We start from the raw sequence: 72089 nt of genomic DNA on the forward strand, positions 1-72089 counted from the left end.
TCTCTACTAAAAATACAAAAAAATTAGGTGGGCGTGGTGGAGCACGCCTGCAGTCCCAGCTACTCCAGAGGTTGAGGCAGGAGAATTGCTTGAACCCAGGAGGTGGAGATCGCAGTGAGCCGAGATCACGACACTGCACTACAGCCTGGGTGACAGTGCAAGCCTCTGTCTCAAAAAAAAGAAAAAGAAAAACCCATAAGAGAATCCCAAAGTATTTAGAAATACATTTAACAAAATATACTAAAGATGTCTACATTGAAAACTACAAATTAAAAAAAAACTGAACTAAATGGTTTATGAAAAGTAAGGTTTTTAAGATGTCTGTTCCCTGTAAACTCATTTATAAGGACTTTTGTAAAAATTAAGAAGCTGTTTTTTTTTTTTTAGAAACAGGGTCTCACTCTGCCACCCAGGCTGGAGTGCAGTGGCACAATCATAGCTCACTGTAGCCTCCAACTCCTGGGTTCAAGCAGTCCTGCCTCAGCTTCCCAAGGAGCTGGGACTATAGGTGCCCACCACCATGCCCAGATAATTTTTTTTTTTTTTTTTTTTGAGATGGAGTTTCGCTCTTGTTACCCAGGCTGGAGTGCAATGGCGCGATCTCGGCTCACCGCAACCTCCGCCTCCTGGGTTCAGGCAATTCTCCTGCCTCAGCCTCCTGAGTCGCTGGGATTACAGGCACGCGCCACCATGCCCAGCTAATGTTTTGTATTTTTAGTAGAGACGAGGTTTCACCATGTTGACCAGGATGGTCTCGATCTCTTGACCTCGTGATCCACCCGCCTCGGCCTCCCAAAGTGCTGGGATTACAGGCTTGAGCCACCGCGCCCGGCCGCCCAGATAATTTTTACATTTTTTTTAGAGATGAGGTCTTGCTATGTTACCCAGGTTGATCTTGAACTCCTGAGCTCAAGCAATCCTTCCGTCTCAGCCTCCAGAGTGCTGAGATTACAGACATGAGCCACTATGCCCAGCAAAAAAAAAAAATAAATAAATAACCTTTATTTTTTATTTTATTTTTAAATTTATTTTTTAATTTTTACCTTTTTTTTTAAAGACGGGGTTTCACCATGTTGGTCAGGCTGGTCTTGAACTCCCGACCTCAGGTGATCTACCCGCCTTGGCCTCCAAAGTGCTTGGATTACAGGCATGAGCCACCACACCCGGCCCAAAATAACCTTTATTTTATTTTATTTTTTTTTAGTCATCTATGATATACATGGTAAGATTTTCATATCTTTAATAACCTTTATTTTTATAATAATTTTAGATTTATAGAAAAGTTGCAAAAATCATACAGTAAGTTTCTGTATACTCTCTCAATTTCCCATAATGTTAATATTTTACATTATCATGATACATTTGTCAAAAGTAAGAAATCAACACTGGTACCTTACTGTTTTATTTGGATTTCACTAGTTTTTCCCTAGTGCCCTTTTTCTGTTCTAGGATCCAGTCCAAGATACTACACTGCATTGAACTGGCATGTCTTCTTCGTTAACTTGAGTCTATGACAATTTCTCAGTCTTTCCTTTTTTTTTTTTAATGAGCATGACAGTTTGGAGGAGTACTGGTCAGGCATTATGTAGAATGTCCCTCAGTTTGGGTTTACCTGATGTTTTTCCCATGCTTGGACTATGATTATGGGTTTTGTGGAAGAATGCCACAGTGGCAACAAGCCCTTTTCATCACATCACACCAGGGGGTACATGCTGTCAACATGATTTATTATGGAGATGTTTTAATTTGGTCACTTGGTCAACAAGCTAATTTTAGAATGTATGTGGAGGTGGGCACCGTGGCTCATGCCTGTAATCCCAACACTTTGGGAAGCCGAGGTGGGTGGATAACCTGAGGTCAAGAGTTCAAGACCAGCCTGGCCAACATGATGAAACCCCATCTCTACCAAAAATACGAAAATTAGCTGAATGTGGTGGTGGGGGCCTGTAATCCCAGGTACTCGGGAGCCTGAGACAGGAGAATCTCTTGAATCCGGGAGGCATAGGTTGCAGTGTGCTGAGATCATGTCATTGCACTCCAGTCTGGGTGACAAGAGTGGGGAAAAAAAAAGTATGTGGAAAATCAAAGGATCTAGAAAAGCAAAAATAATTTTCAAAGGTTAAGAGGCCGGCTGCAGTGGCTCACCCCTGTAATCCCAGCACTTTGGTAGGCCGAGGCAGGCAGATCACAAGGTCAGGAAATCGAGACCATCCTGGCTAACACGGTGAAACCTTGTCTCTACTAAAAATACAAAATATTAGCTGCACTTGGTGGTGGGCGCCTATAGTCCCAGCTACTTGGGAGGCTGAGGCAAGAGACTTGCTTGAACCCAGGAGGCAGAGGTTGCAGTGAGCCGAGATGGTGCCACTGCACTCCAGCCTGGGTGACAGAGTCATTGCAAAAAAAAAAAAAGAGCAAAGCTATAAGACTTATATTACCTGATTTAATGCCTTACTACAAAGTTACAATAATTAAGACTATGGAATTGGCATAAGGATAAACAAATAAGTCATTGGAACAGAATAGAAAGTTCAGCTGAAAGACAACTATATTTAATATGATCAATCAATTTTCGACAAAGGAAAACAATTTAAGGGGGAATTATGTTTTTATCAAATGGCGCTGGAACAAGTGGGTATCCCCATGGAAAAGGTCACCAAGGTCACCAAGTTTGTGAGTGGCAGGGACAAGTATTCCAAGCCAGACTTTCTGGCTAACATGTGCTATAAATTGTGAATACGAATTTATAACAAAAACATGTAGGCCACAATAATTTTTCAGTATAAAATTCGATTTGAGGCTGGGCACAGTGGCTCACTCCTGTAATCCCACTTTAGGGGGCCAAGGTGGGTGGATCACCTGAGGTCGGGATTTCTAGACCAGCCTGACCAGCATGGAGAAACCCCATCTCTACCAAAAATACCAAAAATTAGCCAGGTGTGGTGGTGCATGCATGTAATCCAAGCTACTCCGGGGGCTGAGGCGAGAGAATTGCTTGAATGTAGGAGGCGGAGGTTTTGGTAAGCCGAGATCTTGCCATTGTACTCCAGCCTGGGCTACAAAAGCAAAACTCTGTCTCAAAAAAAAAAAAAAAAAAAAAAAAATTCAGTTTGAGGCTATACTATTTAAAAATGTCAATGTCATGAAAGAAAAAGCAAGGTTAACAAAATGTTCCAGATTAAAGGAGACTCAAGAGACACAGATAAGTGCAATAAATGATCCTGAATCAGATCCTGGATCGTACAGACACACTAAAATTCCACAAGAAACATGAATGCAATAATGGAAAATAATATGGAGAGTATGTGAGACAATAGTTTCGTGTGAATGTTAAATTATCTGAATTTGAAAATCATACTGCAGTTATGTAACAGTATATTCTTATTTTTGGAAGATACATGTAGAATTATTTGGCTGTAAAGGGTGGTGATATCTGAAATAGTTCAGCACTATTAACAACAACGATCAAAAAAGATCAAAATATATATGGAAGAAATCAAATATTGAAAAATATTAACAATTGGTAAACCTAAGTTAAAAGTATACAGTCATTCATTTTATTATTCTTGCAACTTACCTGTTTGAAATTCTAAAAAAAAAATTCAAATAAAATGTCACTTAAGTGCCAGAATTTGTAAATTTTTTTGTTTTAATTCATTTATTATTATTTTTTGAGACAGGGTTTTGCTCTGTTACCCAGGCTGGAGTACAGTGGTGTGATCATAGCTCACTGAAGCCTCAACTTCCCAGGCTCAAGGCATCCTCAGATCTCAGCCTCTCAAATAACCAGGATTATAGGTATATGCCACCATGCCCAGCTAATTTTTGTATTTTTTGTATAGACAAGAGTCTCACTATGTTGCCCAGCCTGGTCTTGACTCCTGGATTCAAGTAATCTGCCCACCTCGGCTTCCCAAAGTACTAGGATTACAGGCTTGAGCCACTGGGTTCGGCCTGTAAATGTTTTTATTTCTTTCGGAGATTTTGTTTCTTGCGGCCTATCATTAAGACTTGTAACAGTAAACAGTAAATGTTTGGAATAAATGTAAATATTTGAATCTAGAGTTTGTGGAGGGTCCTAAGAATCTTGTGAGATTGTTCTCGTAGTGTCTGTCTAACTAGGGAAGTAAAATATGTAAAGTTAATTTTTATTTTTTAAGACAGAGTCTTGCTCTGTTGCCACGCTGGAGTGCAGGGGTGCGATCTCAGCTCACTGCAACCTCCGTCTTTTAGGTTCAAGTGATTCCCCTACCTCAGTCTCCTGAGTAGCTGAGACTACAGACACATACCACCATGCCCGTCTAATTTTTTTTTTTTTTTGTATTTTGGTAGAGATGGGGTTTCACCATGGCCAGGATGGTCTGGATCTCCTGACCTTGTGATCCGCCCTTTTTGGTCTCCCAAAGTGCTGGGATTACAGATGTGAGCCACCGCGCCCTACCTAAAGTTAAAATTTATGGAGGAAGCAGGTTTCCCAAAATAGTGATACACTTCTTTATGTACTACAAAGGGATGGAACCACAGGAGCTCAGAGCGGTAGAAGAGTTTGTGAAAAAGGAAGAAACTGAAGAGGAACTCGAAAGGCCAGTGGGCATTGGAAGGAAGAGAATATCTTAACTTGGTGGACCTGAGATGACCACTGGTGTGGTTTTACACCAGCAGGTTTCGGAGTTGGGGCTGGCGCAACAGGCTTATAAAGGGAATGGGGGAAAATATTATATGTTAGTGAAAGAGGTTGCGAATGGATTGTGGAAAGCCCTGAATGGTAGACTGCGAGAGTGACAGGATGAAAATGACATTATAGGAAGAGCAATCTGTCAGTTACGATGGCAGTAAAAAAGTGGTGCACAACTTCCCATTAACCAAACTTGGAATTCGAAAGTGCCAGGACCTCTAGCCGGGGGCAGTTGAGTTCAATTCTATTTTAGATCACGTAGAGACTAAAATAGTGCAGATTGATCCTGATCATCACAGAATTCGTTTGAAAATCGGATTCTGAATGGTGGTAGAAACGTGGGGTACTCCACACTCTACTCTCAATTGCTGTCCCAACTCGGGAAAGCAATTGCCTTTCTGATCGGCTACCGTGTTTAGCGATTACTATGCGCCAAGCGCATTACGGACACTCTCATTTAAATGGGCAAACCCGGCCGGGCACAGTGACTCACGCCTGTAATCCCAGAGCTTTGGGAAGCCGAGGTGGGCGGATCAGCTGAGATCAGGAGTTCGAGACCAGTCTGGCCAACAGGGTGAAATCCCATCTCTACTAAAACTACAAAAATTAGCGGGGCGTGGTGGCGGATGCCTGTAATCCCAGCTACTCGGGAGGCTGAGGCAGGAGAATCGCTTGAACCTGGGCAGCGGAGGTTGCAGTGAGCCGAGATCACACCGCTGCACTCCAGCCTAGGGGACAGAGCGAGACCCTGTCTCAGAAAAAAAAAATTAAAAAAGGCAAACTCCTTTGTAAGAGAGAGCTTATCAAGTCCATTTTACTGATGGGGAAACTGAGCCTTAGAGAGACGGGATTGGCCAGATCACGGACTGGAGGCAGCAAAGATGTAAAATCAGGGTTGGGATACAGGCTGCGCCGGTAGTATGGGGGAAACGAGCTTCCTGAGACTCAGGAGAAAGTTACAGCGATGGGAAGGGAAACGGAGCACCGGAGACCCTGCAGGCCCACTGGCTGAGCGAAGGGGAACCTCTCCTGAGGTGACACCTGTCAGCACGCCTCTTTTTGGCGCCAGTCCAAAAATCACGGTATCTGATTGGTGAGGTTGGAGGTTGAACGACCCTTATTGGTTAGTTGGACCTCGAACCACACTTTCACCTGGAGGATGGGGCGAGGAGTGGGCGGGATTTCGAACTGTGCCCCCTCGTTTCATTGGTGAAGAAAAAAACAACAACGAAAAACTATTCGGAAGTGTGATTGGCTGTTGCTAGGATCCCTCTCAAGGCCTTATGGGCCCTAGCTACGGAAGCCGAGGAAGGCTGAGCGCCGGGTCTCAAGGAAGGTAGTAGCGGAATCCCAGTTAGCTGTGGAGAGGCGGTATGTCCGGTTCGATGGCGACTGCGGAAGCTAGCGGCAACGATGGGAAAGGGCAGGAGGTCGACACCTCAGCCACCTATTACCGGTTGGAGGAGGTGGCGAAGCGCAACTCCTTGAAGGAACTGTGGCTTGTAATCCATGGGAGAGTCTACGATGTCACCCGCTTCCTCAATGAGGTGGGGCCCGGGAGGTGGGAGGCCTCTGGAGCTGCCGGGGCGAGGGATGAAAAGGTTGTGTGGAGGGTATTGGGGAAGGAAGGGAGGCCTGACTGGGGGCGATAAGGCGTAGGAGAGGGACCACGACCCTCAGAGGGAAACTGCGGTGGGATTGGGGGGCAGGGCTTTAGTCTGCATACATTTCCAGTCAGCTCCAAGTTCTGGTGCCTTACATAAGATCATGTATTATATGTCGAGCACTTGCTGTGTGCTCAGCTAAACTCTAAGCCCTCATTGTCTCCATTTTACAGAAAGGGAAACTGAGGCTCAGTTGAGGACTCTCAAGGTCATACACTTAACGGCCTAGATCCATTGAACCTGGGTCTGAAGTGCACCCACATCTGTGCCTTTTCCAATGTGCCTTCTGAAGTAATACCGATTTTGGTTTTTGTCGTCTTGACCAGAAGCTGAGATTTCTCTCCATACCCCTCCCCGAACCTTGATTATGCGTCCATTGGTTTTTTTTTTTTTTTTCCGTAATCTGAGTTGACCTTGAGGTCAGAAGGTCAGAAAAAGTGACCCCCACTTTTTTATGTCATTGACTCATTGTTTTGTCACCCTCTTAACTCTTCAAGACTGTTTTATTTAATCTTCAAGCCTGTTGCATTAGATCTAATTTTAAAAATTATCTTTCAGATCATGGTGCAACTAATTTTTTTTTTTTAATTAAGGAAACAGGATAGACTTTAAAAAAAAATTTAAACTAAATTTATTGAGGTGTAATGTACACACATAAATTGTGCCCATCTAAAATGTACATTTCGATGAGTTTTGAAGTATTCTTCCATGTGAAGACATAGAGCATTTCCATCACTCTAAAAAGCTTCCTTTCCCTTTACAGTCATTCCCTCCCCAACCCCAGGCAACGAGTGATATGCAGCCACTAAAGATTGGTTTGAAGCTTTGATTTTTTTTCCCTTTTTTTTTTGTATGTGTGATCAATTTATTTTGAGCAATAGATTAATGATTTTGTAAAAGTTCATTTCCATTTCTCTGAAGCAAATATACTAGTGAAATATTTTTTCAGTGAATTTGGGGCCTAAGTCTGCATCCTGATTTTTAATTCTAAAAACTTTAAAAATTTAAAAGTTTCCCCTAAAGAACATTATTATTATTATTTTGAGACAGAGTCTTGTGTGCCCAGGCGGGAGTGCAATGGCGAAATCTTGGTTCACTGCAACCTCCGTCTCCTGGGTTCAAGCAATTCTCCTGCCTCACCCTCCTTAGAAGCTGGGATTACAGTTGCACACCGCCACGCCTGGATAATTTTTTTTTGTATTTTTAGTAGCGACAGGGTTTTCCCATGTTGGTCAGGCTGGTTTCAAACTCCTGACCTCGTGATCCGCCCATCTCGGCCTTCCAAAGTGCTGGGATTACAGGCGTGAGGCACCACACCTGGCAAGAACATCATTTTTAATCAATCTTACTAATGGGCAATAATTTAACAACTCAAAATTTAGTAACATTTTGCATTTGTATGGTGTGCGGCATTTTATGCTTTTAAAAGTGCTTTCCCGTTATTTCATCTTCAAAACACTAGTTGAGGGTGACTTTGATAGTAGTGATTTTTATTTTAACAGAGGTACAAGTAACAGGGTCAGAGAGATCCTGATTATACAATTGATAGTAGCAGATTTGACAGATCCCTTGATTTCTCTTGTCGGCATAGCATTGCTTCAAAATTCTAGCCTTAGCTATGACTTCTAGTACTTGCTTCGTAATAAGTTTTATACTAAAGCATGGTTCATAATGGGTAGAAAATCATGTTTTCCATCTGGGCACAGTGGCTTATGCCTATAATCCCAGCACTTTGGGAGACAGAGGTGGGTGGATCACCTGAGGTCAGGAGTTCGAGACCAGCCTGGGCAACATGACAAAACCTCATCTCTATTAAATATGTGAAAATTAGGCATGGTGGTTCCTGTAATCCCAGCTACTTGGGAGGCTGAAGTAGGAGAATAGCTTGAACCTGGCAGGTGGAGGCTGCAGTGAGCTGAGATGGCGCCACTGCACTCCAGCCTGGGCAACGCAGCAAGACTGCATTTCAAGAAAAGGAAAAAAAAAAAAAAAAAAAAAGAAAATAATGTTTTTCATTTGTGGTTTTATTTTCTCCAAATTTCTTCTTGATTGATTCAGTTTCTTTTTGCATATACAAGCCAAAGTGAATGTAGTTACTTTTTTTTTTTACATAAAAGGTAGCATACTATGCACACTGATCTGTGTCTTGCTTTTTTCACTTAACTGTATATCTCAGCGATCTTTCCATAGCAATAACTGGCATCCCTCCTTTTCCTTCACCACAGCTGCGTAGGATTTATTTTATGGATCATAATTTATTTAAGCAGTATCCTATTGATAAACATTTGGATTTATCAATATTTTGCTGTCACATTTTTTTCTTTAAATCAACTAAATTGAAATCAAATGTAGGGACAATAAAATGTACAGATTTTGAATGTAGAGTTTAATGAGTTTTGACAAATATCTCATCTGTATAATCACCATCACAATCAATATACGGTCATGGGTCACTTCACAATGAGGACACATTCTGAGAACTGCATCATTAGGTGATTTTATCCCTTTACGAATATGATAGAGTGTACTTACACAAACCTAGGTGGTATAGCCTACTACCCACCTAAGCTGTATGATGTAGCCTCTTGTTCCTAGGCTATAAACCTATGTAAACCTGCAGGCAGTTGTGACACAGTAGCAAGTATTTGTGCATCTAAACATAGAAAAGGTGCAATAAAAATATGGTATTATAATCTTATGGGACCACTATTATACATATGGTCTGTTGTTGACCATATTATGCGGCACATGACCATAGAACATTTCTACCAGTGTTGTCCCCATTCACACTGATTTTATTTCTAACAATATAGTATGTACTCTTCTGTCTAGCTTATTTTGCTCAGTAGATCTGTGAGATTCGTCTGTTTTTTTTTCTGTTATCAGTGATTTGTAACTTCTAATTTCATTGTGTGAATATACCAACATTTGTTTATCCATTCACCTGTTGATTGACATTTGGGTTCTCTCCAGTTTGGGGCTATGATGAATAAAACTGCTGGGAACTTTCATGTACAAATCTTTATGTGGACCTAGGTATGTTTTCCTCCTGGGCAAATACCTAGTAGTAAAATTGCTAGGAGTGAGATTACTAGGTTATATGTCCATTTAACTTTTTAAGCTATTGCCAGAGCATTTCCCAAAGTGTTTATATCATTTTATACTCCCACCACAATGTGGGTTTTCCAGTTTTTTCACATCTTCATTGACACATTGTAATTGTTAGTCATTTACTTTTAGCCATTCTAATGGGTGTGTGTTGGCCAGGCGAGGTGGCTCACGCCTCTAATCCCAGCACTTTGGGAGGCTGAGGTGGGTGGATCACCTGAGGTCAAGAGTTCGAGGCCAGCCTGGCTAACATGGAGAAACCTCATCTCTTCTAAAAATACAAATGTTAGCCGGGTGTGGTGGTGTGTGCCTGTACTCTTAGCTACTCGGGAGGCTGAGGCAGGAGAATTGCTTGAACCTGGGAGGTGGAGGTTGCAGTGAGCCGAGATTGTGCCACTGCATGCCAGCCTGGGTGCCAGAGCAAGACTCTGCCTCAAAAAAAAAAAAAAAAAAAAAAAGCCATTGTAATGGATGTGGAATGGTATATAATTGTGATTTTAACTTGCATTTTCCTAATGACTAATGATGTTGTGTCTTTCCATGGGCTTATTGGCCCTTTATATATGTCTTTTTGTGAAGTATTTGTTTAGTTTTGCTCTTTTAAAAACTGGGTTGTTATTATTGACTTGAAAGCATTTTTTCTAGTGGCTGGATGTTGGCTTTGAGGTCCAAGTGTCTGGCTGAGTTTTCTACTTTACTGCTTAATAGTTGTGGAACCTTGTGGAAATAAGCTCTGTAAAGGCCCTTTCTCATCTGTAAAATGGGGATAATAGCACATACTTCACAAGGTGGTTGTAGTTGTGACAAGTAATTTAAATAGTTCATATATGGACTTATTATGGCATATTACCTGGCCTAAAGCACTCAGTAAATGTTAGTGATTATTTTCGTTTGTAAAACAAAATTGCATTGTTTCCTGCAGCATCTTTTGAGTGCCAAGTGGGAAGTGCTTTGAAGGATTGAAAGGTAAATTAGATGACTTGGATTTGCAGGGAAGATCTGTGCACAAGTAATTGTCGTGTGAGGTAGAGAGTGGCCTGGCCTTAAGACTGCTGAGAATGCAGGCTCTATTTGGTACAATCCTAGGGTATTTCTTGAAAGCTTTGGAGTTTGACTAATAATTCCTACTGGATTTCTCCAAGGCTCGTCAAAAGGAAGTTCAGTTTGATTGTTGCTTGCCCAGTGGAATTAACATTACAATTAATTAATTAATTTTTGAGATGGAGTCTCACTCTCTCCCAGGCTGGAGTGCAGTGGCGCAGTTTCAGCTAATTACAACCTCTGCTTCCCGGGTTCAAGCAATTCTCCTGCCTCAACTTCCCAAGTAGCTGGGATTATGGGCACCTGCCACCACGCCCGGCTAATTTTTTTGTGTTTTTAATAGAGACAGGGTTTCACTATGTTGGTCAGGCTAGTCTTGAACTCCTGACCTCAGGTGATCCTCCGGTCTCAGCCTCCCAAAATGCTGGGATTACAGGAATGAGCCATTGTGCCTGGCCTAACATTATAATTTTATAGAAATAATGCTCTCTACCAAGAGTGGTTCCAAGTGGTTAGTTCTAGGGAAGGTGAGAGATAAGATGAGGCAGAATTTAACTTCTAGCACTTTCATTTATTTATTCATTTCACACAGGGGCATGGCGTGCACTCACACTTGTGTTTGCACTTGTGAGTAGTTTGTGTGCTCACTCTCTATGTTCCGTTATGTTCCAGGCACCATGCTGTGTTCTAAAACAGCCATGAATGGGACAGATGTGGTCTCTATTCCCAATGGAATTTATCTAGTCTGATAGAGAAGAAAGATATTACATAAATAATTGCAATTGTGATACATAAATACCATGAAGGTACCTATGGAGTTGTGAGAATCAATGCAGTGGGACCTGATTGGGTGGGGATAAGGATATGAAGTTATGTTTAAATCTACAGACCTGAACTTCAGACCCTGCTAATGTTATACCATTCTTTTTTTTTTTTTTTTTTGAGACGGAGTTTTGCTCTTGTTACCCACGCTGGAGTGCAGTGGCACGATCTCTGCTCACCGCAACCTCCGCCTCCTGGGTTCAAGCAATTCTCCTGCCTCAGCCTCCCAAGTAGCTGGGACTACAGGCACGCGCCACCATGCCCAGCTACTTTTGTATTTTTAGTAGAGACGGGGTTTCACCATATTGACCAGAATGGTCTCGATCTCTTGACCTCGTGATCCACCCGCCTTGGCCTTCCAAAGTGCTGGGATTATGTGAGCCACCGCGCCCGGCCGAGGTTATACCATTTTTGGCAGCCTGCTAGTTTGTCTCTCTTAGGCCACAGCCTTTTCTTTTTTTCTTTCTTTCTTTTTTTAAAGTCAGAGTCTTGCTTTGTCATTCAGGCTAGAGTGCAGTGGCGCAACCTCAGCTCACTGCAACCTCTGCCTCCCAGGTTCAAGCGATTCTCCTGCCTCAGCCTCCTGAGTAGCTGAGATTACAGGTGCACGCCACCATACCTGGCTAATTTTTTTCGTATTTTTAGTAGAGACAGGGTTTCACCATATTGGCCAGGCTGGTCTCGAACTCCTGACCTTGTGATCCACCTACCTGAGCCTCCTAGAGTGCTAGGATTACAGGCATGAGCCACCGAGCCACTGTGCCTGGCCGGCCGGTGACAGCCTTTTCTTATCAGGCTCATTCTAATCCAAATGCAAGTACCTATAGACCTGTACCATTTCCTCCAGTTCACCCCCAGGTCTGTTATCTTTCTCTGCCCTGCAGACTGTCTTTTAAGAAGTAGTTTTTGTCTTCTCCAAAATTTTAGCCTTCATGTTTTATTTTGATGAGGTAATGTGTTTGGCTAGAGGACCCTCTTTTCATCACCAGGCCTAATTTTGCACTTCCTCAATCTTAATGTTTCTAGATTTCCTTTTCCAAGTCATGTGGTCTCTAGTATATCTCCATTGTTATATTTTTATTACATCAGTATGGAATTTCCACTCACAGCAAACTTGTGTAATTTTTTTTTCCCAGTAAGATTTTTATTCTGTAACTGTCATTCTTCATATTCTTCTCTTTTCTGCCCATTAAGTCCCCTATTTCCATAGAATTAGTAATGTGGAAGCATTACTTTCCATAAGGAATTTGTCCTCTTTCTTCTGTTGAAATATAGATTTTCTGTCTGCTCTCCAGTAAACTTAGTAAAGTAAACAAAACTAAGGAAAAGTCAGTTGATTTCCCCTGCTCCTATCACATATTCTTTGGACAGTTGAACTGGATAAAATTTGTCACAAGAGGACATTACGAAATTTCCGTAGTAGCTGTAAAGTATTTCAACTTGATTATTATTGCTTGACTTAGATAGAAATGAATAGATCCCAATCTTTGTTTCATCTCTTTTGGCAGTTTATAATCTTCGTTGCAGAATAGTTTATTTGAAACATTTCATTTGTAATATTGTGTAACTGCATACATAATATTAAGTAGACACAGAGTCCATTAGTGTTAAAGTACAAAGGCTATTCAGGTCGGATGAACCTTTTTTTTTTTTTTTTTTTTTTTGCATGTTCATGTGAGATTTAAATACAAAGCAAATCCTAGAAAAAAAATGGGAAATATCTACTGTCTTATTAGGCTTACTTAATAAAAAGTAAGGAGGAATTTTTGCGTGTCTAATAGATTTGAATAGTATAAACAACTAAACTAGATTACTGAGCATAATCCTCCATACACTTCTGTCTTGTTTTGTTATGATTCAGACAAAAGCACATTTTTAGTTTATATTAATTATAGATATATAAACCTAGTTTTACTCTCTCTCTTTTTTTTTCTTTTTTTTGAGACAGAGTTTCACTCTTGTTGCCCAGGCTGGAGTGCAATGGCACGCGATCTCAGCTCACTGCAACCTCTGTCTTGCAGGTTCAAGTGAGTCTCCTGCCTCAGCCTCCCAAGTAGCTGAGATTATAGGCATGCGCCACCACACCTGGGTAATTTTATATTTTTGGTAGAAACGGGGTTTCTCCATGTTGGTCAGGCTGGTCTCGAACTCTTGACCTCAGGTGATCCTCCTGCCTTGGTCCTCCAAAGTGCTGGGATTACAGGTGTGAGCCGCCACGCAATTTCATTCATTTTTAAGGCTGAATAATATTTTATGTATATACCACATTTTGCCTATCTATTCATCTGTTTATGAACATGGGTTGTCTACCATTTGGCTATTGTAAACAATGCTGCAGTGAGCATTGGCGTAAAAGTCTCTGTTTGAATCTGTTTTTAATTCATTTGGACATATCTAAGAGTGGAATTGTTGGGTCATATGGTAATTCTATGTTTGGCTTTTTGAGGAACCTCCAAACTGTTTCCCACAGCAGCTACGCTATTTTATATTCCCACCAGCAATGTATGAGTATCCCATTTTTTCATATATATTTTTTATTGTAGCCATCCTAGCAGGTGTAAAGTGGTGTCTCATTATGGTTTGACTGTTTATTTGCTTTTTTTGTTGGTGTGGGGTGTCCCTTTCTGACATAATTCATTTCCTTAATGACTACTGATATTGCACATTTTTTCATCTTATTGGTTATTTGCATATATTCTTTGGAGAAATGTCTACTAGAGTTCTTTGCCTTTTTAAAAATTTGAATGTGAGAAGAAGGAGAGAGAGAGAGAGCTCTTGGCCCACTTTTAAGTTGGATCATCTTTGTTGTTAGGTTACAGTTCTTTATATAGTCTAGATACTATTCCTTGATTAGATATATGATTTGCAGTTATTTTCTCACATTCTGTAAATTGTGTTTTTACTGTTGATGTCCTTTGATGCTAAAAAGTTTTCATTTTGATGGAGCCCAGTGTATCTGTTTTTTGTTGTTGTTGCCCATGCTTTTGTGGTATCATATCCAAGACTCCATTGCCAATCTCAAGGTCATGAACATTTACCCTTATGTTTTCTCTAAGAGTTTTATGATTTTAGCTTTTATATTTAGGTTATTGATCCATTTTGAGTTAATTGTTTTTAATATGGTATGGGATAAGGGTTCAGCTTTTTTCTTTTGCATGTGAAAATCCAGTTTCCCAGCATCATTTGTTGAAAAGGCTGTTCTTTCCTCCACTGAATGGACTTGGCATCCTTGTGAAAAATCAACTGGGAAATGGGCGTGGTGTTGAGCACCTGTAGTCCCAGCTACTCAGGTGGGTGACGCCAGAGGATTGCTTCAGGCCATCAGTTGGATACTGTAGCGTGCAATAATTGTGCTTGTAAATAGCCACTGCACTCCTGCTTGGGCAATGTTGCAAGACCCCTTCTCTCCCGGACTCAAGTGATCCATCCACCTTGGCCTCCCAAAGTACTGAGATTACAGGCATGAGCCACTGCACCTAGGCTCTGAGGTTTTTTTTTTTTTAAATTGTGAAAGGGTGTTGGGGTTTTTTGTTTTGTTTTGAGAGAGGGTCATGCTCTGTCACCCAGACCATAATGCAGATTACACGGCTCACTGCAGCCTTGACCTGGGCTCAAGCAATCCTTCCACCTTAGCTCTCAAGTAGCTGGGACTATGGTTGTGCACCACCATGCCTGGTTAGGTTTATTTTTTATTTTACCTTTTGTAGAGATGGGGACTCACTATGTTGCCCCGGCTGTTCTTGAACTCCTAGCCTTAAGTGATCATCATGCTTTAGCCTCCTGAAGTGTTGGGATTACAGGCATGAGCCACCACACCTGGCCTTAAACTGATTCTTGAAGACTGTTGTCCACTTTTAAGCACATTATTTGATTGTGTGGATTGGGCTTCCATCCAAAATATTGCTTGAGGAAGGTATTCTGCAGCTAGAACAATTTGAAAAGTCTGCCTTGTGTCTAATCTTACTGATTACGTATTCAGGTGTCTCTTCTTTACAAATGTTAATTGCATGATTTTTAAGAAATATTTTTTTAAAAACTGTGGTAGAAAAATATACCAAGACTCAAAGCAATTTCAACCAACTTTGACTAAGTCAACGCATTTGTGAAACCACCATCCAAGTTGAGAAAGAATAGTGCTAGGACCCTAGAAATGCTCCTTCCCAATCAAGACCCCTCACTTCCCCAAGATAACTATCCTGACTTCTAACTCTAAATGCCTTTTTTGCATAATATACTGCATACGTAATACACTTCTTATATATATGTATTTATGAATATATGTAGTTAATTATTTTAAATGTAACAAGCACCTGTTAACTCACTATCCAAAATGAAAATTAAGACCTTAACCATAAGGCCTGGCACGGTGGCTCATGCCTGTAATCCCAGCACCTTCGGAAGCCAAGGCGGGTGAATCACTTGAGGTCAGGAGTTTGAGACCAGCCTGGCCAACATGGTGAAACCCTGTTACTACTACTAATACAAAAATTAACCAGGCATGGTAATGTGTGCCTGTAATCCCAGCTACTCAGGAGGCTGAGGCATGAAAATCGCTTGAACCTGGGAGTTGGAGGTTGCAGAGAGCAGAAATTGTGCCACTGCACTCCAGCCTGGGTGACAGAGTGAAACTGTGGTTCAAGAAAAACAAGACCTTAACCATAACCTGGATCTAATCAAATGGTCTTTTACCTATGATTTTCTCTAGCCTCTTTCCTACTTCCTGCCCCCCAAAATAACCATCATTCTTGATTCATTATTTCCATCCTTTCCCTAGTTTTATAGCATCTAGATATATTCCTAAAAAGTATGTATATATAAATATTACATTTCTATTTTTAATTGTATTTTGCTTGAACATTTATATTGTGGTAAAAACATAGCATGAAATCTGTATTTTTATTTATTTTTTTATTTTTTTTTGTTGTTTAGTCTTTATTTCATACTCATAAACTTAACTCAACTCTGCAATCCAGCTAGGCATGGAAGGGAACAAGGAAAACATGGAACCCAAAGGGAACTGCAGTGAGAGCACAGATTTTAGGATACTGCGAGCAAATGGGGTGGAGGGGTGCTCTCCTGAGCTGCAGAAGGAATGGTCTGGTGGTTAAGATAAAACACAAGTCAAACTTATTAAAGTTGTCCACAGTCAGCAATGGTGATCTTCTTGCTGGTCTTGCCATTCCTGGACCCAAAGTGCTCCATGGCCTCCACAATATTCACGCCTTCTTTCACCTTGCCAAAGACCACATGCTTGCCATCCAACCACTCAGTCTTGACAGTGCAGATGAAAAACTGGGAACCGTTTGCTATGATCATAGCTCATTGTAGCCTCCAACTCCTGGGCTCAAGCAATCTTCCTGCCTCTGCCTCCCAAGTAGCTGGGACTACAGGTGTGCACCACCACACCTGGATTTCTTTATTTTTAATAGAGGTGGGGATCTTCCTGTGTTGCCCAGGCTGGCCTCCAACCCCTGGCCTCTAGTGATTCTCCTGCCTCAGCCTGCCAAAGTCTGGGGATTATAGGCCTGAACCACTGCACCTCCCCCATCTTTTTTTTTTTTTTTTTTTTTTTTTTTTGAGACGGGGTTTCGCTCTTTTTACCCAGGCTGGAGTGCAATGGCGCGATCTCGGCTCACTGCAACCTCCGCCTCCTGGGTTCAGGCAATTCTCCTGCCTCAGCCTCCCGAGTAGCTGGGATTACAGGCACGCGCCACCATGCCCAGCTAATGTTTTGTATTTTTAGTAGAGACGGGGTTTCACCATGTTGACCGGGATGGTCTTGATCTCTTGACCTCGTGATCCACCTGCCTCGGCCTCCCAAAGTGCTGGGATTACAGGCGTGAGCCACCGCGCCCGGCCCCTATGTCCCCCATCTTAAACTTTTTTTTTAATTGAGACAGTTTCGCTCTTGTTGCCCAGGTGGGAGTGCAATGGCGTGATCTCAGCTCACCGCAACCTCTGCCTCCTGGGTTCAAGCAATTCTCCTGCCTCAGCCTCCCGAGTAGCTGGAATTACAGACACCCACCACCATGTCCAGATAATTTTTTTTGTATTTTTAGTAGAGACGGGGTTTCTGAATGTTGGTCAGGTTGGTCTTGAACTCCTGACCTCAGGTGATCCACCCACCTTGGCCTCCCAAAGTGCTGGGATTACAGGCGTGAGCCACTGTGCCCAGCCAAACATTTTTAAGTGTACAATTCGATTGTTTTAAATATTGAATATGGTTGCGAATCAGATCTCCGGAACTTTTACATCTTGCAAAAATGAGACTATACTCATTAAACAAATTCTCTTTTATTCCTTCCCCCAGCACCTGCTAATCACATTCTACTTGTGTTTCTATGAATTTGACTACTTGACATACTTCCTGTATTTTTGAGATTTAGCCATAAGATGTCACTGTAGGAAGCGAACATACTTGTATCATCACCATCTGGTCCTTCATCCCTAGAGGTGCCCACTATATTACCGTAACAGCATAAGTAAATTCATTTTGCCTGTTTTTGAACTTTGAACATTTTTCTTTTCTTTTCTTTTTTTTTTTTTTTTTGACACGGAGTTTTGCTCTTGTTGCCCAAGCTGGAGTGCAATGGTGCTATCTTGGCTCACTGCAACCTCTGCCACCAGGGTTCAAGTGATTCTCCCACCTCAGCCTCCTGAATAGCTGGGATTACAGGCATGTGCCACCACACCCAGCTAATTTTTTGTATTTTTAGTAGAGACCAGGTTTTACCATGTTGGCCAGGCTGGTCTTGAACTCCCGACCTCAGGTGATCCACCCACCTCAGCCTCCCAAAGTGCTGGGATTACAGGCATGAGCCACTGTGCCCAGCCAGTTTGACCTTTTTATAAATGGAAATTTCACAGTATATATTCTTTTGTGTCTAGTTTCTTTACTTCAACATGTTGCATTCTTATGTGTTGTGTATGTGGCAGTGGTTCATTCTTTTTCATTGCGGATTAGGATTTCGTTGTATGATTATATCTCAATTTATACATACTCTGCTGTAGACAATTGAGCTATTTCCAGTCTGGGACTGCAATGAATAATGCTGCTATGGCCGTATGTGTGTAAATACATGTATTTATTACACATTTGGGTATATTTTTAGGAGATCTCATTTGATTTTTTAAAAAGAGATAGCATGTCACTATGTTATCCAGGCTGGTCATGAACTCCTGGGCTCAAGCAATCCTCCCATCTCAGCCTCCCAAAGTGCTGGGATTACAGGCATAAGCCACCGTGCCTGGCCCTCGTTTGATTTTTTTTTTCCTCATTTGATTTTTTTAGTGGAAATTTTTTATTGAGATAATTGTAAGAAATGATAGAGATCCTTTGTACTCTTCTCCCGGTTGTAACATTTTGCAAGACTTTAGTACGATATCATAACCAGGATATTGACAGTAATACAGTCGACAGATATTATTCTGATTTCTCCAGTTTTACTTCTCTTTGATTTGTTTATTAAAGAGAAAATGAGATGGTTTAATTTGTAGTCAGAAGTGATTTCTTCTTGATTACAGTGCTCATTATGCAAATTTCATCTATCTGTTGATACAGAAATGGCGCCCTGCCACTTCCCGGGACATTTGCTCCAGACAGAAAAATTCCTGTGCAACCCTTACTTATATGTCTGCCAGAAGTTGCTCTCTCTGCCTTCTTAAAAAGTTATGTAAACTCTTATCCAGAATATCTGGGGTCTTTAGTTCAACTGACTAGACACATACAATATAGAAACTGATTTTCTTGCCACCTAATTATTTCTTTTTTTTAATTTTTTTTTTTTTTGGGACGGAGCTTCGCTCTTGTTACCCAGGCTGGAGTGCAATGGCGTGATCTCAGCTCACCGCAACCTCCGCCTCCCGGGTTCAGGCAATTCTCCTGCCCCAGCCTCCTGAGTCGCTGGGATTACAGGCACGCACCACCATGCCCAGCTAATGTTTTGTATTTTTAGTAGAGACGGGGTTTCACCGTGTTGACCAGGATGGTCTCGATCTCTTGACCTCGTGATCCACCCGCCTCGGCCTCCCAAAGTGCTGGGATTACAGGCTTGAGCCACCGCGCCCGGCCCTAGAAACTGATTTTCTTCACTGGGTTTGATAATTTTCTCAACTGCATATCAAGAATTTCCCGTTACTTAACCTGTCTTTGATGATCCTGAAAGTTCCCTTATGGAAAATAGATCTAGCAGTATGTCACGGTCGCTAATTTTCCCTGGATAATATTAAAATATATAGGTTGCTATGTCTCCTGGCCCTGGATAATCAGTCCGAAAGAGTTTGTGTGAATGAAGTTTTCACACATTTGCTCTTTATGTCATTCTGTAAGCTCGAAATGAACAATACAGGGAGATTCATTTTGCTCATCTATCGTTTCTAAATTTTTGGTAATGAAAATCATTACTTGTGTAAAGAAAGTTATAAAAATACTAACACAATTAAATATAAAGATGCAGGATACTTGAACCTCAAGAAAATAGGCGCGTACTATGATTAAAAGACTGCACATAATAATTAGTTATAATTAATAATGCTTTTTCTTTTTTTGTTTACATGAAATCTTTTAGAAAATAATGTTTTTTCAAAGATTGAATTTTTGGTAAACGTTTATGTTATAATTTGCTTAAGTTTTCCTTTTTCTCTGCCTCTCATTTCTAGAGTCACCAGAAGGAAAATATAAAACATTTTTTAAAGAGCTCTTTCCCTGTAAATCATCAAGCACATAGTCTTCATTTTTTCTGGTTTAAGGCATAAAGGGAAACCCAGCTCAGATAAGAATGATCCTTGCTGCATGCTCAGTGGCTCATGTATCTTTCTTTTAAAATTACTATTATTTTTTATTTTTAAATATTTATTTTTAATTTTTTTTTAGAGACAGGGTCTCTGTTGCCCAGGCTGCAGTGCAGTGGCGCCACAGCCTTGAATTCCTTGGCTCCTGGGTGGTCCTCCTAATTCAGCTTCCTCAGTAGCCAAGACTACAGGCATGAGCCACCATGCCTGGAGAGTTTTTAAATTTTTTTGTGGATAATGGGGTCTTGCTTGGTTGCCCAGGTTGGTCTTGAATTCCTGGCCTCAAGCAATCTTCCTGCCTTGGCCTCCCAAAGTGTTGGGATTACAGGTGAGCCACTGTGCCTAGCCATCCTTTTTTTTTTTTTTTTTTTTTTTTTTTTTTTTAGTTCTAAGAGACTCCAGCTCAAACATAAGTTAACAGGTTAAAGGCCACTCCAAGTTCTGACAGAGCTAATCTTTATTGCTTGGTCTTCAAAAATAGAAGTTTGTAACTTTTTTTTTTTTTTTTTTTTTTTTGAGACAGAGCCTTGCTCTGTCACCCAGGCTGGACTGCAGTGGTACAGTCTTGGCTGACTGCAGCCTTCGCCTCCCAGGTTCAAGTGGTTTTGCTCAGTAGCTGGGATTACAAGTGAGTGCCACCATGCCTGGCTAGTTTTTGTACTTTTAGTGGAGACAGGGTTTCACGGTGTTGGCCAGGCTGGTCTCAAACTCCTAGCATTAAGTGATCCACCCTCTTCAGCCTCCCAAAGTGCTGGGATTACAGGCATGAGACACTGTACTTGGCCTTGTAACTCCTGTTTGAACATAGCTTCAAAGTGAAGGTCTTTGACCATGAGCTTTTCTTTGACATCATCTAGTGTCCGCTGGTGACCCATTAGCTCCAAAACTTCCTACTTTGTCTTGGTAGCTTTGCTGGTGTCTGTGGACATGGCGATGGCTGCTCTGGTCATCCGTTCAGGCCTCATTGTTTATTGGTCAGTTTCCATTATCTTGATGCAGAATCACAGTAAATTCTCTGAAGCCCAAATACATTGAGGAAATACCAGGATGCAGAGCTCATTCAGGGTGCATCTAATATGAGAAGTTTGGTAACTTGCTGCTGCATAGGCTTAAAACTAGAGGGTCAGCCGGGTGCAGCGGGTCACACTTGTAATCCCAGCACTTTGGAAGGCTGAGCCAGGAGGATCACCCGAAGTCAGGTGTTCGAGACCAGCCTGGCCAACATGGTGAAATCCCATCTCTACTAAAAGCACAAAAATTAGCCAGATGTGGTGGCAGGCGCCTGTAATCCCAACTACTTGGGAGCCTGAGGCAGGAGAATCTTTTGAACCTGGGAGGTGGAGGTTGAGTTGAGCCAGGATAGCGCCATTGCACCCTAGCCTGGGTGACACAGCAAGACTGTCTCATAAACAAACAGAAACAAAAAACCAGAGGGTCCCTGGAAATAGGACCTTGGTTGCAACAATGCCTGAGTATGTTATGTTGATCCATCTACCCGTAAGAGTCACAGGAATGTTTATTTCCTTTCATCATGTCTGAGAGCATAGTGGGAGAAAGTGGTGATATTTTTATCCTCTGGGTTGTTGATGTAATATTTTTATGTTAAGAAAAGACTTTTTGGGAGTGTAATTTCCATTTTCCCTAAAGACTCTGCTTAAAATTAGGACATAACTGTCAGATACTTGCTCCTGTGAGCTTCTTGTTGCTCTGTAGCAGGATGAACATGTAGTGGCAGATCATGTCTGAGAAGAAGCAGATGATAAATATGGGCAGGACCCTCCAGAGGCTGATGCTGGAGTTGAATAGTAGCTCCTACCCTCTCGTCAGAGAGCTGGTTTGGCTTCCTCTTCTGGGGTGCTAGGGCTCTTCTTTGGGTTCTCCTCGAGGCCTTCTCATGTCCCTCAGCCTGGGCATTATCTTGGCCTAGGACTGGCTAGGACCCTGCTACAGCCTTAGGCTTAGTGGACTGCTTCCAGCCCCTCCAGCTGCAGTGTCAGTGGCCTGCTGCAGCCCTGCATCCATTTAATTTTTCACTAATGATATCTGAAGACTACAGAGTTCTAAACAGAAACTAAGAGCTCCCTGATGTCTTTTTGCTTGTTGTAAGCCATCTCTATTAAGATTATATTTTAGAATGAAAGTTGTTAAATCAAAGGATTTTGTTTGATCACTCTGATGTCCACTTGCTTCAGTGAAAAAAAAAAAAAACAGGCTATAAAACATTAGATGCATAGGCATTCACTTTGTGAAACACAAAAAACTTTTATTTGCCACTGCCTACCACACAAAATAGTAAAGATTCAATAAAAAATTGTAGACTAATGGCTGAAATGATTGAAAGAATACATAGGAAAAAGGAAATTTTACACACCAAATTGTTAACTCTACTTATTTCTGTTCCAGAGACTGTAGTTGATTATTCTTTTTTCTAAATTTACCACAGTGAATACATAATTTTTACTTAATGTCTTTAAAAAGTGTTGTGCTTTCTCTTGTTTATAAGTGGTGAAAGATTGACGAAAGTGAAAGTACTTTGTAGAAAGAACTGTGTAGCGAGTCATAAATTCAGTCATTCCCTGAAACGTCCTAAGCTTCTAAGGAGTTTTGTTGTCCTTTTACTCTGAAAGGCAACACAATAGTTGGGATGTGTCAAAAGGAAAAAAATATCTTCCATAGTTTAGGTACATAGAACAAATTGGGACATAATTCCAGAACTGATGACTTAGTTCCACAATAAAGAACACATCTGAGAGGCTTCAGATATAATAAAAAATGAATAGTGGCTGTCTTACTCTTGCTTTAAAATAGCATGCTTAAATACTGGAATGTGAGACCCATTCACTGGGTGGAGACCTTTTCGGAGAGAAAAATAGACGTTATCCTTATCCTCAGGGAGCTCATAGGCAAATGACTATCACTGGGTAGTAACACTTAAGAGTTTTTATACTTCAGTTGAATTAATATTTATTTAAAATAGGAATGATAATTTATTCCTGCTGAAATTGTTACAAAAAGTAAAAAGCATTACTTAATATTTCATTAATACAAATTTAGATAATATAAATTCTAAGTTTGCTAATTGTAAGTAAATGTTTTTTGAGTATTTAAGTCAAGGACTGTACTAAATATAATTTTACAAAATGATTTATTTTCTGTGTAAGCAATGCTTTACTTGGCAAAACAATTTCAGAAGAGTATATGGTAAAGTCTTCCTTCTACCCTGCCTCCCAGCCACCAGGTTCTTTTACCATTTCCAGAGATATTTTATGCATGTATAAGCATATATGTATCTTCATTTAAAAATCATAGATGGTATTATATAATGCCTACTATACCTTGCTTTTCTGGAGTACAAAGTGTTTTATATGCTTATCTCCTTTAACATGTACAATAGTTGTCACGACAGGTACTCTTATTAATATTCCCATTTTACAAGTAAGGAAATGAAGACATTTCAATTTCTTAATAACTTGTACAGGGTCACATAGCTAACAGTTACAGAATCTACTTCCTGAGGCACTACTTATTTATTTGGTTAACTTATCATTTATTTTGAGTCAGAGTCTTGCTCTTTTGCCCAGGCTGGCGTGCAGTGGTGTGATCTTGGCTCCCTGCAACCTCCCCTTCCCAGGTTGAAGTGATTCTCCTGCCTCAGCCTCCTGAGTAGCTGGGACTACAGGTGTGCACCACCACGCCCAGCACTTTTTGTATTTTTAGTACAGGCAGAGTTTCACCGAGTTGGCCAGGCTGATTTCAAACTCCTGACCTCAAGTGATCTGCCTGCCTCAGCCTCCTGAAGTGCTAGGATTATAGACATGAGCCACCACGCCTGGCTGAGTTACCTTTTTAATTTGAAACAATTTCATACTTACAGAAAAGCTGTAAGAATAGAATAAAGAATTACATATACCCTTTGCCTGGATTCCTCAGTCAGGTTTCTGCAGCTATCTCAATAATATTAGCAAAGGAACCAACCTAGGATCACATATTGTTTCCAGTTGCCATGTCTCTCTAGCCTCCTTCAATATGAAACAGCTTCTTCACTCTTTATTTGATTTTCATGACCATGGTATTTTTGGAGATCACAGGCCAGACCTGTCCAAGAGAGATTTTGTAGAATATTTCTAAATTTGTGGTTGTCCATATTTCCTCACAGTTACCCCCATATTAGGCATTTTTGACCACAGTACCCCAGAAGTTATGCTATGTTCTTCCCATTGCATCCTATCAGGCAGCACCTAATGTTAATTTGTTCCATTATTTCTATTAAAGGAAAAAAGGGGTATGGGAAAGTAACTTGTTGGTTTGCTTTTCAGAGAACCCTTGATTCAGTAAGTATCTTTTCCTTGTAGCACCCTGGAGGAGAAGAGGTTCTGCTGGAACAAGCTGGTGTAGATGCAAGTGAGAGCTTTGAAGATGTAGGACACTCCTCTGATGCCAGAGAAATGCTAAAGCAGTACTATATTGGTGATATCCATCCGGTAAGAAATATCACAGCTAGGAGCCTTTATGTAGAGAAAACTACTGAACAGCTGTGGAGCAGGATGAAGAAATGAATTATTGGCAGTGTGTGGTAGCTCACACCTGTAATCCCAGCACTTTGGGAGGCTGAGGCAGGCAGATCACTTGAGGTCAGGAGTTCGAGCCCAGCCTGGCCAACCTGGTGAAACCCCACCTCTACTAAAAAAATGTAAGAATTAGCCGGGTGTAGTGGTACACATTGTAATTCCAGCTATTTGGAGGCTGAGGCACGAGAATTGCTTGAACCTAGGAGGTGGAGGTTGAGGTGAGCAAAGATCGTACCACTGCACTCCAGCTTGGGTGACAGAACAAGACTCAATTCAAAAAAAAAAAAAATGAATTATTAAAATGAAAATTCATTCAACCTAGCCATCAGGGTAAATTTTCTCCAAAATTGTCTAGTCTTAACTGTGCTAGGATATAGCTTCTTTGCCAGGTAGCACATGTAATATCTCTTAAAAGCTAAGAGAACTGATTTTGGATTATTTTATGTGTTGATTCATTTTTGTAATGCAGGTAATAACACCTCTACCTAAAATAGTGGTTTGTTTTTGCAAGCTCCTTGCTAAAGGTAGTAATTATGGACTTTAAAACTATCCATATATGCCTTTCTAACAAGGGACCCTGATATGCTCAGAGTAGGGGTCAGTATCTTTCTATAGATCCTTAAGTCTCCCAGGGAAATTCACTATCACCAGAATATAGTCTCATGTTCCAAAGTTAGAAGCAAGCATATAGTAAGAGTTCATTTGGATATGTCTTAAATATTTGTTTTTCTTTTTTTAACAGAATGATCTTAAACCTGAAAATGGTAGCAAGGTAAGAAGTCATTGGTTTGTCTTTTTATATTTCTGTTTATTCAAGTAGAACTGCTTTTTGAAACATTTTTCTTAACAAGCGTTACGAAAAAGTAAAAGTATTTACTTTTTCCCCAAGCAAAAATCCTATTTTTTAGGAATTTGGACTCAGTATCATTTCAGGAAAAAAAGAATAACTGAGTCTTGAACAGTGGGAAACATTTTGCTAATGCCTCTATATGCTTTTTTAAAAAAAATTGAAACTCCAAAACTATGCTCTGTATGATTTTGAAAGAAATTAGTTTATGGGTTCAGTTGTAGCAAAATATCTTACTTTTACATTATATACAACATGTGATAATAATTGTTTCTGTGTTGGAAAAAAATAATTGCAAAGGTTTCTCATAGGTTATCTTTATCTGTAATACAGAGGCCTTTCTGTCCTTATTTTCCAAATTTAATTCTTTTATCCTGTAGGATCAAATGGGCCCATACCCTTCCCGGTTACTTAGTAATACAGTGAAAACAAAAGACTAAGTATTTGAGTGTTTGAAAACTTTAATGTGTACTGCACTGCATACAAGGAAGAAAATATGGAACCATTTTCTGCCTCCCACATGCTAGGTGGTTCATCTCACTTATTTCCTAACAAGTTTCCTTAACTTCTGTCCTTCAGATAGCTGTTACACAGATAGCTGTTAAACTGTTGTAAAGGGACAACAGTTTAGGTGCTACTTAGAACATATGAAAGTGATGCTGCCTCCCTCCCCTCTTCCTCCTCCTTGCTGCTTGCTTCCATTCCTCGCTGAGCTGGAATTACTGAATAGGTTTGACACAGCAATTAAAGTTGGCCTAGACACAAGAATTCTATTAACTCAAGAGATTGCTTGCTTAACAGTGTCTGCCATCTGTTGCCCTGCAATCCAGAGTGTTTGTGTAAATTAACTCTTCCATCTTGCTAGACTACTACTCTGAGCTATTGAATTGTTTCTGAAAGGGGGAATGAAATGGTTCTTTAAATTTGTGACAACTCTTGGTTGTTTGTCCTCTTCTCCTAACACATGTACTATCCATTCTTGAATCCTTAAAAAAAAAAAAATAGTTTAGAACCGTATTTTGTAAAAAGAACTAAAAGACTAAAAAAAAAAAAAAGTTCCCTCCTATCTCCAGCTCTCAGTCTCTTAGTTCCTCTTCCCTGGAGGTAACCAGCCACCATTTTTTGTTGTTGTTTACTCTTAATAACTTGTGTTATTAAGGTAAAATTTGAACTAAGCATGGCCTTGATTAGTATATTGAACACGTCCAGAAAATACCACTCCCAGAGGTCAACATCTGATTCAAGGAATAAGGAGCCATAACTGATTTCTGCACAGCAACTAGGAGAGCATATTTGATATTAAAACAATAGAAAAAATATTTTTGCAATTACAGTGTCTAGAACTCTACAAATTGCTTCTTGTTGCTGTTATTCTTTCCTAGTAGTATAGTTAGGACCATTCTTAGGAATGTAGAACAGTATTCCCAAAGTTCTGTTCTTGTGTCAACCTCAATTGGCATGTACATTAAAATGTATATGAAATGTTTATTTCTTGGGCTTCAACTCCTGCTGATTTGGAATCTCTGGAGATAGGGTTTCAGAATTTGCAATTTAAGTAATCTAGGTGATAAATAGGTAGCTAAGCCCAAACTTTTTGCTGAATGATTAGACCATATTTTCATTTGAAAACTTAGGAAAATTTAATTCTCTTCTGTGGTAAGCATTGTCTGCCTTCTATAAGCCAAAGAATTAGAGATTTCTTAGCTGAATTAAAACTATTGAGCCATCCAGGTGCAGTGGCTCGTGCCTGTTATCCCTACACTTGGGAGGCTGAGGTGGGAGGATCACTTGAGCCCAGCAGTTGGAGACTGCCTGGCCAACATGGTGAGACTCTGTCCCTGTCTCTATTTTTTATAAATCATAAAATTAGCTGGGCATGGTAGTATGTGCCTGTAGTCCCAACTACTGGGGAGGCTAAGGCTGGAGGATAGCTTGAGCCCAGGAATTTGAGGCTGCAGTGAGCTGTGGTCACACCATTGCACTTCTGTCTAGGTAACACAACATAACCCCATCTCAAAAAAAAACAAAAACAAAAACAAACCAAAAAAACTATTAAGCCTTAGATTTTTGGTAAGAAATATAGAATAAGAAAGCACTTAAGCTCACCAAGTTCTATAATAATTTGGAAGTCTCCAAATGTAGTTTAGCTCCTATCTGGGTTAAAAAGTGACTAAAGGCAGTGTGTTTTCAATCCTGTTTTCCTCATGTTGCTGTACTCAAGGGATATGTCTTCATTAAGTAGAGAGTCTGACTATTGTGTTTCTAGTCACTGTGCTCTACTTCAGGCAGATCAGGCAAGAAAAGCCTTTTGGAACATTTTCAAGACCACCTACATAGGTTTTATATTCCAACCTGACTTCAGTTCCAGGAAGAAATTCTTGCTCTCTCAGATTTATTTCTTACAGAGGTTTAAATAGGCACTTGGTGTCTAGGATGTAGGTGTCCCTTTTCTTCATATTTTGTCTCTGGTTTAAACATTCATCATTCAGAAATGGAAGTGGAGTTTATTTCATTGATTACCTTCCTTTCTCTTGGCCCAAGGTTTCTCAATCTTTATGAAGAAGTGATTTTTTTTAAGTCTAATTAAAAGATATCTTCAGCCTGTGGGAGAGAGTTTTCATTTCCATTTTTCTCTTCTCCTTTCCTCTATTTCTCCATGTCTCTTCTCCCACCTACACAGCCCCATATCTATTCCCTGTCTGAACCATACCCCACTGCCCCCCAAAAAAGAAACACTCAAAATGTTGCTATTCCAGAGTATGTCAGTAACCATTCCTAATTCTTTTAGAAAACACCTTTCATATTACTTTTATAACACAGGTAAATAATTAATGGTCACCATTGTTTTATTGTTAGATGGATAGTACCTGAGTTGAAGGCCCAGAATTATTATACTAAAACTTAAAGGCTTAAAAACTTAAAGATCTAGCAACAGATGTTTTTCTTACCTGCTTCAATCAAAAATAACTAACTAGAATTAAAAACCATTTGTCTTTGTGAATCTCTTTCTTGCTGGGTTAACCCTCATGCTGAAAGCTATCTGTCTTCTACTTACATTTGACTTAACATTTTTCTGGTCTGTTTTTGGTTATGGAAATTGACCTTAGAAACATACTTAGTGCTCTCTGTGCCAGTTTGCCTACTTGTTTGCCTGCTCTTTAGCAAATAACCTGTAAACATTCATGTCCATGAATTCTCTCTTTTGATGATGTATTTTGGTTTTATCACCTAATCTGCCATCAGTTCAAGAGATAAAGTACATACAAATCCTAACCTGACTAAAAAAGTGGGCACCATTTCATTCATTTATTCAACAGATATTATGTAGGTAATAGTTCAACTGCTTTACTAGTCAACTCTTGTAGTCAAATAGATCCAGTAACTTGACCAATTCTCCATTAAATTTTTTTTGAATGTGTAGTATAAAATGTACATGGTTAAAAAAAAAATTTAAATAGTTCAAAACAGCATACTATAAAAAAAGTTCCCTCCTATCTTTAGCTCTCAGACTCTTCCCCTTCCCTGGAAGTAACCAGCCATCATTTTTTATTGTTTACTCCTCCAAAGATTCCATGCATTCGGATGGATGGATGGATGGACAGACCCACCAACTATCATTTCCTTTAAAAAAGTAGAAAACCTCATATATACTACTCTTCACCTTGCTTCTCTTTACTTAAAAATTTTATTTGTTGACCAGTGGTGTGGCTCGCATCTGTAATTCCAGTACTTTCGGAGGCTGAGGCAGACAGATCACATGAAGCCAGGAGTTCAAGACCAGCCTGGCCAATATGATGAAACCCTGTTTCTACTAAAAATACAAAAATTAGCTGGGCCTGGTGGTATCCCAGCTATTTGGGAGGCTGAGACAGGAAAATGGCTGAGGTTGAACCTGGGAAGCAGAGGTTGCAGTGAGCTGAGATTGTGCCACTGCACTATAGCTTGGGTGACAGAACGAGACCCTGTCTTTAAAAAAAAATTTTTTTTTAATTCGTTATTTCTTGTCAGTTTATGAGAGGGCATGGTGGCTCATGCCTGTAATACCAGCACTTTGGGAGGCCAAGGTAGGTGAAACATGAGGTCAAGAGATCGAGACCATCCTGGCCAACATGGTGAAACCCCGTCTCTACTAAAATTACAAAAATTAATTGGGCATTGTGGCAAGTGCCTGTAGTCTCAGCTACTTGGGAGGTTGAGGCAGGAGGATTGCTTGAATCGGGAGGCGGAGGTTGCAGTGAGCTGAGATCGTGCCACTGTACTCCAGCCTGGCAACAGAATGAGACTCCATCTCAAAAAAAAAACTCTTTCTCATTCTTTTAAGTAGATATTTAGTATTCCATAGATGAAAGTGTTGATGGGATGACATTTGCTTTCAAAGGATTTGATCTGCTTTTTGAAACAAATAAAATTGTCTCCATAGAGGCTTAACGTGTTTTTTTTTTTTTTTTTTTAGGGGGACGGAGTTTCGCTCTTGTTACCCAGGCTGGAGTGCAATGGCGCGATCTCGGCTCACCGCAACCTCCGCCTCCTGGGTTCAGGCAATTCTCCTGCCTCAGCCTCCTGAGTAGCTGGGACTACAGGCACGCGCCACCATGCCCAGCTAATTTTTTGTAGTTTTAGTAGAGACGGTGTTTCACCATGTTGACCAGGATGGTCTTGATATCTTGACCTCGTGATCCACCCGCCTCGGCCTCCCAAAGTGCTGGGATTACAGGCTTGAGCCACCGCGCCCGGCCTTAACGTGTTTTTTAAACTTCATTTTTAACTTAAGAAGTTTAACTTTTGAAATCTAGTAAATTTTACGTGTTAGAAGCAGTCTATTAATTGCATTTAAAGTTACATTTTTTTCTCCCAGATGCTACTGAATTTTATTATACATACAGTTTTCTGTTATATAATATATTATGTAACATACAGTTTATGTCTTTTATGGGAAACTAAAAATATATTGTTTATAATTATGAAATATAGTTAGTTGATTAAATTAAAAATTTTACTTTTAGGTCAGATGTGGTGGCTTACACCTGTAATCCCAGCACTTTGGAGGCTGAATTGGGTGGATCCAACGTCAGGAGTTTGAGACCAGCCTGACCAATATAGTGAAACCCCCGTCTCTACTAAAAATATAAAAAAATGAGCTAGGTGTGGTGGCAGGCGCTTGTAATCCCAGCTATTTGGGAGGCTGAGGCAGGAGAATCGCTTGAACCCAGGAGATGGAGGTTGCAGTGAGCCACTGCACTCCAGCTGGGGTGACAGTGTGAGACTCAGTCTCACCAAAACAAAAAATGTTTTTACTTTTAAGAATTATTGAATATTCCTACCATACCTACAACCTAATTTTTAAAGTTTAGAATGGGATGCTGATGCCCTTTAGACAAGCGGTGATTGCTGTTTACCAAAGAATTTTGTCTGGTTATTTCCTGATTTCCTGTGGTTTTCTTGTTTGTTTGTTTCTTTTTGGTAGGGGATGGAGTGTTGCTCTGTCACCCAGGTTGGAGTACAGTGGCACGATATCGGGTCTACAACTTCCGCCTCCTGGGTTCAAGAGATTCTCCTGTCTCAGCCTCCTGAGTAGCTGGGATTACAGGCGCCCACCACCACACCTGGCTAATTTTTGTATTTTCAGTAGAGACTAGGTTTCACCATGTTGGCCAGGCTGGTCTCAAACTGCTGACCTCAGGTAGTCTGCCTGCCTTAGCCTCCCAAGGTGCTGAGATTACACGCCTTGCCTGTTTCCTGTTTTTGTATAACACTTACATTTTGTAACATCATCTTTTGAAAGAAAGCATAGAATGTAATGACAAAATTACTCTTGAAAAACAAAATACCCTTTGCTGAGGGTTCTCAAGGACTAATGTCTTCTATTGGTAAAGCTCTCCTTAGAAATGATGTATAGTGTTGCAAAACAAGGGATCAGAAGGGCAAGGAAACAGTCTTTTCAAATCAGCCCTCCAATATTATAACAAATTTTTCACTTCTTAGATCCTGATAGAGATCATCTGTGAGTGTGTTAATTTTTTTTCTCTAGTGAGGTGTTACATATTTTATCACATTGAGTTCTTAAGAGAGTTGTATAGCAATTTGTTTTAGGGGCTGTTGTTCATCTTTGAATTTTGCCCTATCCACAGAGAAATTTTTTTTATATAACAGTTTGACTCTAGGGATACATGCTTTGCAAGGCAGTAATTGTTCTATACTCACATCCAGAAAGAAATGGCTCTTGTTGACCATTTTAGTACATTGGAGCTTCATGAGAAGGCTGTCCTCAAGATCCATACCACATGACTGTCGTAGTTGGGACTAACAAATGCTGAAATCATAGACCTTCAATACTCAAACATTTTAGGTGGTAAAATGAACCTAATATTAAAATTCATATAGTATGGTTCATGTTATAAGGTCCATGGTATTATGGGGGAACAGTCCTTTCCAATTTACTATTTGAAGCCAGAAGTTCCCAACTTGTTTTTCATAAGTTACTTGCCACAGAGATACCAAAATATAAATTCAAATTCAAAGCTACACAGTCTCTACCAGACCACCTAAATACCTATTAAATTTGCCAAAGCTGTCCCGTAGCTTAAAATCTGCTTTTTCCAATTTTAAATACTTAGAATCCTTATGGAATAGCAATGTAGGAATTAAAACATAGGTCTTTACATACCTTATATTTGCCCTTTAAGCTGTTTCTTTTTTTTGGAGATGGAGTTTCGTGCTTGTTGCCTGGGCTGGAGTGCAATGGCACGATTTCGGCTCACTACAACCTCCGCTTCCCAGGTTCAAGCGATTCTCCTGCCTCAGCCTCCCAAGTAGCTGGAATTACAGGCACCATGTCCAGCTAATTTTGTATTTTTAGCAGAGATGGGGTTTCTCTATGTTGGTCAGGCTGGTCTCGAACTCCCGACCTCAGGTGATCTGCCCGCCTCATCCTCCCAAAGTGCTGGGATTACAGACATGAGCAACTGCACCCAGCCCTTGGCTTTTGAAAGCCTAAATGTAAGTTATATAGGTGGAAGGTATAATGCCCAGTCTGTCTTAATGCATCATAATCATGATGCTGGTTCATTCTTTCCTACATTTATGTCCTGAGGACAAAGTACTCTCCATTCCTTAAATATGTGCTCTTTTCTCATGTTTTCTCATAAACAAAGTTCATAATGAAATCCATCCCCATTGACCCTTGTATCCTTTCCATGTGGTTACCTGTTGGTGACGTTTCCTTGTCATTCTCTTAATCTTATCAAATTGGGTTAGTGCGTATGGTGCAGTGCCTCTTGGATGAGTATCTGGGAAAACACTCTGGTGGAAGAGAGAAAAATCTACCTGTGGTAGTGCTTCTTCAATCTTCCTAGACATGAGAGAATGGTGTTTTCTTCTCTCTACCCTTTAGAAGGCTGCTCCTTCCTGTAGGTTTCACTACAATGTCCTTGGCTCAGAACACTGTGTTGAGATAATTGAATATGACTTTATAATTCACATTTATCTGATCTGAGCCTTTCATTTTACAAATGAGGAAACTAATTTGTAACATTGGGCTTGAAGGTATTTAGATATAATTTTAGTTATGAGCAGTTTTATAAAAATTAGATTCAGGTTTTATGAAATATTTTCTTTTTCCCTAAAGTCTGCCTCTAGTGTTTATATGTATATAAATATATTTATGTATTTATTTTTGAAACAGGGTCGTGCACTGTTGCCCAGGCTGGAGTTCAGTGGCATAATCATAGCTCACTATAGCCTTGAACTCCTGGGCTCAAGCATTCTTCCTCCTGCCTCATCCTCCCCAAAGTGTTGGGATTACAGGTGTGAACCAAAGTACCCAGCCCCTACTTATTTATTTTAGTGGGAAATTAAAGCCTTTAGGAACCAATTTTATTTAAATAGTTAATTTCCATGAGTTTTGAACTAAAGTCTAAGTAGACTTAATTAAAGCCTTTAGGAACCAATTTTATTTAAATAGTTAATTTCCATGAGTTTTGAACTAAAGTCTGAGTAGACTTAACAACAATTTTTTTTTTAGAACCTATAATACCAAAACTTACAGCAATTTTGTTGTTTGCCAGTGTATCCTAAGCTTTTTGAAGAAAAAGAGGCATGTATATTACTTTCTTGGTAGGGTTTATGCTGGAAGAACTTTGGATTTGATCTGCTCTCTTGTAACTAAAATCATAGTATTGAAATTATTACTTTCCATGCCAAAGGCTGAGAGCATTAAAATCTGGGCATGGATATAACCAGCCAGATAATGCCTCAGCACCTGAAGGGATAAATTAAAGTCAGCTGTAAACTGTAGGAATTTCACTTAAGCATCCATTAGATTTAGCCCAGTGCTTAGCTGTGGAAATGAGGATTGGGGAACTGTGCTTAGGGGAAGGGAGGTTATGTGTTAATAGAACTTTTTTCATTTCAGCTTAAAAATAACTGATTGGCTTATTTCCACATTTGGCTGAGAGTCTTGGCTGCTAAGAGCCGTGCCTTCAACATCTCTTTGATGATTATGCATTTGATTAAAAGTGGAGTCACTATGGTTTGCCTCTACTTGGCTGTCAGTATCCTAAAGGGAGTGTATGCTTTCTCTTAGTGGGTTAGACAAGTTGGTCTTTTAGGGGGTTAGACAAGTTGGTCTTTTTTTGTTGTCCCCAGGGATGGATTGATCTTAAAACAGGTACACTTTGCAGTACTTAGTTCAAAGAATATCATATGTTTTAAATTATTTATTGTTTAGAAATTTTTATATTTCAGCATAGTGCGGTTTTGGCTGTCTCTGTTCTCTCTCTTCCTCAGTTGCTTACCTTTTTCAAAGGCTTACCCTTCTTAGGAGGCATCAGGGCTTTTGATTGTAATAGGGGCTAAAAGCTTTGAAATCTAGACAATCCATTTATATGAAGTATATGACTTTAATTATAGATTAAATATCATAATACATATATTATGCTGTGTTGCTGTCATATAAGCCTTTCAAATTATCCCTTTTAAAAATAGTAACTACATTTTTTTGTCTATAAATCATTGGTATTTACATAGCTAAAGCATAAAAGACCACGAACATTTTCTTGATGGAATTCAATTATTTCTCGGCTACTGTGGTGGAATATTTATTTAAAAAGGCAACATTATAAATTAACTTGATAAATTAACACACTACTATGGCTACCACTGCCACCTTCTGAATCTGTAAGGTATATAGTAACATTTGTTATTTTCCAAAGATTGACTTGTAACTCATTTTAATTAATCAGATCCTTATTAGACTAGCTAAAGTGTCCCAGATAATGATAATCATTAAAGTCTTCAAGAAGTATGTTATATGTTAATATGGTTTCTTTTAAACCTTTCATTTGACATTTTTCTTGCCTATGGGCTAATTTCTTTCAGGCTTGGGGCATGTATTCATTTGCATGACAGTGTTTTGGATATATGAAATTAAAACTCATTTCATGGACTGCTCCAAAGTATATTGGGGCCAATTGATTGGTTTCTGGAAATTCTTGGACTTTAGTTATTGAAAACAGTGGTTAAGCAGAGCTAATATTCCATGTTCATACCCTGATTTACTTCTACATTTTGCAAAGATGGTATTTTGGGCAGCAGCAACCTATCTGAAAGGGTTATTGTCCTCTGGCAGTAAGTTAGCAGCGCTTTTATACTGTATAGCTGATTAATGGAATCAGTAACTCATTTGATACTTACTTGAATTGAGCAAAAAAAATTTTATTAACAGCTTTATTGCAATACAATTCACATACCATACAGCTTAGCTATTTAAATGTATAAGTCAGTGCTTTTTGGTGTATTTACAGAGCTGTGCAGTCTATTCTAGAACAATTTCCTCACTTCAAGAACAAACCCCATACCCATTAGCAGTTGTTTTGCATTTCCCCGTAACTTGTCCTCCTCATGCCAGCCCTAGGCAACTACTAATCTACTTCTACCTCTATTGATTTGTCCTTTTCTGAACATTTTATATAAACAGATTTATATAATACGTAGTCTTTTGTGTCTGCTTTTTTTCATTTAGCATAATGCTTTGAAGTTTGTAGCATATATCAGTACTTCAGTACTTTTTATTGCCAAGATTTGTTTTTTAAGATTATTTTGTTGTTTTCTTTCCCTTGACTCCATTTTTTCTCCCTTCATTGTAAAATCAATTCTAAGGTCTCTCGTCATAATTATTGTGATTTCAAAGAATTAACCAGTTTAGTTTTGTGATGTACAAAGCTATCATCTGTATGATCTAGAGAATTTCACAGTTGAGCTATATGTTAGAAGGCTTCATGAGCTTTAAAAAGTATGATGTTAGCTACTGCCAATGGCAAGCCCAGCTGAACAAGGCACATCGTTGTGATTGCAAAGTAGTCCATTTCAATATAGTTTATATCATTAATGTTTATTACCATCTAAAAAATTTAGGTCATTTCTATGCTTTCATTAGTGATTCTTCACTAGGAGGGAACCTAGCGAAGTGCCAGTATGTTATCAGAAATAAAATTCCCAGTCCATCCATTGCTTATGTATTTATAAACACCAAAATGCATGAAAGATGAAGTTCTGATATCAGTTACAGGGCTTATGTAGCTATTCAAGAAAATGTATTTGTGCTATGTTAATCTTCTTTCTTTTTGTTTGTTTTTTTTTTGAATATGTGTCGTTTTCAGGACCCTTCAAAAAATGATACATGCAAAAGGTTAGTATCTCCTTAACAGATTTCCTTCTTTCTTTTTCGTTTTTTTTTTTTTTTTACCGCTATACTAACGAGGAACAGATTTCCTTATGTTCAACGTGATGTCTGGCAAGAGACTCTTCCATAAGTATATATATGTATGTAACATAACTATGAGTGCAGTTAGACAACTCTTTTTTGGCCCAAATCATTGCAAATTCAGTTGTTCCTTGACAGCAAAATTAATGTTTACAGTTTCAGCCATTTTGAATAATCTAAAAGGTTCACGCCTTGAGTAATTTTTTAGTCTTATTGTGACATAAATTGGAATCATACTCAGTTAAGAGGCCAGTATGCATGGACAGGTAGCTGCTATTTGGTCAGCTTTCAGTCCCTGCAGTTCAACCCAGCTACATGATTCTACTTAAAACTTAATCTCATTTACTTGTCACAACCATTCTGTAAGGTAGGTGCAATTGTTACATTTTACAGGAGAAAAAATATTAGAGTCATATTTAGGAATTTGGATTTTCTTAGGTTTACTTACAATATATTTCTTGGCATTAATATTAGTAATTCATTAGTATTAGCTCTGAAAGTTATAAACTGCCTTCCATTAAGAACCTCTATCTAAAATGACTGTCGGATCCTAGGCTTGTACAGTATCTTTGTGGAGATTATATAGACCTAGCCATTTTATCTTTGGACATCTCAAAGTATTTCAGAGAAAGAGAGAAAATGTGTCTTTTTCTCCCATAAAATATCAGATCTTTTATTTGATGTAATGGATGCAGTATAAAAAGTACAAACAATTAGTAAATTTAGTTTCCTTAATATTTAGGGCTTAGGGTCAGCTAAATACTGCATAAAAATTTTGAAAATACAAGCCACAGACTTACAGACTTTAAACATAAAACTTATGCTTATGCTATAAAGTTTAGACTTTATGCTAAACATAAAACTGATTAAGAATTATTAGGCAGAATATATAAAGAATTCCTACAAATCAGTTTTTTAAAACCTCAGTAGAATATGAGAAAAAGATTTAAGTACTTTACAGAAAAGAAAATATAAATGTAAGCATGTGGAAATAAGGTTTAATCTCATTCAACATTAGTGATATGTGAATTAAAATCATAGGTATATTTCATACCTAACCAGATTGGTAAAAATTCTGGCCGGGTGCAGTGACTCACGCCTGTAATCCCAGCTCTTTGGGAGGCCAAGGCAGGTGGATTATGAGGTCAGGAGTCTGAGACCAGCTTGACCAATATGGTGAAACCCCTTTCTACTAAAAATGCAAAAAAAATTAGCCGGGTATGGTGGCATGTGCCTGTAATCCCAGCTACTCCAGGGGCTGAGGCAGGAGAATCGCCTTTACCTGAGAGGCGGAGGTTGCAGTGAGGTGAGATCGCGCCATTGCACTTCAGCCTGGGCGACAGAGTGAGACTCCATCTCAACAAAAAATTGAAAATTGTGCAAATAAGAATTGGTTGGAAAGTTTATCCCTCGACTCTTAAGCACTCCTAGGGTAATGTAAATGAATATGATCACTTTGGAAAACAGTTTGGCATTATCTAGTAAATTTGATAGGATGAATTAATTTTTGACCCAGCAATTCCATTTCTAATGATATACTTGATAGAAATGTGTGCGCAAGTACACCCAGAAATAGGTACAAGAATGTTCACAGCAGCATTATTTGAGATATTCACACATCAGAAACAACTCTAATAAATTGTGGTATATTCATACAATGGAATACTACAAAACAATAAAAATAAATGAATCACAAATATGTCGTAGTCTAGATGACACTCCAAGAAGAAAAATCTGTCTTATGACAGGAAGTTATTGTTGAACCTGAATCTCCTTTGATGCTGTATAAATGTGTTTCCTCTGATTCTCTCCTCAGTGGCAGTTTAGTATTAGGAAAGATTATGTGAAGATTGGTGGTCAACCATTCTCAATCTTCTGTACTAAAAAAATTCTCTTCTTCAGTGTTTTCTCAAGGATCCTACTTTTGGATTCTTTAGTCTTTTGCGATTGCCCTTCAAGGAATCTCAGTTCATTACTCTTAACAGGAGATTACTTCAGAGTTCCCATCTGCATATTGCTGTTATACATGCCATCTTGCTTCGTTTTTTCAACAAAGCTACCTGGCTGACATTCTAAACTAGTCTAGAGTAGCTTTCTGACATATGTAAGCATACAGAGTGCTAGGCATGTTTAGGCAAAGAGAATGATTTTTCTTATGAACTTCAGCTCGTTTTATTGACTTCAGAACCTTTTAATACAAAGACTCATCTGTCTTCAGTAGAAGAGCAGCCAGGTCATTTGGATCATGGAAGAATTATACTTTAAAACTAGTGTGCTAATAAGTTCTATTAAATAATTATTATGTTAAGGAGAATGAGTACTATTCTGAAGCTCCTAAGGAAAGTCTCTTGCAGTACTTTTTAAGCTGCCGTTTGCTTCACCCTAGTAGAACTGTATATGCTTTGTGTGTATGCGTATCCTTATTAGTGTCCAAACTTAACTAGAGATTAAGAGGAAGGGTTTGGAATCAGACTGCCTCATTCCCTTACTAGCTTTGTGATTTGGGCTGCAAAGCTTCTGTTTTCCCTTGTATGAGATGAGAATACTAACCCTATTTCACAGGCTGTTGTAAGGATTAAATCTTTAAAATACATATGAAGCAGATAGGATATTTCTGGTAGTTATATTAGATATTATTGCTTCCAATTTATATTGGGATAGATATATATTTTTATACGTATATGAAATGACACATAATGGCATTTTTTCCAGTTTAAAAATGTTAATTGTAGAATATGTGTAAAGCAAAAGCACAAAGAAGAATATGTGAGACTATCCACAATCCCTAACCATAATCAGAAATAACTACTATATGACTTTGTAGAAACATGTATAAAGGCATGTATATATCTTATTTGATAGCATACTGTTGGTTCTGTTTTTAACCTTTTATAAAATTACTTCTTAAAATTGTCATTCCAATCCAAATATTTTTTCCCTAACTACTTTGTGATAAAAGCAGTTAAACTTCCCAAATTAAGACTCCTTGCCCATATAAAAACATGTGAAAGCTGAAAGATAGTGAAGATTTGGCTTGAAATATTAACAACTTTATTGCTTTTTCCCCCTACTCCTAGTTACTGGGCATATTGGATTTTACCCATCGTAGGTGCTGTTCTCTTAGGTTTCCTGTACCGCTACTACACATCGGAAAGCAAATCCTCCTGAAGAGGCCTTGCTGAAGCCTGGAAAGCACATCCACATTGGAGTGAAAACTAGAGACTTGTTTGGGGGCTGCAGAAGTGCCCTCTCCTTGAATCCTGCCAGTTGCATTCTTCCCCCGTGGAGCCAAGATGGTTGGCCAGACATCCACTGTAGATCTGGGCCCAGTGTCCTCCATTTCTCAGAGCCTTACTCCTAGAGTACCTGCTCACTGTTCTGTGTCAAACATTTGCCAGTCTTTCTTCTCTTCACTGGTTTCCATGAGTACCCTTATATTTCAGAACTTTCTGTTCATAATTACAGTTCATATGTTACAGTGACATTGCTCTTTGGTAAAAATGCCTGCTTTCCAATACTTTGATCGCACATTAGACATTCTTAACAGGGCGGCACTCTAGTATTGAAGCCTTTCTTTTTCCATTTTTCTTTTAAGTAAATTTTTTAAAAAATCATTTAGGGCTAGGTGCGGGCATGCCTATAATTCTAGCACTTTGGGAGGCCAAGGTGGGAAGATCGCTTGAGGCCAGGAGTTTGACACCAGCCTAGGCAACGTAGCGAGACCGTCATCTGTATTTTTTTAAAAATCTGATTTAATTCTGTTGTTTATCATAAGGGGTTTAATTCCTGAAGTAAAGGTATGTACTTATGAAACTTAAAACTGCCAAATGATTTTTGTTCCTTTTATGTGTGTGATAAAACTACAAAGAATGATATGGTCATCTCCTCCCTTTCAAGCTAGGGCAGCAGGTAGCTCTTCCCACCCCCTGAGCCCAGCCCCTTCCCAAGTGGTGCTGGACAAAAAACTACATTGCCCTTTTATATCTTGGGGCTGGAAAGGGAGGGATGGATTGGGCTGATAGAACCCTGGTCAATTCAGAGTAATCTTTCTTTAGAAAAATACTGAAAAGCACCACTTCAGGATAGGCATTTAGAGAAAGCACCAAAGCTTTCACTTTGGTTTGGCACCAGTTTCTAGCCATCTGTTTTTTCTCCCTTAACTATCTTTTATTGGTAAAACATAATTGTATAATTATGTCTATAGAGCTTTACCAGGGATTTTCCCTGCTTTTTGGTTTATTGATTAGCAAATTTTTGATTCTCCATTTTCCAAAGATGAAAGTCTCCAACTTGGCCTTCTGTTTGCCCCTGCAAGTAAAATAACTTCCATATAAAATGGTATTTGAAAGTGAGAGCTCCTGACAAGAGACTGTTTTCCATTTCATCTGTATTTTACCTCCATGACTCCAACTTGTGGGTTTGTTCAGTTTTTCCATGAGAATAAAATACTGGCAGTTTTTTTTCTCGGATGTGTGTTCATTGAGAATTAGGTTACTAGAATTATGTTACTGTGTCTTATTGGCTCAGTGATGATTTCTCTGGCATATTAGACTTTATTTTTCCCCCATGGAAGTACCTGAGGAAATAGTACACTGGCTCTTTTCTGCCAGCGACTGTGGTGATTTTTCTCCCTGTCCTTTGAGAATTGCCAATCTGCTTCTGAGCCATTGTCATATCCAGCAGGGAGCAGCTTGGTTCGAGAAGGACCATAGAGGCTGCTCAGCATCTCCTCCCTCCCTCCAAGCTTGCCAAGGACTTGACGAGACAGGAAGCTGCCCAGCAAACCAGTGTCTGCCCATGCAAACTGTTTAAGAAAAAGTTCAACCCAGGTCTTGTATCCTATGATTTAGCAGTTGAATGAATACAGAATTCATCAAAATAATATTAACCTTGTACTTGCACACTTGGATATGTTTTGGAGTAATTTTAGGAGATTTCTGGCTGACCTTTATTATCAGGGATATAGGTTTAGTAAAACTTTTATCTTTAGAAAAATGTTTGTATGTATTATAAGATGCTACTTTTAAAACAATATTAGAAAAAACCTTTGGTTATCGTTTAACAAAAGTGGTATGACTTGATGCTTCTCTATACAAAGGCAAGGACGGATTGGGATATGATTGTCATAAATAAATTGTGTGACTTTTGGAGTACATTGGGTAAAAGTAAAGAACAAAGGAGTATTAAGGAGCTTGAAAGGGAACATTCAAGCTAAAACCAAGCCTGAGGATAACTTGAATCAGTTGTAAAAGTGTGTTGGCGATGTCCAAACATTGAATGAAAAACATCTGGCTTATAAGAAATGTTAAAGAACTATCATCTTAAGTAAAATTGGTGTTTTTGTTATTTTTAAGGTAAATGCCAATGCAAAAGATATGTTTTTCTACTTCACGTTGGTTTTCTTTTCCTGTTTACATCTGGACTTGTTTTTTTACTGAGAGCCAGAGGGAAAAGATAATTAGACTTTTGTCTTTCCCATCCATGAAATCCCTCCAGTACCCAGGGCTTCTCAACTACTGCTGATATGATGTCACTTTGTATTAGGAAAACCACTTTTGGGTCCATTTACTATTATTCTGTTGCCTACAAAAACAGCCAGGTGAAAGGTAAATCTTGTGTGAGAGTTTGCAGAGGTTTTTCTAAACAAGTAATATAGCACACTAGCCAAATCCATCCAAAAGGACTTCATTTTAGGAAGTAGATTTGAATTCTCGAAACAGTCTTGGCATGAGTAGTGGTGAAAAATCCTCTGGAAAGCAAGTGGAGCCAGTCCCCATTGGCTGACGGTGCAACCTGAATCTGGTCTCTGGGGGTTTGGTTGTTTATTCCTGAGGAAGACTAGCTGCTGCTGCAGCAAACTATACTATACACATCATGGCTGCTGGACACGGAGGAGGTGAGGGAAGTGTCATGCCACCAAAATAGAGGGTGTGGCCAGGTGAGGTGGCTCACGCTTGTAATCCCAGCACTTTGGGAGGCCAAGGTGGGCGGATTGCCTGAGATCAGGAGTTCCAGACCAGCCTGGCCAGCATGGTAAAGCCCAATCTCTACTAAAAATACAAAAATTAGTCAGGCATGGTGGCGGGTGCCTGTAATCCCAGCTACTTGGGAGGCTAAGACAGGGGAATCGCTTGAACCTGGGAGGCGGAGGTTGCAGTGAGTGGAGACTGTGCCACTGCACTCCAGCCTGGGCAACAAGAGTGAAATTCTAAAACTCCATCTCAAAAATAACTGGGGTGTTGGTACCCATTCTCCAAAATTCCTTAGCGCCTATTTAGCAATCGGTTTTGGTTTCCAAATGACTTCTGCATTTGTAAAGATAAGAGAGTGGTGGGGTCAAAGTTTATCTTGTGTTTAGATCTCCTCAAGACTGCTTAAGCAAAAACAAAAATCCCTTGGAACCTATCATATGAGCCCGTAAAGTTCTTTTAGCAGTTGTCATAAATGCATATGTTGTGAAATCAGAACACTGTAGAGTTTATACTCATTTAGTTGCAATGTGGGGCAATGAAAAATGCTTTACAGGCCTGAAGTATCATTACTTATGGTATCTCCTGCTTTAAGATCTCAAGCAATACCTATCTGGTTAAATTCCATTTGAGGAGATTGAGATACAGAACGTTAATGTTCATTACCTCCTCCTACCCCAAGAGAAAAGGATTCACACATGTCTTGTCTCAACAAGAAATTGATTTTTTTTTCACTATCTCATTCCATTGCCAAATATCACAGAAGTAATGAGGAGTTTAGTCACATTTGGCTGTTGTGCTCTGAAAGAGCCAGGTTTGGAATTTGTGGGGGTGATCTAGGAAGAAGTTTCCAAAGAAGCAGGGAGGCATTTGTCAAGTTACCTACCCTATATCCAGCAGCCTACACATGAGCTTCAGTAGCTGCTCTTTGCCCACGCTTGGATCCTACATTTGCTATTTGAGCAAACCAAGACTTTAGTTATTTAACTTCCCTTTTTTTTTTAACTTCACCTTTGACTATGAACGAGTAACATTAACATTCCTTTTGTATATTCAATAATGGAGTATGTTTACCTATTTTATTTCAGAATATTTTGAACAAAGATCTTTGTCTCTGCTGGAATGCACACAACAGTGAATGTTTGTTAGAACTACACACAATAAAGACACTGTTTTCCTTTTCTTGCCCTGACTACAGTTTTTTTTTTTTTTTTTTTTTTAATTAAAAAAATGTTTTTTAAGTAGAAGTGTTGGCTTTGTAATCCTCAGGTGCTCTGGAAGAGGAGGATTTGAAAAGCGTAGCAGTCTCCTGCATCTGTGCTAATGCTGTGTTTAGCATAACTGGTAGGGAGTTCCATGGTTCTCCAGGATTCTTCTCACTGTGGTTTTCGTGAAGTGAATCGCTCATTTGATAACCGTGAGATGCAAAAAGCAAAGCTGTGTTTTAATGGATGTGAAGTGGGAACTGGGTAGCCAGATTTGGGGTTCTGTTTTTACTGAAACTACCTGCTAGAAGAGAAGCCAGTACCAGGCAATACTTTTTTGTTATCTGCAGTGCCAGTCTTCAAATGATTGTTTTTCTTGGAAATAGCTAAACTGTTGGGGAAAATTAAACACTGGGATTGAAGTTTAGTGACTGTATTAATAAAACAAGGGAAATAGACCATTTTTATAATTACCTTTAAAACATACTGATAGCCTTCTAACATTACTAACATCATATTGGATTTCTGTTGTGAGATCTTTCATTAGGGCTTGGCTGTTTCACTATCACAGGAACTAAGGATTACTAACAGGAAAGGATACCCCCATTCTTGTTACCAGCGTTTGAGTTTAATGTTTAATCTTCGATACTAATAAAAATTTATTATCACAGTACTGTCCCTGAGGCTGAGTAGTTGGTAGGTGCTTGACAAATCCTTGTTGATTCATGAAAACCTAAGGTAGAAGATTGTGATTCCAATTACGTAAATTTAAGGGAAGAAATACCCACACAATCTGTTAAACTGCTGGTAATTGATAGCATAAATCTAACGCTAATTAGCAAACTAGATTATTTATTTTCGAAGCTCACTCAGCTTAATCACATAAATACCAGCATTTTAAAAACAAAATTATTTGATGAAGCAGTGAGAGAGACTAATGTGGCTTTTCAGGTGAAACATGAGGATGCACTTGTAATGCTTTTGTTTCTCAGATACCTAGTATATGCCATCCAATGTGGTTTACAAACCTTTCTGATGCTTACAGTGTCCTTACAATGTAGACAGTGACTACCTTGTAAGGACATTTTTATGGTGACTCAGAGTGCCGCCTGACTTGACCACAGAGCTAAGAGGAGAGCCAGGGGTTTTGTTTGTTTTGTTTTGAGACAGAGTCGCACTCTGTCCTCCAGGCTGGAGCACAGTGGTGCATTCTCGGCTTACTGCAACCTCCACCTCCTGGGCTCCAGCAGTCATCTCACTCACCATCCCAAGTAGCTGGAACTACAGGCATGCGCCATCACAACCAGTGATTTTTGTAGAGAAGGGGTTTCACTATGTTGGCCAGGCTGGTCTTGAACTGGTCACAAGTGATCCACCCTCCTTGGGCTCCCAAAGTGCAGGGATTACAGGTGTGAGCCACCGCCTCTGGCCTGAGAGCCAGGTAAGGCTTTAAATCTGCCTCAGTAAGTACTAGTTTGAAATGGCCCTTGAATCCCATGCAAAAATTTCTTGAAGCCCGTTAATGAAAGTTTAGATCTGAACTATATTGCTAGAAACAACTTTTTCTAAGAGGCAGCCTATAAAGGATTGAGAATTGAGGATGATTGATGAAATCCTTAAGCAGCATAGATGAGAAGTCCATGCATAATTTCATCAGCCTAGGATCCTGGATAAAATTTAACCTGGAACTATGTATGGAAATGAATAGTTTTTGTTAAAGAGGGTCTCACTCTGTTGCCCAGGCTAGAGAGCAGTGGCGTGATCATAGCTCACTATAGCCTCAAACTCCTCTGCTCAAGTCTCCTCAGCCTCCCAAGTAGCTGGGACTACAGGTGTGTGCTACATGTACTTGTGAGAGTTCCTTTCTGGCCGGGCATGGTGGCTCATGCCTGTAATCCCGGTACTTTGGGAGGCTGAGGCGGGTGGATCACCTGAGGTCAGGAGTTCAAGACCAGCCTGGCCAACCTGGTAAAACCCCATCTCTACTAAAAATACAAAAATTAGCTGGGCATAGTGGTACACACCTGTAGTCCCAGCCACTCAGGAGGCTGAGGCAGGAGAATCTCTTGAACTTGGAAGGTGGAGGTTGCAGTGAGCTGAGATCGTGCCATTGCACTCCAGCCTGGGGGACAAAAGTGAAACTCCATCTCAAAAAAAAAAAAAGTTCTTTTCAAAGTATACTTAAGTTCTCATAAAACAAAAACTCATTTTTTTTGTTGCTAATTTTTTGAGATAAGGGTCTCACAATGTCACCCACGCTGGAGTACAGTGGTGTGATCATGGCTCACTGCAGCTTCTACCTCCCAGAGTCAAGCAATCCTCTTAGCTTAGCCTCCCGAGTAGTTGTGACTACAGGTGCATGCCACCATGCCCAGCCAATTAAAAAAAAAAAAAAAATGTTTGTAGAGACAGGGTCTTGCTATGCTGCTCAGGCTGGTCTGAAACTCCCAGGCGTAAGTGGTCTCTGGCCTTGGGCTTGGCCTCTCAAAGTGCTGGGATAACAGGTGTGAGCAACTGTGCCCAGCAAGAAACTCATTTTTTATTCCATGTCAAGTCTCAGTATCTCTGGAAAGAAGAAACATTTCTCACTTTAAAACACCTACAGATTACTGTCATAGAGTAAGACACAGAAACCTGCTTAAGCTCACATAGGTAAAAGAGAAATGACTTGGTGTGAATCAGTAGTGAATGAGTATCTGATGGAGCACAAGGCAGAAAGCCCAGCTGGCCCTTCTGAGGAACTAGGAGCAGGAACCCAAAACCCATAGGACCCAAAGTGGTTACATTAGTTTTCAGTCTAAACTTCTAAAGAAAATTAATAATTAGAAGTGAAAATGTGGTTGGCCAGGTAATGTAAGTGTCCACTTCTGGTCCCATCAAGGGGATGGGGACCCATCCCCCAGCCTTGAGTGGGAAGGGGATCATAAGGAAAGCAGTTACCCAGGGGAGATGCTATAATCGCATGCTTCATGTATATTTGAATGTCTTCATTAACTAACTAAAAGCCCTCTGAAGGAAGACACTTCTGCATTTCTCAGGGTGCCCTGCATTAGGCTGGGCCAGAGGGAGGGCAAAGTGGATTCAGTATGGTTTATCGTGCTGTGCCTGCATGGACATTATAGCAATGCTATAAAGAAGATAGTATAGGCCAGGCATGGTGGCTCATGCCTGTAATCCCAGCACTTTGGGAGCCCAAGGCAGGCGGATCATCTGAGAAATCAGGAGTTCGAGACCAGCCTGACCAACACGGCGAAACCCCATCTCTACTAAAAATACAAAAAAATTAGCCAGGTGTGATGACGCGAACCTGTAATCCCAGCTACTCAGGAGGCTGAGGCAAGAGAATTGCTCGAACCCGGGGTGGAGGTTGCAGTGAGCTGAGATTGCACCACTGCACTCCAGCCTGGGTGACAGAGTGGGACTTCATCTCAAAAAAAAAAAAAAAATAGTAGAGTTCCCACAGCAGTTCCCCCTATTATTAACATCACATGTTTATATGCGACATTTGGTATAATTAATGAACTAATATTGATAAATTATTAAGTTCTTTATGGGCTGGGCATGCTGGCTCACTCCTGTAATCCCTCCCAAAGGGAGGCCGAGGTGGGTGGATGACGAGGTCAGGCGTTCCAAGATCAGCCTGACCTACATGGTGAAACTCCATCTCTACTAAAAATACAAAAATTAGCTGGGTGTGGAGGCACACACCTGTAATCCCAGCTACTTAGGAGGCTGAGGCAGGAGAATTGCTTGAACCCAGGAGGCAGAGGTTGTGGTGAGCCAAGATCGTGCCACTGCACTCCAGCCTCGGTGACAGAGCAAGACTCCAACTCAAAAAAAAAAAAAAAAAAAAGTTCTTACTTGATGCTAGTCCCTTAGTTTTTGCCTGATGTCTTTTTTCTGTTGCAGGATCTCATCCAGGATCCCACATTACATTTAGCCATCATGTCTCCTTAGGTTCCTCTCTGCTGCTACAGCTTCTCAGACTCTCCTTGTTTTTGATGACCTTACAGTTTTTTGTTTTTTGTTTTTTTTTTGAGATAGAGTTTCACTCATGTTACCCAGGCTGGAGTGCAATGGCGCGATCTCGGCTCACCGCAACCTCCGCCTCCCGGGTTCAGGCAATTCTCCTGCCTCAGCCTCCCGAGTAGCTGGGATTACAGGCACGCGCCACCATGCCCAGCTAATTTTTTGTATTTTTGGTAGAGACGGGGTTTCACCATGTTGACCAGGATGGCCTCGATCTCTTGACCTCGTGATCCACCCGCCTCGGCCTCCCAAAGTGCTGGGATTACAGGCTTGAGCCACTGCGCCCGGCTGACCTTACAGTTTTAAGGAGCACTAGTCATGTACGTTGTAGGATACGCTCTGTTAAAATTTGTCAGATGTTTTTCTCTTGATTAGACAGAGGTTATAAATTGCCATCTTCTTTACATCATCTCCAGAGGACATAGTATCAATGTGATCTGTGACGACTAATGTTGACCTTGATTACCTGGCCGAGGTAGTGTTTATCAGTTTCCTCCACTGTCTAGTCACCCTTTAGGAGGGACTTTGCATATTGTCCCACATTGTGGAAGGAAGTCACTGCACAGCCCACACTTAAGGAATGGAGAGTTATGCTCCACCTCCCTGAGAGCAGAGTGTCTACAGAAATTATTTAGACTCTTTCTGGATAGATTTTTTTCTTTCTATTTACTTATTATTATTATTATTATTATTATTGAGATGGAGTCCTGCTTTGTTGCCCAGGCTGGAGTGCAATGGCATGATCTTGGCTCACTGCAACCACTGCCTCCTGTGTTCAAACGATTCTCCTGCCTCAGCCTCCCAAGCAGCTGAGATTACAGGCACATGCCACCATGCCCAGCTAATTTTTGTATTTTTAGTAGAGATGGGGTTTCACCATGTTGGTCAGACTGGTCTCGATCTCCTGACCTCGTGATCCACTTGCCTCATCCTCCCAAAGTGCAGGGATTACAGGTGTGAGCCACCGCACCTGGCCTACTTATTTGTTTTTAGAGACAGGGCCTCACTAGGTTGCCCAGGCAAAAGTGTAGTGGCTATTCACAGATACAATCAATCACTGCACACTGTAGCCTCGAACTTCTGACCTTGAAGTGATCCTCCCTTCTCAGACTCCTGAGTAGCTGGGACTATAGGCACATACTACCATAGCACACAACGCTCAGGTTTCACAGAATTTTATAGTGGATTGACACTTTTTTTTTTTTTTTTGAGACAGGAGCACTTGAGCCCAGGAGTTTGAAGCTACAGTGAGCTATGAATGCACCACTGTACTCTAGCTTGGGTAAGAATGAGATCCTCTTAGTAAATTAAAATTTAAATTTAAAAATCTCATTTTTTTCTAAAGAATATTATGAATATGAGCATATGTGTGGATATATGTGTTAATATTTATATTCTCACAGTAGCTGAGAATGTAACATTTCCATCTCTTTCTTTCTTTTTTTTTTTTGAGACAGGAGTCTTGCTCTGTTGCCCAGGCTAGAGTGCAGTGGCATGATTTCAGCTCACTGAACTTCCGCTTCCCAGGTTCAAGCAATCCTCCTGCCTCAGCCTGTGGAGTAGCTGGGATCACAGGCATGCACCATCATGCCCAGCTAATTTTTGCATTTTTAGTAGTGACGGGGTTTCACCATGTTGACCAGGTTGGTCTTGAACTCCTGACCGAGGGTGATCTGCCCACCTTTGGCCTCCCAAAGTGTTGAGATTACAGGCGTGAGCCACCGCACCAGGCCTTTTTTTTTTTTGATTCAGAATTTCACTCTGTCGCCCAAGCTGTAGTGCAGTGGCATGATCTCGGGTCACTGCAACCTCTGCCTCCCAGATTCAAGCAATTCTTCTGCCTCAGTCTCCTGAGAAACTGGGATTACAGGCATGTGCCATCACACCTAGCTAATTTTTATATTTTTAGTAGAAATGGGTTTCCCCATGTTGAACAGGCTGGTCTCGAACTCCTAATCTCAATTGATCTGCCCTCCTCGGCCTCCCAAAGTTCTGGGATTCCAGGTGTGAGCCACCAAACCTGGCTAATATTTATGCTATTTTTGATCACTCTAAGAAAACCTGAAAGGGATTTCTGATTGAATACAGCAGTTTGAACAAACTTGTTTATCTCTACTCCTTTCCAAAAGCCACAGAATGATGGGAGTCAGAATAAAAGGTATACATTTACATCGGGTGCGGTGGCTCGCGCCTGTAATCCCAGCACTTTGGGAAGTGGAGGCAAGTGGATCACAAGGTCTGGAGTTCAAGACCTCCCACCCCTTGGCTCCTAGAAAACCAACAGCCAGGGCTATACTGCCCTAGGCAGGAGATAAGCAGATTCACCTCTAGAGAAACTGACTAGTTCAAAAAAAAAAGATCCATAGATACTGACATTTAGGGGCTTCCCATGGTCGGACTACAACGAAATCCAAAGAGATGAGAGATGACATTGTCTCCATGCATACAATAGGATGGTATTTTAGAAAAGGAACATTCAGGCTGGGCATGGTGGCTCATGCCTATTATCCCAGCACTTTGGGAGGCCGAGGCAGGCAGATCACCTGAAGTTAGGAGTTTGAGACCAGCCTGGCAAACATGGTGAAACCCCCATCTCTCCTGAAAATACAAAAATTAGCCAGGCATGGTGGTGGGTACCTGTAGTCCCAGCTACTTGGGAGGCTGAGGCAGGAGAATCTCTTGAACCTGGGAGGTAGAGGTTGCAGTGAGCTGAGATTTCGCCATTGCACTCCAACAGTGCAGTGTGATAGAGCGAGACTCCGTCTCAAAAAAAAAAAAAAAGAAGGCCGGGCGTGGTGGCTCAAGCCTGTAATCCCAGCACTTTGGGAGGCCGAGGTGGGTGGATCACGAGGTCAAGAGATCAAGACCATCCTGGTCAACATGGTGAAACCCCGTCTCTACTAAAAATACAAAAATTCAGCTGAGCATGGTGGCGTGTGACTGTAATCCCAGCGACTCAGGGGGCTGAGGCAGGAGAATTGCCTGAACCCAGGAGGCGGAGGTTGCGGTGAGCCGAGATCGCGCCATTGCACTCCAGCCTGGGTAACAAGAGCCAAAACTCCTCATAAAAAAAAAAAAAAAGAAAAAAAAAGAAAAAGAAAAGGAACATTCAGAGAATAAGACTTCTAGAAATTATAAACAGCATTGTAAAGAAATCTTTGAAAGCCTTTTCTACGCTTCTTTGCTTTTCGTTAGGATCAATTTCTTGCTCTGAAGTTATCCAGTCTAAGGATATGTATATTGTTAAGTCTCTGTTCCACTAACTACTTTCTAAGAGTGGCACAATTTACTGTCCCACCAAGCAAGATCTAAGAATGCCTATTTCACTGTGGAACTGGATATTTTGCATCCCAAATCTAATATTGTATACCTCTTCTTAGGTACCTGGAAAGTAGAAATCATTTTGGTCACATAATTCTTTACATATTTTAAAATGAATAATGTAATCCCATCACTTAAGAAATAATTTGCTCATAAGAATTATGAATTATCACTCTTAAGTCTATTCAGAGGTTTGAGTTTTTTCTAAATGAGATTTTTTTAAAAAAGTGGATGCACCCATATTGTTTTCTGTATTTGCTATTCGTATTCCTTCCAAGCTTTGCTTTTCCTTTTTTGAGACAGTCTTGCTTTATTGCTCAGGCTGGAGTGCAGTGGCACGTTCTTGGTGCACTGCAACCTCTGCCCCCTGGTTTCAGGTGATTTTGCTGCCTCAGCCTCCCAAGTAACTGGGACCACAGGCGCCTGCCAACACACTCAGCTAATTTTTTGTATTTTTGATAGAGACAGGGTTTCACCATGTTGGCCAGGCTGGTCTCGAACCCCTGATGTCAGGTGATCCACCCGCCTTGGCCTCCCAAAGTGCTGGGATTACAGGTGTGAGCCACTGTGCCTGGCCTCTAAGCTATTCTTTATTAAACATTATGAATTGACCCAATACTACCTATCAGATTTTATTACCTAGAGAACCTACTTTTGCCCGGCCGCATCCACTGTCTTTTCTCCCACCATGTTCTTTTCCTACCACTTGTACTTTTGAGCATTGTTTTCCGTGAGCCAATATCCAACATCCACTCCCACCCATTTCTATTGGCAAATGAGTTTTGTCATGAGTTCTGGTTGCAGTGGATGGGCCTGCGTTGCCTAGAGCACTGGGTTGGATCTGAGCTCGGCAGAAAGTGGAGCCACGTTGGCATGAAGAGAGTGGCAGTAGACAGGTAGCATATTTACCATGTCGACCTAACTGAGTCATATCCAGGCTTCAAAGACCAGCCTAAGTCCCACGTTCTCCATGAAACCTCACATCCTTCTCATCTACTCCAGCTGAATTCTCCCTTCCCTGAGTCCCTGTCACACATGTGCCATGTCATTCTTTCGCACCTGAATAGTTTTTGTGTTAGTCTTCCCAACTAGACTGGTAGTCTCTTTGAGGGCAGAGATTGGGCAGTATTCTTACTTTGTGATCCTTCACTATCCCGGCGTGTATTAGTCCGAGTTCACAGTGCTGATAAAGATATACACGAGACTGGGCAATTTACAAAAGAAAGAGGTTTAGTTGGACTTACAGTTCCATGCAGCTGGGGAAGCCTCACAATCACAGTGGGAGGCAAGGAGGAGCAAGTCAGGTCTTACATGGATAGCAGCAGGCAAAGAGAGAATGAGGAAGACCCAAAAGTGAAAACCCCTGATAAAACCATCAGATCTCCTGAAATTTATTCACTACCACGAGAACAGTATGGGGCGACCACCCCCATGATTCAGTTATCTCCCACTGGGTCCCTCCCTCAATACCTGGGAATTATAGGAGTACAATTCACGATGGGATTTGGATGGGGACGCAGAGCCAAACCATTTCACAGTGCAATGCCCCACACATAGAAGATGCTCAGGATCCATTGGATTGCTTGGCTGGGGGTAATTTTAGCAAAACAGAAGTGAAAAATGTCCACTCTGCTGGTAAGGTAGAAACGAGTGTTCCTTTTAAAATCTCTACAACCTTCATCTGACCTTCATAGAACAAATTAACAGAGGCTTCTTTGTAACACTGAGGGTCCTCATTAGAGGATGCTTGGCTATATTGGGTCTTGACCTCATGAAATATTCAACTTCTTTCAAGAAGGCCTGACCTATGCTGAAAAGCAAAGTGAAGTAGTATTGAGTTACAAATAAAAGATACACTTCTGGTTGACATAAGAATGAACAGCAAAATGTATACGACTCCTATGTTATTCTTGAAAAGGAATTGGAATTCTAAGAAGAATGAAAATTTAAACATCCTGGGAATACTGAATGGCTGTTGCATATCATAAGAACAACCAAAATATTTGATGATTGTGCAATATTATATTTTTACTTTGTAGAAGAGAATACATTTTCTAAAACTTGGGTAGGGATAGGCCCATCAAAATCAAGTATTATTGCTGTAACTTCTCATATTAGAACTGTGTCTATTAGATACAATGTTTATAATATTTGTGCTGATACAATGCCTTATAAATATAGTGCAATTAAAATCCTAAAAACAATTGTAAAAAAAAAAAATACCTTCCTCAGGAATGTTAGTTTCATGGTCAATATTTTTCTGAAGGATATGCTGAACTTTTTACTCTTCAATTGGAATTGCCCTGGTATTCATCCTTTCTTGCTGATAGTAAGTATAATATCAGCTTGTGTATTCATCTTCTGTGAATGATTATTTAAAGACCTCTTGGCAGGGCACAGTGGCTCACACCTGTAATCTGAGCACTTTGGAAGCCAACTGGGGCAGATCCCCTGAGGTCAGGAGTTCAAGATCAACCTGGCCAACATGGGGAAACCCCATCTCTACTGAAAATACAAAAATCGGCCAGGTGTGGTGGTGGGCGCCTGTAATCCCAGCTACTCTGGAGGCTGAGGCAGGAGACTTGCTTAAACCTGGGAGGCAGAGGTTGCAGTGAGCCAAAAATGCAGCACTACACTCCAGCCTGGGCAACAGAGTGAGACTCCATCTCAAAAAATACAACATATATATATGTACACACACAGACACATACACACACACACACACACACACACACACACACACACACACACATAGTGTGATGCCTTATCTTTGAAACCTAATTGTCCTACCATCTATAGATATATACATGTTACCATTTAACACAAAAATATCACTATTTTACCTATCAATGTTTTGATTGCTTTTGACTACTGAGTGTAGCTTACCTATCCAGATCTTCTTCGGTGACAGATTATTCCAACAGGAATTCATCTAGTGTTCAAATAATATGTGACTAGCACATTGATAAAAGAGATGGGGTCCGGGCATGGTGGCTCACGCCTGTAATCCCAGCACTTATGGAGGCAGAGGCAGGTGGATCACATGAGGTCAGGAGTTCGAGACCAGCCTGGCCAATATGGTGAAACCTCATCTCTACTGAAACTACAAAAATTAGCTAGGCATGGTGGTGTATGCCTGTGATCCCAGCTACTTGGGAGGCTGAGGCAGGAGAATTGCTTGAACCCGGGAGGCAAAAGTTTCAGTGAGCTGAAATCACACCACTGTACTCGAGCCTGAGCAATAGAGCAAGACTCCATCTCAAAAAAAAAAAGTGATGGAAGTGTGTTACAGTCTCAGCTACCTTGAGAATATAAATAGTAATACATGCATGAATATTTGACTTATTAAATATTGGCATATACTTACTAAATATTGATGTATTTAATAAGTCAAATATTAATTCATGTATTATTAAATTATTAAATATTGACATATGACTCATTTGATACATATATGACTCATATATGTTTGAGACCAGGCTGGCCAACACAGTGAAACCCCACTTGTACTAAAAATACAAAAATTCGCTGTGCATGGTGGCAGGTGCCTGTAATCCCAGCTACTTGGGAGGCTGAGGTAGGAGAATCGCTTGAACCTGGGAGGCAGAGGTTGCAGTGAGCCCAGATCGCGCCACTGCACTCCAGCTGGGCTACAGAGTGAGACTCCATCTCATAAAAAAAAAAAAACAAGTTTATGATTCAGTACCGAAAGAGGCAATTCAGACAGGAAGGATCATTGATGTTCAGAGGAGAAAGAGCAAAAGCTGCTCTGTTTATTTTTCTGCAGTTAATTTATTCTTTCATCACAGAGTTACTTTCTTGCCTCTAACCTTGAATCTCCAACAGTATGTTCAGCCACATATCTCCACTGTTTATAACTCTTGTTACCATTTAGTAATGTAAAGCATGCTTGTAAATGAAAGCAGACACTTTCTATTTAATTACATGGCTTTCTCTGGGGAGCTTTGGAGTGGACTTCTCCATGTCCATCCCATCCCCATGATAAGTCTAAGACATTGGGATAATCCCTGCCCCCGGTCTGACTGGTTGTACATGTGACCCTGTTCTCACCAATGGAATGTGAGGGGCTGTCTGCTGAGCGACCTCTGGGAGAAGTTTTCTCTCCAAAGAGAGAGCCACAAGAAAGAGCATCGGTGGCTGTTCTATCACCAGCCTGAGCATGAAGCAAATACTGAGGATAGCCAAGGCGGGAGGTGGAAAGAACATGGGTGTCTGTTGACTCAATCTGCTAACTCAATTAACCCTACAGCATGCTGTGAAGCAGGTCTTCCATTTATGTGGAGATCATAAATTTTCTTCTTGTTTAAGCCATCTGAGTTGAGGTTTCTATTACTTGCAGCTGGAAGCATCCTCACTGATAAACTATTCCTAAGAGAAATGACTCACAGGCAAACAATCCTCCCAGCTTCTGATTAACTCTGGCCTCCAGAGATAATTATCTGGGCCATCAGATATATAAAAATATGGAGGTCAGAAGATTAAAATTATAATGGTTGCCTTTAGGGAGAGGGTGGGGACAGTGACTGGGAGGGGGCCTGAGAGGGGCTTCTGGAATGCCGGTAAATTCTTCATCTGGGTGGTGGTTATAGGAGTATGTTTACTTTAGGGTAAATTCACTGAGCTGTGCACTTATGATTTGTGTGTTTTTCGGTAAGTTCTACGTCAATTTAAAAAGTTTATTTTTCAAATATTATGTTGTAACCAGATCTCCAAACAAACTGTTTATATCTTGCCTGCAAGGATATGGATGGCATATTGTGGTCATTTTACCAGGCAGCTGAATGAATCAGTGGGTTCTGCTTTCTTTTATAAACTCCCACAAGCTCATTGTAAAGCTTTCCTGTCACTAGTGTGTGGCCAACCCACGCTTATTTCAACTGAAGTGTTTTCCCTTTTGGTTTGGATGGAAGGGCCTGGAAGCCTTGCAAATGAACAGCTTAATCATTTTTAGAACCCAGTCACAATTAATGTGAAAAACCAGAATAAAAGCTACTGGACTGGCATCGGTCCTTGGAGAACTTTGTCCAGCAACGTTTTGAAAGAAAGAGATTTTAGTTATGGGAGGAAAACTCCAAAGAAATCACTGGACTTAGAAGAAAGCAACTGTAAACCTTATGCTGTCTAGGTTATTGAGACCCCTAGTTTTTATTTATTTATTTATAGAGACTGGGTCTCACTCTGTCACCCAGGCTGGAGTGCAGTGTCGTGATCATGACTCACTGCAGCCTCAGTCTTCTGTGATCCTCTTGGCTCAGCCTCCACTAATTTTACTTAGTTGGACTTCCTCTAGTAGAGCCAGGTCTTTCTCCAGATAATTTGGACCCCAAAGCCCATATGGCCTTCTTCCAAAAACAACAAAATATATTACATCTCTTCCTCCATGAACTAGAGGTCTTCCTGGGAGTGGTGGCTCATATTTGTAAGAACAATATGTTGGGAGGCTGAGGTAAGAGGATCACTTGAGGCCAGGAGTTCGAGACCAGCCTGGGCAACATACCCAGACCCCAACTCTACAAAAATAAAAATAAAAATTAGCTGGGCATGGTGGTGTGTGCCTGTAGTCCCAGCTACTCAGGAAGCTGAGGCAGGAGGATCACTTGAGCTGAGATTGTGCCACTGCACTCCAGCCTGGGCAACAGAGCGAGACTGTCTCAAAAAAAAAAAAAAAAAAAAAAAAAAACACCTTTCAGAATAGGGCATAAGTAGTACCTATATACAGTTATGAGTAATTCTGAATAAGCTCCTATGTATCCATCACCTAGGATAAGAACTAGAACATTGGCTGTAGCCTGGAAGACCTTCTTGTGCCTCTCTCTGAACTGCCTCCCTCTCTCCCTGCCAGAGATAACCATTATCCTGTTTTTTTTGGTTACATATATATATATTTTAGACAGAGTCTCGCTCTTGTTGCCAGGCTGGAGTGCAATGCTGCGACCTCAGCTCACTGCAACCTCTGCCCTCCTGGGTTCCAGTGATTCTCCTCCTCACCCTCCTGAGTAGCTGGGACTACAGGCATGTGCCATCATACCCAGCTAATTTTTGTAGTTTTAGTAGAGACGGGTTTTTTTCCGTATTGGTCAGGCTGGTCTCAAACTCAAGACCTCAGGTGATCCGTCTGCCTTGGCCTCCTGAAGTGCTGGGATTACAGGTGTGAGCCACCACACCCAGCCATTCTACTGTTAATGGACATTAGGTCATTGTCTGCTTTTTTGTTTTGTTTTGTTTTTTGCCAACAATACTACTATGAGCATTTTTGCTTCTATAGCCTGGCTTATGTGTGCAAGAATGTCTCCTGGATGTATACCTCGGAGTGGACCTGCAGTGTTTAAACTTCCTTTGATTCACATCCTTGTCTATTTGGGTTCTTTTCCATGCAGAACCATGGAACCACAGGATAAAGAAGGTACTGGGTAACCCCGTGAAAAACACAGAGATTGAAAACACAGTATCCTTACTCAAAAAGTTAAACGTAGACTTATCGCATGACCCAGCAATTCCACTCCTAGATATGTACCCAAGAGTATTGAAAACATGTTCACACAAAAACAAGTACGCCGATGTTCTTAGCAGCTTACTCATAATGACCCAAAAGGGGCAGAAATGACCCAAATCACCTCATGAAGGGGTAAACAAAATGTGTTGTTTCTATACACTGGAGTGCTACTCAGCCATAAAAAGGAGTCAAATAGGCTGGGTGTGGTGGCTCACACTTGTAATCCCAGCATTTTGGGAGGCCGAGGCAGGTGGATCACCTGAGGTCAGGAGTTAAAGACCAGCCTGACCAACATGGTGAAAACCTGTCTCTACTAAAAATACAAAAAATTAGCCGGGTGTGGTGGTGGGCACCTATAATCCCAGCTATTTGGGAGGCTGAGGCAGGAGAATTGCTTGAACACAGGAGGCGGAGGTTGCAGTGAGCTGAGATCGCGCCATTGCACTTCAGCCTGGGTAACAGGAGCAAAACTCTGTCTCAAAAAAAAAAAAAAAAGAAAAAGGGAATCAAATATTGATGCATGCCATACCGAGGGTGAACTTTAAGAATATTGTGCTTAAGTGAAAGAAGCTAGACACAAATGATCATATACTGTACCTTCCATTTGAATGAAAAGTCCAAAATAGGCAAGTTCATAGAGACAGAAAGTAGAGGCTGGCACGAGGGCTCACGCCTGTAATCCCAGCACTTTGGGAGGCCAAGGTGGGTGGATCACTTGAGGTCAGGAGTTCGAGATCAGCCTGACCAACATGGAGAAACCCTGTCTCTACTAATTAGCTGGGTTTGGTGGCGCATGCCTGTAATCCTAGCTATTAGGCAGGCTGAGGCAGGAGAATCACTTCAACTCGGGAGGCGGAGGTTACAGTGAGCCAAGATCGCGCCATTGCATTCCAGGCTGGGCAACAAGAGTGAGACTCTGTCAAAAAAAAGAAGGTAGATAAGTTGTTTCTGGGTGCAGGGGGAGGGGAGAAATGGGGAGTGACTGCCAATGGGTACAGAGCTCCTTTGAGAGGGAATGAAATTAGACAGTGGTGATGGTCTTATTTCATGTTTGTGAATACACTGAAAAACACTGGATTGTATACTTTAAAAGGGTGAATTGTATGGTTCATAAATTCTTTTTTTTTTTTGAGATGGAGTCCCACTCTGTCACCCAGGCTGGAGTGCAGTGGCAGGATCTCAGCTCATTGCAACCTCTGCCTCCTGGGCTCAAACCATCCTTCCACCTCAGCCTCCTAAGTGGTTAGGATTACAGAAGCACACCACCATGCCCAGACAACTTTTTCTTTTTTGAGACAGAGTCTCACTCTGTCACCAGGCGCCAGGCTGGAGTGCAGTGGTACAACCTTGGCTCACTGCAACCTCTGCCTCCTGGGTTCAAGCAATTCTCCTGCCTCAGCCTCCCGAGTAGCTGGGATTACAAGTGTGCGCCACCATGCCCAGCTAATTTTTTTGTATTTTTAGTAGAGACGGGGTTTCACCATGTTGGCCAGGATGGTCTCGATCTCTTGACCTCGTGATCCACCCGCCTCGGCCTCCCAAAGTGCTGGGATTACAGGCATGAGGCACCGAGCCTGGCCAATTTTTGTGTTTTTAGTAGAGACGGGATTTCATCATATTGACCAGATTGGTCTTGAACTCCTGACCTCAAGTAATCCACCTGCCTCAGCCTCCCAAAGTGCTGGGATTGCAGGCTTGAGCCACCATGACTGACCCATAAATTCCATCTTAATAAAAATGTAAATAAAAACACAATATCTTTATCATTCATTTATATGTATTCAAAACACATGCATTGAGTACCTAAGACACGCCAGACATGCCCCAGCACGTTGTTGGGAAATGCTGGTGAATGAGTCAGACATGGCCCCAGTATTGGTCAGAACCATCCCTAGGGTCCTTTCATGTTCAAAAAGGGTCATTGAGAGTTTCATGAAGGGACGTTTGCAGCCATGTATGCGGGGTGGAGAGAAACCCTGGTTGAAGGCATGGTGAAGCATTTCAGGGGTGGTGACACATGGCAGCCGTTACTGCCCAGATAGGCAAGGGGAGAAAGTGGTTCCTGAAGCCTGGCAAGGGCTGCAGCAGAGGGAGTGGGCAGGGGCCACGGCAGGGAGGGAGCTACCCTGGCATCATTGTCCTCTGCTCTCTCATCTCTTCCTTGTCCCTTCCCTTAGGGGACACAAACTGAAAACCTTGGGGTTGGGAGCTTGGGGATAGTCCATGGATGGGAACTGTGCGTGGGCAACCCAGGAGTCTGCAGAGAACCCCAAGGCACAGTCCCCATTGGTCAGCCCCCTGAGCTGTAGGCAGGAGGGGAGAGGGCTGGAGAGTGAATGAGGATAAGCAAACATAGTATGTCCAGCTGTTCCCATCCTCATAGACTCTACTTTTTTAAATATATATATATTTATTTTTTAAGCAGGGTCTCACCCTCTCACCCAGGCTGGAGTGCAGTGGCACAATCATGGCTCACTCCAACCTTGACCTGCTGGGCTCAAGCGATCCTCCCACTTCAGCCTCCTGAGTAGCTGGGACTGCAGGTGCATGCTGTCACTTCAGACTAATTTGTTTTTTATTGTTTATTTCTTTATTATTATTTTTTGAGATGAAGTCTTGCTCTGTCACCCAGGCTGGAGTGCAGTGGCGCCATCGTGGCTCACTGCAACCTCCACCTCCCATGATTCTCTTGCCTCAGCCTCCTGAGTAGTTGGGATTACAGATGCATGCCACCACGCCCGGCTAATTTTTGTATTTTTAGTAGAGACAGGGTTTCACTGTGTTGATCAGACTGGTCTTGAACTCCTGACCAAGTGATCTGCCTGCCTTGGCATCCCAAAGTGCTAGGATCACAGGTATGAGCCACTATGCCCGGCCAGGCTAATTTTTTAATTTTTTTGTAGAGATGGGGTTTCACTTTATAGTCCACGCTGGCCTCAAAACCCTGGAGTCAAGTGATCCTCCCTCCTACCTTGGCCTCCCAAAGTGCTGGGATTACAGGCATGAGCCCCTGTGCCCAGCCAACTCTACATTTTGAGTGAGGAGACAGACAGAAAAATGAAATAATTACAGAATGTGATCAATAAACAGGCTGGCATGAAGGAGGGGATCTTGATGTGTGGGTGGGTGATGGGGTCACTTCAGATCTGGTGCCTGGGAGGATCTTTCCAAGGAGGAGGTGCTGGGGACCCAAAAGATGAGCCCCTGGGTGATGAAGGCACTGTTTATTGAGATGAGAAAGCTTGGAAGAGAAACAGATTTGGGGAAGGAAACCAGGAATCTCTTGTGGGGTATAGCAAAGATAGGACATACAGGCAAACACAGAAAAACAACTCCAGGCCGAGTGAGAATCCCTGGGGTCCTCAGACAGGCTGAGCTGGAGCGGATGGCTGTGGGCTGACATGCAGGGCCTGCCTCTCGGAAGCCAGGGCATGTGTGGACTGCGCCCTCCCTGGAGGTTACACGGAGTGCTGGCGCAGCACGCTGGCTCTGGGCCCTCCCGCCTGCTCTCAGGGCTCCTTCCAGCGTTGACTGGGACCTTTGCCACGTCCTAGGTCCTTCTCTTACAAAGGCAAGAAGGGCCAGGCAAAGGGAGTGTCCGCCGAAAACCAAATGTGACACAATCTTAAACGTGGGCCGGTGCTCCGATCTGATAGCACGGGTGGCCCCAGGGAGAAACAGGGACTTGCCAACCACGAAGGGTCCAAAAATCTACTTAGAAACACACCGAGGCCCATGATTAATACTGAGGTGCCCCGGAGCACCAAGAGAGAAAAGCAGGCCCAACATTCTGGCTGGAGCAACATCAAGAGAGCGGGAGAGAACTCGCAGCCAGCACATGGCTCCTCCCGAGATGGGTCATCGCAGCATCTCTGTCCCGGCATCAGCCAGGGCCCACCTTCGGGTGCTTCCAGCCCACTCGGATCAGCACTATTTTCTTCCATCATGGTCTCTCCCTGCTGGCTCCTTGCCCAGCCAGTTGCCCACAGACTGGAAAACAAAAGCTCACTGCATTCCCTGGAGACCTGGGCTTAAGGGATGGGCCTTGTGCAGGCTGGGCGGATGCTCTGTTGATTTTTTTTCCAAGTGCAGAGAATGTGACAGCCAATTCCTGTTGGAAGTGGCTTTTGTTTTCTTTGGCGCATGCAGCACTTTTCCTTTCTCGTGATTGTTTCAGTTCAGGTCATGTTTAGGATGGAGATGATTTGCTAGCCTAATTGCATGCCTTCCAGAACTGTGGTTCTTAACCATTTGGGACACAGATTCTACAGCAACCCTGATAAAAAATTCCGGACCAGTTCTCTAAAATACATAAATACACACACACACACACACACACACATACACGTAAATACCCAAAATTAAATTTTTATTTGTTAAATTTTATTTAAACTTTAAAAAATTAAAAAGATAGGCCGGGCGTGGTGGCTCACACCTGTAATCCCAGCACTTTGGGAGGCCAAGGCAGGTGGATCACTAGGTCAGGAGTCAGGACCATCCTGGCCAACATGGTGAAACCCTATCTCTACTAAATATACAAAAGTTAGCTGGGTGTGGTGGCATGCACCTGTAATCCCAGCTACTCAGGAAGCTGAGGCAGGAGAATCACTTGAACCCAGGTTGCAGAAGTTGCAGTGAGCTGAGATTGTGCCATTGCACTCCTAGGAGACAGAGTAACACTCCTCCAAAAAAAATTTTAAAAAATAGAGATGAGCATCTCACCATGTTGACCAGGCTAGTCTCTAACTCCTGGCCTCAAGTGATCCTTCTATCTCAGCCTCCAAAATGCTGAGATTACAGAGGTGCCTTACAGGTACCCACTGTACCTGGCCCCAGATTAGAAATTTAATATCAGCCTTAGCAGATTAAGAGCCATTGGGTTAAGGCAGTAAATCCTTCCCACCTCTCTTCACCACCCCTAATCCCACCACACCTCACACCAGCTTTCTGTTCAGTCTGGATCTTAAAATTCCTTCTCTTTAGCACTCTGCAGGGGCCAGCATTTCTTGCGTGGCTCCTGCCTGAATTAATCCCATGTGTCCAGCCCACTGAGGAGCACAAGCTCTTTCTGGCTCTGGCTGCCTCTGGCGGAAGGCTCCAATCCAGTGGCGCTCCCATTTTTCACTAGAATGTTCCAGTGGGATTTGTAAGATCTTTGTCTCCTTCACCCCTCTTTATGACGGAGGGGACAGGCAGCACAAGTCTCAGCAAACTGAAGACGAGGTGGCACAGCTTCGGATGAGACTCTAGGGAGACAGGCGTTGTTTGGTTTTGTTAAATTCCAGAAGCAACTCACTTTGCCAAAAATACCAAAAATAAAATGACTGTCTAGACGCTTACATGTTAGAAGCTCTCATATGAAGAGAGACTTGATTCTCAAGGTCACTGACTTAGGCATCAATGACGAGTCAAAAGCGTTCAATTAAATAAACACATATTGTGTGTCTGCAATGTGCCAGGCAGCATTCTAGGCACCGGGGGGTACCTGGTGAATAACGCACACAAGGCACCAGATGATTTTAGGTAGTGACAAGGGCAAGAATGAACATAAAATAAGGCAACATGATCGATGTGATGGTGGCAGGAACACAATCAGAGGTGTCCCTAAGAAGGCAGGATTGAAGCTGAAACCCTCGTTTGGAGGAGAGCTCCAGGCAGAGGAAAGAGCTGCTGCAGAGGTTCTGGGGGCTGGAACAAGTTGGTTGATTTGAGGAACAGAAGAAACACGTGTGGGCGACGCAGAGTGAGGCGGGGGAAAGGAGAAATGAGATGGGAGAGGCAGGCGGAAGCCAGGTCACGCTGGGCTTTGCTTGATGTGGGAAGGAGTTGGGATTTTATTGCAAGGGTGATGGGAAAACAATGGAGAATGTAGAGTAGAAACTATTTGCTTATTTATTTAGTTATTTATTTATTTGAGAAGGATTCTTCCTCTGTTGCCCAGGCTGGAGTGCAGTGGTGTGGTCTCAGCTCACTGTAATCTCCGCCTCCTGGGTTCAGGCTGTACTCCTGCCTCAGCCTCCTGAGTGGCTGGGACTACAGGCCTGTGCCACCACATGCAGCTAATTTTTTTTTATTTTTCATAGAGACGGGGTTTTGTTATGTTGGCCAGGCTGGTCTCGAACTCCTCAGGTGATCTTCCTGCCGTGGCCTTCCAAAGTCCTGGGATTACAGGCGTGAGCCACCACGCCTGGCCCTATTTGCATTTTTAGAACTGATCTCTGTGGAAAGGAGCATATTTTTGGGAGCAAGAATGGAAGCAGGGGACCGGTGAGAAGAGGGTGAGTGGTACAGACGAGTGGGGCTGTGGTGCCTTGGACCTCTTTGGTGGCACTACAGATAGAGAGACGGTGGACCATTTTCCAGGTGAACACACCTGATGCAGACGGTTTTCTTCGTAATGTAATATGTTGCAAATGCACAGTGGTTAAGGCCCCATAGAAACTGTAGCTTCATGCATTTTAGCAGGGTCAAACAGCTCCGCTTCTCAGGTCGAAGCCTCCTATTCCTGCCCTACCAGGAAACAAAAAATCATTAAAATCCTCCTTAAGAGACAGTGGCTTGACTGATCTTGTCCTGCAGAAAGCTAATCTCCTTGGCAGGCAGGAGGAGGAAAGAAGAGCTGTTATATATTAAGTGCCAACTGCATACCCTGATCTCATCTGATCCCGCAGTAACTCTACAAAGTTCAAGTTATTAGCTTAATTTTTTTTTCTTTCTTTTCTTGACATGAAGGAACTGATGTTCAGATAGGTTACGTAAATTGCCCAAGGTCACGTAGCTAACAAGTGACAGAGCTGGGATCCAAACCCACATCTGTCTGATTCCAATTCTTTCCACATCATCCCTGGGTGGTGGGGCCAGTTCAGCACTTTGAGGAAGCCTTAATAATCTCTAGGCTCTGGGGATTTTAGCTACTCCTTGGTTTGGGGATCCACTGACTTTTTCAGGCCATGGGCATGGAAAAAAAAAATGCCTAAAGGATCACAGGATCACAGGGGAACTTTTTGGAATGACAGAGAGGTTTCATATTTTGATTGGGGTGGTGGTAGCATAAGCGTGTTTTTTAAATATCATTGAACTCTACATTTAAGTGGGTGCATTTTATTGCATATAAATTAGGTCTCAATAAATTTACAACCCTCTAAATTAATTTTTTTACCATAAAATTCACCCTTTTAAAGTGTACAGTTTGGTGGTTTTTAGTGTATTCACAGAGATACCATCTAATTCCATGATCTGATTCCAGAATATTTTCATCACCTCAAAAAGAAACTCCGTACTATATACAATGATGTTTAAGAATAACTTTTTTTTTTTTAGTTTAAGTTTCACTCTTGTTGCCCAGGCTGGAGAGCAGTGGCACGATCTCGGCTCGCTACAACCTCCGCCTCCTGGGTTCAGGCGATTCTCCTGTCTCAGCCTCCTTAGTAGCTGGGATGACAGGTGTGTGCCACCACGCCCAGCTAATTGTTTGTATTTTTAGTAGAGATGGGGTTTCACCATGTTGGCCAGGCTGGTCTCAAACTCCTGACCTCGTGATCTGCCTGCCTCAGCCTCCCAAAGTGCTGAAATTATAGGCGTGAGCTGCTGCACCTGGCCAAGAATAGCTTTTAAAGATCTTCCCAAATGGTCAAGGCTGGGGGTGGTGGCTCACGCCTGTACTCCCAGCACTTTGAGAGGATACCTTGAGGTCAGGAGTTTGAGACCAGCCTGGTCAACATGGTGAAATCCCAACTCTACTGAAAATATGAAAATTAGCAGGGTGTGGTGGTGCATGTCTGTAATCCCACCTACTTGGGATGTTAAGGCACAAGAATCGTTTTGGCCTGGGAGGCGGAGTTTGCAATATGCCAAGATCACATCACTGCACTCTAACCCGGGTGACAGAGAACCTGTCTAAAAAAAAAAACAAAAAAAAAAACTTCCCTAATGGTCAAGATTTAATGACGCCAAAGAATCTAATGGAGAAAGAGGAGTTTGGGTCTTGAGATAAACGGGCTCGTTAAATCAAATAGGGTGAACACATGCTATCTGCCTTGACTCTTTCCAAATGAAAGACTGATGGTTGCTACCAGTGAATCACGGAGCAGCACTGAGGGTTCAAGACCCTCATGATGAAGAAGTTCTATGCTGTAAATCCTGCCCTTGCTACTGGAGCTGGTTACTTGGTAGAAAGGCTCTGGGGGGCTCTATCTAGTGTTTCCAGCAAGTCCCCTGGCCCATCTCTCCAGCAGCCATCGGACTATGTGTGTCACTCAGAGCAACCCAGAAGGGAGTAGGTCTTTCAGGTTAGACCTGGCCTGACTGCCCAGGACTGTCTCAGAGAAAGGCTGGGGCATCCTTCCAGTGACAGCCAATAGGAAAAGCCAGCCCATCAGGTATAAGCAACAGGTTCATCATGCCCAGGGTCACAGAGAAGAACATGACACTGTGTTCCTCTCTTCGGGGCTTGTAGTAATCTGGGGAGTGTGTACACCTACTGCCAGACTGCAAGCTCTTTGCAGGGAGGAATGTGTCCGACTATTATTTTTTTCTTTCTTATGATTTTTGCTGTGTTTGAATGGATTAACTCAGATTAACTGATAGATATTGCCTGTTTCCTCCAGGATTTGACATTGCCACTGGAATTACAAGCTCATAATGAGGAAACTGAGGCATTAAGAACAGCACATTTGAGGCCAGGTACAGTGGCTCATGCCTGTAATCCCAGCACTTTGGGAGGTTGAGGTGGGAGGACTGCTTGATCCCAGGAGTTTGAGACCAGCCTGTGTAACATAGCAAGACCCTGTCTCAAAAAAAAAAAAAAAAAACCCGCAAAACTTACCTGGGCAAGATGGTGCATGCCATCTTGCTACTCGGGAGGCTGAGGCAGGAGGATTGCTTGAGCCCAGGAGTTTGAGGCTGTAGTGAGCTATGATCATGCCACTGCACTCCAGCCTGGATGACAGAGTGAGACTATCTTTAAAAAAAATAAATAAAAATAAGGCCGGACTTGGTGGCCCAAGCCTATAATCCCAGCACTTTGGGAGGCCAAGGCGGGTGGATCACGAGGTCAGGAGTTCAAGACCAGCCTGGCCAACATGGTGAAACCCTGTCTCTACTAAAGATACAAAAAAATCAGCCAGGCGTGGTGCCGCATGCCTGCAATCCCAGCTACTTGGGAAGCTGAGGCAGCAGAATCACTTGAACCTGGGAGGCAGAGGTTGCAGTGAGCCAAGATCACACCGTTGCACTCCAGCCTAGGTGACAGGGCAAGACTCTGTCTCTAAAATAAATAAATAAATAAAATTAAATAAAAAAAATAAAATTAGGCCAGGCGCGGTGGCTCACGTCTATAATCCCAGCACTTTGGGAGGCCGAGGCAGGTGGATCATGAAGTCAAGAGATTGAGACCATCCTGGTTAACATGGTGAAACCCCGTCTCTACTAAAAATACAAAAATTAGCTGGGCATGGTGGCACATGCCTGTAATCCCAACTACTCGGGAGGCTGAGGCAGGAGAGTTGCCTGAACCCAGGAGGCAGAGGTTGCGGTGAGCCGAGATCGTGCCATTGCACTCCAGCCTGGGCAACAAGAGCGAAACTCTGTCTCAAAAAAAAAATAAATAAATAAAATAAAATTAGAACAGTACATTTTGTAATCAGACAGCTCTAGCTTCTAGGTACAAAGCTTTGGTTTTCTTACTTGGAGAACGGACGTGATGAGTTGCACTGTGGAAAGGAGCTGTGGAGGTTAAATGAGATTCTGCACGTAAGCGTTTTGCGCAGAGCCTGGGCTCATCACAGCACACAGAATGAGTACATCATATTTTTTCAACTACCCCTCAATGCCGTGCGTAATACTTTGTGTTTCAACAGGGACTTTTACATTTTTTGGACTCAGGCTCACATCACAACCCTTATAATGTGTTTGTGTGTATGTCTTTAAATATAATGGAAATGCAAGTTTTATGACACAGATGTTATATGTGTGATGACATTAGATATTTTCTATTCTAGTCGATTAAAAAGAGGCTGAAGGGGCACAGGGAAATTTTTGGAATGACAGAGAGATTTCATATTTTGATTGGGGTGGTGGTGACATGGGTATATGTTTTAAAAACCATTGAATGCAGCCACGCGTGGCAACTCACGCCTGTAATCCCAGCACTTTGGGAGGCTGAGGCGGGCAGATCACAAGCTCAGGAGTTCAAGACCAGCCTGGCCAAAATGGTGAAACCCTGTCTCTACTAAAAATAAAAAATTAGCTGGCACGTGTAATCCCAGCTACTCAGGAGGCTTAGGCAGAGAATTGCTTGAACCCAGGAGGCAGAGGTTGCAGTGAACCAAAATCACACCACTGCACTCCAGCCTAGGCGACAGAGTAGGACTCAGTCTCGAAAAAACAAAAAACATCGAACTCTACATTTAAGTGGGTGCATCTTATTGCATATAAATTAATTCTCAATACATGCACAGCCCCCTAAATTTTTTATTTAGATACAATTCACATTCCATAAAATTTGCCCTTTTAAAGTGTACAATTCAGTGGTTTTTAGTGTATTCACAGAGATACCATCTAATTCCACTGATTCCAGAATATTTTCATCACTTCAAAAAGAAACTCCATACTATACCCATTAATAGTCACTCTTCATTCCCCAACCCCGGCGCCTGACGATCACTGATCTCTCTCTGTCTCTAAGGATTTATATATTCTGATCCAGTAGGCCCAGGAGCACAGACATTGAAGCGCCATCAGTTACTGGGCCTCCCAGTGAGGGGACAGGCCCACTACCCTCCCGAATGAAGTTCTAAACTAGATGGTCTCCATTTGGTCCAGCTGCTGGGTGGTGAATTCCAAGAGCATCAGAGACACCTGAAGGTGACTCAGCCTCTGTGTCCCTGCCTACCTCCCCCGCCCACCCCAGGCCCACGCAGACTCTGGAAATGCATCTTACTCTCCTCCCCTGCCAGTGGAAGGCATGAGCAGCGATGCACCCCGCGAAGGAGTCGGGAGTGGACCTCCAAGGTCAGTGTGGCAAACCCATCACAGAAATGCAGGGAGCTAAGGAAGGTTTAGGAACGTGTCCAGCAAGGTTGGGGCTGGAGGAGTTTGGCGGGGAAAGGAGAGGAATAAGTGAAAGTGCCGCTGTGCCAGGCGCCCAGCTCACGCCTGCAATCCCACACTTAAGAAGGCCAGGGAGGGAGGATTGCTGGAGCCCACGGTTTGAAACTAGCCTGGATGACATAGGGAGACCCCATTCTCCACAAAAAGGAAAAAATAAAAACAACAATCAATTGTGATTACCGACTGTGTGGAGAAGGAGAAAGGAACCTGTAGGTGATGCGGGTCCACATCTCTCCCTCTGACACCCAGACACCACCCAGTGCTCTGCCAGCGCGCCTTGCTCACATCACCCCCATGCCTTGGAAAGGTGCGAGCAAGGAGATACCGGAGGCAGGGAGAGGGCCGGGAGGAACAGCCCCTGCCAGGTCAGTGAGGCAACTCCGCCCCCAGACCTGGCTGGCAGCATGGGTGGATCCACTGACGCCAGCTCTGCAAATGTAAGTAAATTTGCATAGAGTTTCTTTCTTTCTCCTTTCTTCCTTCCTTCCTTCCTTCCTTCCTTCCTTCCTTCCTTCCTTCCTTCCTTCCTTTCTTTCTTTCTTTCTTTCTTTCCTTTTCTTTTCTTTTCCTTCTTTCTTTCTTTCCTTTCTTCTTTCTTTCTTTCTTTCTTTTTTTCCTCTCTCTCTCTTTCCTTCCTTCCTTCCTTCTTTCTTCTTTCTTTCCTCTTTCTTTCTTTTCTTTCTTTCTTTCTCTTTCTTTCTTTTTTCAGAGATGAGGGTCACTCTGCTACCTAGGCTAGAGTGCAGTGGTGTGATCATAGCTCACTGCAGCCTCAACCTCCTCCGCTCAAGCAGTCTTCCCTTCTCAGCCTCACAAGTTGCTGGGACTACGGTCACAAGCCACCACGCCCAGCAAATTTAAAATTTTTTTGTAGAGAGGGGCGTCTTGCTATGTTGCCCAGGTTGGTTTCAAACTCCTGGCCTCAAGCAGTCCTCCCGCCTTGGCCTTCTAAAATGTTGAAATTACAGGTGTGAGCCACTGCACCTGGCCGAGAGTGTTAATACACCTCTATTGTGCTCTATCCCTAGGAAGAAAATTAGAATTCAAGCCCGATGACCAGACATAAAGGCTCTGAAGAATTAAACATATCTACCAGTGGCTAGTGGATATAAGGTACAACCTTTGTGAGAAGGGCTTTTAAACATTATATATATGTGTGCATATATATAGTAATAATTAATAAATACCATTATAAAGGAGTCAAGAAATGCAATATAAAGAAAATCACTCCAAATCTCTCAACCTCAAAATAATAATGATTCACATCAACTAAACATTATTCTGGACAAGTGCTATCCGATAGAACTTTCTGTGATGATGGAAATGCTTTCTGTGCTGCCAGCCATATTAACTACTAGCTACATATGTCCATTGCACACTTGCAATGTGGCTAGTGAAATAGAAGAGCTGAATTTATTTTTACTTCATTCATTTTATTTATTTATTTTGTTGAGACAGAGTTTCACTCTTGTCACCCAGGCTGGAGTGCAGTGGTGTGATCTTGGCTCATTGTGACCTCTGGGTTCAAGTGATTTTCTTGTCTCAGCCTCCGGAGGAGCTGGGATTACAGGTGTCCACCACCACACGTGGCTAATTTTTGTATTTTTAGTAGAGACAGGATTTCACCATGTTGGCCAGGCTGGTCTCAAAAGCCTGACCTCAGGGGATTTGCCTGCCTTGGTATTTTTTTTTTTTTTTTTGAGACGAAGTTTCACTCTTGTTACCCAGGCTGGAGTGCAATGGCGCAATCTCGGCTCACCGCAACCTCCACCTCCTGGGTTCAGGCAATTCTCCTGCCTCAGCCTCCTGAGTAGCTGGGACTACAGGCACGCGCCACCATGCCCAGCTGATTTTTTGTATTTTTAGTAGAGACGGGGTTTCACCATGTTGACCAGGATGGTCTCGATCTCTTGACCTCGTGATCCACCCGCCTCGGCCTCCCAAAGTGCTGGGATTACAGGCGTGAGCCACCGCGCCCGGCTTATTTTTTTAAATTAATTTTAACTTAAATATATAAAGCTATGTGTGGCTAGCGCATGCTGAAACAGACAAAACAGTTCAGGCCTTTTCTATGCGTATGTGTGAGTGGAAGGATGTAAAGAAAGCTGGAGACACAGCCATTTTGGCACTACCTCTCAAAAGCCTTGTAGGTGTGATTACTAATTAACTTAGGACATGTAGGAATTATCCTAAATAAATGCAGCTGGGCGGGTGTGATCTGAGGTCCAAGGCGGGTGGAAACCTTGAGGCCAGGAGGTTGAAACTAGCCTGGTCAACACAGACCCTGTCTCTACAAAACATACAGAAATTAGCCAGGCATGGTGGTACATGCCCGTAATCCCAGCTATTCAGGGGGCTGAGGTGAGAGGATCCTTTGAGCCCAGGAGTTTGAGGCCACAGTTAGCTGTGACTGCACCACTGCACTCCAGCCTGAGTGACAGAGCTTTTAGAGCAAGACCCTGTCTCTAAAAGAAAAAAGAAATGATTATGACTTTGCTCAAAATTGAGCTCTGAGAGCATTTATTAACACAAAAAACTGCAATGTTGTAGGAAAATAGTTACTAATGTGGGAATATGTTTTCAACTGTCTATTAAAGTAAAAGGCAGGGTACAGCCAGCTCACACCTGAAATCCCAGCACTTCGGGAGGCATGTGGGAGGATCGCTTGAGCTCAGGAGTTCAAGACCAGCCTGGGCAACATAATGAGACCCTGTCTCTACAAAAACATAAAAAATTATCCAGGGATGCTGGAGAGTGCCTGTGGTCCCAACTACTTTGGACGCTGAGGTGGGAGGATCACTTGAGCCCGGGGAGGCAGAAGTCGCAGTGAGCCATGATGGCAGCATAGCATTCCAGCCTAGGGACAGAGAAACACCCTGTCTCAAAAATAAAAAATAAATAAGTGAAAGGCAGGTTACAAAGCAGGAGGCTTTCACTAAAATGTAAATAGCCTAGAAAGATCTATTTCAAACTGCTCAGTCCATGGCAGGCACTCAATAAAGATCAGTTAAATGATTGAGTGACTATTAAGAATTATCACCGGGTGGTAAAATTATGAGTGATTTTATATTTTCAACTTCACCTTTGTTTATATTTTCTAACTTTCTATGGTGAACACGTATACTTTTGTGATAAGAAAAAACATGTACTGAAGAAGTATAGTTGTTGGCCAGGTGCGGTGGCTCATGCCGGTAATCCCAGCACTTTGGGAGGTTGAAGCAGGCAGATCACCTAAGGTCAGGAGTTCGAGACCAGCCTGGCCAACATGGTGACACTCTGTCTCCACTAAAAATACAAAAAAACTAGCCAGGCGTGGTAGTAGGCATCTGTAATCCTACTTAGGATTACAGGAGAATTGCTGAGGCAGGAGAATTGCTAGAACCCAGGAGGTTGCAGTGAGCTGAGACTGTGTTGTTTCACTCCAGCCTGGGCAACAAGACTGAGACTTTGTCTCAGAAAAAAAAAAAAAAAAAAAAGAAGTATCGTCGTTGTGTTGTAACATTTCAGAGCTGGAAGGAACTTTAGAGACAAAGACACACATGGCTAGTGAGTGGCCAAAACCTAGTTTCCGACAACACACAAATATCTTCCCGAGCCAAGGAGAAAATACTGCCTGATTGTCTCCTGGCCAGGACAAACTCTCTCGGTGTGGCAGTTCAAGAGTGTAT

General features: G+C 41.7%; 1 protein-coding gene across 2 annotated transcripts; it reads left to right on the forward strand.

Annotated features, from left to right (window-relative positions):
• Positions 1-5860: 5860 nt before the first annotated feature.
• Positions 5861-40743, forward strand: LOC116555582 (cytochrome b5 type B). 2 transcript variants are annotated; one of them, XM_032284311.1, is made up of 5 exons: positions 5861-6222; positions 24453-24581; positions 25411-25440; positions 36171-36199; positions 39352-40743. In XM_032284311.1, the coding sequence occupies exons 1-5, from the start codon at positions 6049-6051 to the stop codon at positions 39440-39442; spliced, it is 453 nt and encodes a 150-aa protein (XP_032140202.1). In that variant the 5' UTR covers positions 5861-6048; the 3' UTR covers positions 39443-40743. The 2 variants fall into 2 exon arrangements, with proteins under 2 accessions (XP_032140202.1, XP_032140203.1); XM_032284312.1 differs by lacking the exon at positions 36171-36199 and having other exon boundaries at positions 5950-6222.
• Positions 40744-72089: the final 31346 nt, after the last annotated feature.

The sequence above is a fragment of the Sapajus apella genome, unplaced genomic scaffold (assembly GCF_009761245.1).
Source record: "Sapajus apella isolate SASKATOON/1434 unplaced genomic scaffold, GSC_monkey_1.0 scaffold15, whole genome shotgun sequence".
NCBI classification, from domain to species: Eukaryota; Metazoa; Chordata; class Mammalia; order Primates; family Cebidae; genus Sapajus; species Sapajus apella.

Bases quoted from the DNA above. Each gene is read 5' to 3' on its own strand.
- LOC116555582 (XM_032284311.1), top strand. From the start codon at position 6,049: ATGTCCGGTTCGATGGCGACTGCGGAAGCTAGCGGCAACGATGGGAAA. The intron at 6,223-24,452 runs GTGGGGCCCGGG...TTTTCCTTGTAG, and splicing joins TCACCCGCTTCCTCAATGAG to CACCCTGGAGGAGAAGAGGT. The intron at 36,200-39,351 runs GTTAGTATCTCC...CCCTACTCCTAG, and splicing joins AAAAATGATACATGCAAAAG to TTACTGGGCATATTGGATTT.